The following is a 72,089-nucleotide window of genomic DNA, read 5'->3' as shown; positions in this document are numbered from 1 at the left end:
AGTGGCAGGAGGAACAAGACTTCTGGTCAGGTGAATACAGGGTTATAAATACAAAATCAAATAGGGGTAATGCAGGAGTAGGTTTAATAATGAATAAAAAATAGGAGTGCGGGTAAGCTACTACAAACAGCATAGTGAACGTATTATAGTGGCCAAGATAGACACGAAGCCGATGCCTACTACAGTAGTACAAGTTTATATGCCAACTAGCTCTGCAGATGACGAAGAAATTGATGAAATGTATGATGAGATAAAAGAAATTATTTAGGTAGTGAAGTGAGACCAAAATTTAATAGTCACGGGTGACTGGAATTCGACAGTAGGAAAAGGGAGAGAAGGAAACATAGTAGGTGAATATGGATTGGGGCTAAGAAATGAAAGAGGAAGCCGTCTGTTAGAATTTTGCACAGAGCATAACTTAATCATAGCTAACACTTGGTTCAAGAATCATAAAAGAAGGTTGTATACATGGAAGAATCCTGGAGATAATAAAAGGTATCAGATAGATTATATAATGGTAAGACAGAGATTTAGGAACCAGGTTTTAAATTGTAGGACATTTCCAGGGGCAGATGTGGACTCTGACCACAATCTATTGGTTATGAACTGTAGATTAAAATTGAAGAAATTGCAAAAAGGTGGGAATTTAAGGAGATGGGACCTGGATAAACTGACTAAACCAGAGGTTGTACAGAGTTTCAGGGACAGTATAAGGGAACAATTGACAGGAATGGGGGAAAGAAATACAGTAGAAGACGAATGGGTAGCTCTGAGGGATGAAGTTGTGAAGGCAGCAGAGGATCAAGTAGGTAAAAAGATGAGGGCTAGTAGAAATCCTTGGGTAACAGAAGAAATATTGAATTTAATTGATGAAAGGAGAAAATATAAAAATGCAGTAAATGAAGCAGGCAAAAAGGAATACAAACGTCTCAAAAATGAGATCGACAGGAAGTGCAAAATGGCTAAGCAGGGATGGCTAGAGGACAAATGTAAGGATGTAGAGGCTTATCTCACTAGGGGTAAGATAGATACTGCCTACAGGAAAATTAAAGAGACCTTTGTAGAAAAGAGAACCACTTGCATGAATATCAAGAGCTCAGATGTAAACCCAGTTCTAAGTGAAGAAGGGAAAGCAGAAAGGTGGAAGGAGTATATAGAGGGTCTATACAAGGGCGATGTACTTGAGGACAATATTCTGGAAATGGAAGAGGATGTAATGAAGATAACATGGGAGATACAATACTGCGTGAAGAGTTTGACAGGGCACTGAAAGACCTGAGTCGAAACAAGGCCCTGGGAGTAGACAACATTCCATTAGAACTACTGACAGCCTTGGGAGAGCCAGTCCTGACAAAACTCTACCATCTGGTGAGCAAGATGTACGAGACAGGCGAAATACCCTCAGACTTCAAGAAGAATATAATAATTCCAATCCCAAAGAAAGCAGGTGTTGACAGATGTGAAAATTACCGAACTATCAGTTTAATAAGTCACAGCTGCAAAATACTAACGTGAATTATTTACAGACAAATGGAAAAACTGGTAGAAGCTGACCTCGGGGAAGATCAGTTTGGCTTCCATAGAAATGTTGGAACACGTGAGGCAATACTGACCTTACGACTTATCTTAGAAGAAAGATTAAGGAAAGGCAAACCTACGTTTCTAGCATTTGTAGACTTAGAGAAAGCTTTTGACAATGTTGACTGGAATACTCCCTTTCAAATTCTAAAGGTGGCAGGGGTAAAATACAGTTATAAGAGTCAAGGGACATGAAAGGGAAGCAGTGGTTGGGAAGGGAGTGAGACAGGGTTGTAGCCTCTCCCCAATGTTATTCAATCTGTATATTGAGCAAGCAGTAAAGGAAACAAAAGAAAAATCCAGAGTAGGTATTAAAATCCATGGAGAAGAAATAAAAACTTTGAGGTTCGCCAATGACATTGTAATTCTGTCAGAGACAGCAAAGTACTTGGAAGAGCAGTTGAACGGAATGGTCAGTGTCTTGAAAGGAGGGTATAAGATGAACATCAACAAAAGCAAAACGAGGATAATGGAATGTAGTCGTATTAAGTGAGGTGATGCTGAGGGAATTAGATTAGGAAATGAGACACTTATAGTAGTAAAGGAGTTTTGCTATTTGGAGAGCAAAATAACTGATGATGGTCAAAGTAGAGAGGATATAAAATGTAGACTGGCAATGGCAAGGAAAGTGTTCCTGAAGAAGAGAAATTTATTAACATCAAGTATAGATTTAAGTGTCAGGAAGTCGTTTCTGAAAGTATTTCTATGGAGTGTAGCCGTGTATGGAAGTGAAACATGGACAATAAATAGTTTGGACAAGAAGAGAATAGAAGCTTTTGAAATGTGGTGCTGCAGAAGAATGTTGAAGATTAGGTGGATAGATCACGTAACTAATGAGGAGGTATTGAATAGGATTGGGGAGAAGACAAGTTTGTGGCACAACTTGACTAGAAGAAGGGATCAGTTGGTAGGACATGTCCTGAGGCATCAAGGGATCACAAATTTAGCATTGGAGGGCAGCGTGGAGGGTAAAAATCGTAGAGGGAGACCAAGAGATGAATACACTAAGCAGATTCAGAAGGATGTAGGTTGCAGTAGGTACTGGGAGATGAAGGAGCTTGCACAGGATAGATTAGCATGGAGAGCTGCTTCAAACCAGTCTCAGGACTGAAGACCACAACAACAACAACAAATTCGAGGTCACCCCACCCCACCCCACCCCACTCTCACCTGGGCCTCACTATCCTGCCCATGAACTTCTATGTGGTACATTAGAGGGAATTATGCTCCCCCTGGACCAATAAGATTCAAGCTTCCTCTCCCCTTCATCATCCTTTCATTACTAGAGCAAATGTGTGGGTTACGTCATTCAAGGTGGTCTACCGTAGTGGAAGCACCATTACAAAGTGCGAGCAGAGCCCAGCCATAGCCGCCCCCCCCCCCCCCCTAAGCAAAATAAAGAGGAGCCATTTAACTACATTTAGCCCCTTCCTCCCATAATGAACTGCTCCTTACAATTTATAAGTAATTTGTTGCAGTTATACTGATTTTCCAAATACATCTTAATCCTGTGGTGTATGCAGGGCTGTGCCCCTGCATATTCATCCACCGCACTTCAGTATATGCTACACAGGGCAGGAATGCCCGCTGCCTCACCTCAGAGGTCGTCTGTAAATAGTCACAGTACTGAGTGCAGTCAAGCCACCTACAGCTCTCACAGTGTCTGGGGCTGCTAGCATTGCCACCATAGGGCATTTAAGTTGCAGCTCACAGCATTGCAGTCAGGGGTCCTCTTTTAAGTCTGCATGGTCACATGTCCACTCGCCACAACAGCTATATCCTTCTGCAGGCATCTGCTTAGGTCAGCACACCATGCTTCAAAAGTAAGTTACATTCTGGGCTCCAACAGCCACTCCAAGTCTCTGCTACGAGTCTCTGCTGTGGATACTGCTTGGTCTGAGGTACCTTTCACTACAAAAGTGCACATTTAACCATCCCACAAACAAGTCACAGTCCATGTCCCCTGGATGAAAGTTTGGGAAAAATTGACAAAAGAAAAACTTCTGCACATGCACCGGCAATAAAGTGAGCACTGCATTGCATACCTTGAATGCCGTAAGCCATGAAGTTGGTGGTATAGGGCCCATTTCTCTTTCTGACCATCAAATGCCCAACAAGTCAGCACAGATGTGGGAGTGGGATGCTGAGAATTGGTTGTAGTAGTCAGAACTTGAGTGAGCTAGTTATGTCCTAAAGCAGTTTCTGTATTTGCTGCTCCTGTAACTGAATGACTACAGACAAAGGCAGTTACAATGATGGAACAGATATGCAAAGGCAAAATGACACTCTATCCTTATGAGAAAATACACTACCAGGAAAGTGAAACCTGAACCTTGAATTACTGAAAACAACTCAGACAAACAGCATCAGCTGAGAGAATTCACACTGTTACAACACTTTAACAGACATCTTGATCTACATTGAAAATTAAGACAACAACAAAAAAACTTGTTTCACTAACTTACTTAGATTGAGAAACTTGCCCTGTAGCACTCTAAAAATCATGGAATGCAACAAACACACTGCATACAGACAACAAATGAAGCCTGAAAACACTGTCCCACCAAAATGAAGTAGCACACTAGTAAAAATCCACTCAGTTGAGAAACATATGAACAAACTTGAAACCGAAACCTGCGCCAGCAAAATGAACCAATACACAGCAAGGACACTAAAACAGAGCTGAAGAATACTGAAACATGAAACCTTTTACCTCATTACCATTGAAGAGTATGGTAGATGAGAGGAGACAAGACAATGTCGAAAGGCACTTGTAACACATGTGCTAAACACACTTGTGTCAATGAGGTATTGCAAAATAAAGAAGAGCATTCAAATACCTCACAAAACCTTTCAACTCATCACCATTGAAGTATCCTGATACTAAGAAATGTTAAGACAATTTGCAATGACAACTATTTATTACTGATATAGAAAACAGAATTGAAATACAATATCTGTGGATAAATACCCTCACAACTGAAGTACAAACAGAACTTCCTCTTCTAGACTTTGCCTGAGGTGCACCTACATGATAAAGCTCACAATTCATGGTAGGCAGAGGAGCAAGAGAAGCCAAGTTTAATTGACATTAGGATCCAACCTGGTACTCGGAGTATGTTCTTCAGACAGCACTACTTTCAGGATGTTGGGCATTGACATTTGTTGGAGGTAATGACTTAGATTATGATAGCTGCTGGTTGGATGATGTGTGGCATGGCACGGCACTGGGAAGCAGCAGATGGTATAGTCCTGTGTAGCGTGAGTGACAGGTGCTCACAGTGATGGCAATGACTTCATATGGTGAACGACTGCTGCAGCCAGTGTGAAGCCCTGGCATACAAATCCTCCAGCATGGTCCAGTGGTGGCCAGAATAGTCTTCTGTGGAAGGATACCTCTGTGGTGTGTCGACAGCACATGATGTAGCATAGGAAAGTAGTGTCTTGTCTATAGTACTCTCTGTCACAATAGACATGCTGTCTATAGGCAAGTTGGCACTCTCAGATGCTGTGGCAGCTTGACTGTACACAGTACCATTACTCTGTTTACAAACAATGTCTATGGTGAGCCAGGGGCCACACCTGTCCCACAAAGAATACATGTTAGTGTGGCAGTTGGGGACAGCACTGCATACATCACATTTCTATGTTACTTATTTTGACTCTTCTGCCAAAGCTCAGTTTGATGATCTTCTATTGGTTTTTTTAACTTTCATTAAGTGCCAGGGATTATTCTTAACAGACAATGAAACTATATGTTATTTTTCAGGTTATGTCCAAGTTACTTCTAGTTCATTTATATTCTTGCTACTGATAGTCACATAAATTTTAAAATATTTATATTTTTCTTTCTTAATTCATCTATAAAGTAACTTTTTTAGCTTCTTTACAAACTTGTGGCTGATCCCGGATGGAGTACCCACAATAATGTCCTACTCCTTTTACAAGGTAAGCACTTTTGTAGATATTAAACTTAAATATGTGCTCTTCTAGCAATGGACTCTGCTATACAGTACATGTTTAATATTATCAGGAAGGTCGACACTAAATAAAGTTGGTATGAAAGTTATTACTTTGAGTATAATTTTGTACCCTCTGTACAGTAATTCCAAATTTGAGGCTCTTTTTCTTCACTGTCTAGGGACAAAAGAGAGGGTCTGGGTTTCCTAATTCATAGTAAAGAAGCTTTTCTTCAATAACAATATGTAATGGTTTTTTTGACATTTCTGGTTCTTGATAGCATACCAACATTTCACAAAGAAAATTCTTTTCATACGAAAGAGACTTTTGTTTCCATGATAACCACAGTTCATTAGCATGTGTATAAACACAAGACTAAATATTCTCACATACACATTGCCAACTACTAACTGAGATAAATATTAAGTGCTGGGCTAACAAGTTGCATGCATGGTACATGTTGCCTCAACAATAACTGTAAATTGAATGCCTACTTTTCCACATTATTTGTTCTGTATGTTAGAATATGACTTTCTCGAATATTGTAGAAGCAGAAATGATTCAAAATACCATTTGTATTAATTTCCTGTTATTCAGTAGTAAATGATTTATACAAAGCTAAATCTCTCAAAGTTTACAAAAATGTAAGGATAAAATCAGTAACATAGTTCATTTTAAATAACTAAGAAACATAATATATAAAATTTCTAAATATGACACACGTGTAAGAAAATGAGTATTTGGCTTTTTCCAACGTGTGATTGTCTTTATGAAATATTAGGCCTGTTTTTGATACACAACAACAATTTTCCATTTGCTGAATAAATATGTTTTGTGAACATTTATGTAGATAATCTGTTGGCAGTATTTTGAAATAAGTGGCCTTTTTGGTAAGAATATGATAAATCAATTTCTTAGCCCAAGAATTATTCATACAAATATGCAAAATTATTATTATTTTGTGTACATATTTGGAAAGATAGAAAGTTTTAGTAAATGCACCAGTGTATAACATAAAGATCTGGAAAACATGTATTACATAATCCAAAAACACAATAATATTGTTGGGAAACTTTAATGCTCAAATCGGCAAAGAACGTCATCACCAATCCATAGTAGGCAAATTCCCTGCACATAAAAGAACCAGTGCAAATGGAGAAAGACTTATTAGTTTATGCAGAGAACATGACATAGTTCTAAAGTCTACATATTTCAAAAAACTCCCTATAAAACAAACTACATGGGTATCCCCAAATCCAGTCTGTGGGGAGAAACAACTTGACTATGTTGCTATAAGCAGACTGTCTGCATCAGAGATACTCAATGTAAAAGTTGCTAAGAGTGCAAGTTTAGATTCAGATCACTATCTATCTGTCGTTAAATTCAAAATTAGATCAATATATAAAAGAAAGAGCGAATATCAACCTAAAAAGTTTGACACTCAGAAATTAACCAAGGAACACAATTTCAGGACACTTTTGGAAAAGAAAACACCTAAAACATGGGAACAACTTCAAAAAGATATAGTACAGACAGCACAAGAAACCATTCTCCTTACCAAAAAATGGAAACATGCCTGGTGGAATGATGAGTGTGACAAACTAATCCTAACAAGACAACAAGCTTGGAACATTTGGAATGCCAACAAAAATGATAAAAATAGGAACTCCCTAAAAGAAGCCTGGAAGCAAGCTTCAAAAGGCCTTAAAAAGATCCAAGTTCAATACATAAAAGACCAACTAGCATCAATAGACTCCAACTTCAAATAGAACAATGCTAGGGACTTTTACGAAACCTTCAAAAGTAACTTAAAGAAATACTCTCCTCCTAGTCTATTTTTCATGGACCCAAAAACGCAGAAAACTGCATACAATAGCATAGAGAACTGTAGAATACTTGCTGAATATTTTGAAGAACTACATAACTGTTATCCACCGAAAGAAAAATTTAATTTCAATATTGTAAACCCAACACCACCAGACTCCAAGCCGCCAACCACAGAAGAAATAAAAGAAATCATAAAAGAGCTTAAAAATAATAAAGCCCCTGGAGAGGATAATATAGTTGCTGAACTATGGAAGTACTCTAGTGACAATATGATATAGTGTCTATCAGAAATACTAAAAGAAATCTGGACAACACACAGATTACCACCAGACTGGACATCTGCATTAATACATCCACTACATAAAAAAGGGAAGAAAACAGATCCTAGCAATTATAGGGGAATCTCCCTCTTACCAGTGACCTATAAGATCTTGTCTAAGGCGCTTTTAAAAAGAGCAGAAGAGATACTTGACAAACAGCTAGGAGAGTATCAGGCTGGATTTAGGAAGGGAAGGTCATGTGCAGAACAAATACTAAATTTAAAGAACGTAATAGAAATGAGGAAAATCAGGAACTTAAAATATGTAATTACTTTTGTGGATTTTAAAAAAGCCTATGATTCAATTGACAGAAATACACTGCTTGATATCTTAAAAGAATTGGGACTCGATGCTAAAACAACTGCAATAATTAAAGGTACATTGACAAATACAGAATTGAAAGTAAAATTTAGGGGAGAGCTCTCAAAATCGTTTGAAATAAAGTCAGGTGTTCGACAGGGAGATGGTCTGTCACCTCTGCTTTTCAATTGTGTCTTGGAGAAGGTTGTTCGAGAATGGAGGAAGGCCATCAATAATAAAGGGATTCAACTAGGGAGAAATCCAAACAAGATCACTGTCGACTGTTTAGCCTTCGCAGATGACATGGCATTGATTACAGATTCACTAGACAATGCCCAAGAACAAATAAGAGAACTACAAAAACAAGCAGCCAAAGTAGGACTACAAATATCCTATGAAAAAACAAAGTTTATGACAAACATCTGTGATGCTCCTCAAAATATTGCAGGTGACAACAACACAATACACAAAACAGATTCCTTTAAATACCTAGGAGAGTGGATTACATACAATGCCAAAGAAAAGATAGCTGTAGAAACTAGAGTGCACAAAATGGAAAGAGTGTTTCATATGACCAAAAACGTTTATAATAAAAAATCCTTGTCCTGGAACACGAAATTAAGACACTACCAAACAGTGGCCAGACCTGAAGCGCTCTATGCGGCAGAAACACTTAAACTAACAATAAATGGAGATCTTGAGAAACTAGAGAAGGTCAAAAGAAGAATTTTAAGGAAAATACTGGGAGCTAAAAGAAACGATAATGCTGAATACGGGTTAAGACCAAACAGAGAGCTATATCTGAAAACGGAGAAACTAACTGATGTAATGAGGAAGAGGAGACTACAGTTTTTTGGACATATATTCAGAATGGATAATAACAGACTAACCAAGCGGATATTCACATTACTCAATAGCTACAAATCCAAGCCAGCATGGTTCATAGAGACTGAAAAGGACATTGAAAATGCTGGAGTTACAATAGACACAATAGAAAACAGAACACATTTCAGAAAGGCAGTTCAAAAGGCAGAATTTCAGGAGAGAAAGAAAATAACTAGATGAAAGTGGACTCAAGAAGAAAGGGAACAACACTCTAAAAGGATGAAGGAAATTTGGAAACTGAAGAAATCTAATACAATGAAGAGTAGCCAAAGTTGATTCATTGTACCCTCCAAATGGGTTATTCGAAAGAAAAAAAAAAAATAATCCATAGTTGAAAATCAGGTAAATCATTACTAAAAAGAAGGTGATGTCACAAATTTCAGATTCCTCAAGAAGCCAGCATAAACCTCAGTTCATTGTACTGTGCATTGAAAGATTGGATATCAGAGTTCAATATTTCATCTTCAAAGAGGTCACTAGAGATGGCACACAAGTGTAGGATAGATATGACAAAACATATCACTCATGTTATTTTTCTGAGGAACCCTTCAAACATTTGCCTTATTTGACCTAAAAAAAATCACAGAAAATTAGAATCTGAATGGGTAGACACAGATATGACCTCCACTCCTTTCAAATGCAAATTCAGTGGTTCAACATTAGTGATTTAACAACATCAGTGGCTGGTGTAGATGTTTGTAGAATGAATGACTAGCACTAACATTTATTGTGAATATATTCACACTGTGCGGGCACTTTGGTGTGTGCCCATGTCCCTTTAACAATGAGTTTAGGATGTCATGCTCCTACAGGGACCACATCTTCTTTTGTAGGCATTGGCATCATGACCCATTTAATGGTTTTCATTTTACAGCCTCCATTTTGTTTATTTTAGAATAACCCTAATAGAATTAGTCACACTAATATGTTGTAAGCAATTTCCTTTAGAGATGCACTGCACTTTTCCAAACCACTTCCAACAAATCTAAATCTTCCATTTGCCTTCCCTAACATTGGGACTCAGCCAGGATTTGTCTGACGAAACCACAGGCAAATCTAAAGTGAGCAAAATGAAAGTGGGACGTAAGTACTAAATATCTTGGAAGTGATAGGGCAGAACAATGAGAATATCAGAATCAAATGGTTCAAATGGCTCTGAGCACTATGGGACTCAACTGCTGTGGTCATAAGTCCCCTAGAACTTAGAACTACTTAAACCTAACTAACCTAAGGACATCACACACATCCATGCCCGAGGCAGGATTCGAACCTGCGACCGTAGCGGTCGTGCGGTTCCAGACTGTAGCACCTTTAATCGCTCGGCCACTCCGGCCGGCAATATCAGAATCACAACAAGTTTGAGTAACCATGTAATGTTACTGAGCTGCACAGTTTGTGCCAGGAAGCAGGGAATGGGCAGGGTGTAATGTCAGTCATGCAGCAGCAGCAATTCTCGGGCCTCATGCATCTTGAGGGAAGCAGCAGGACTTCAAAAGATAGGTACAAAAGGCAAAAGTGTACTGTCTTGCTTAGCCCTGCAAGTCGGAGAGTTTTTTGCTTTCAGTGAGAATTTAGGAATTACTAAATCAAATGGATATTGTGTTAATGAAGCCAAGGACTGAGACTCTGAAATCAGTATAGGGGCACTGTATAGTTGTGTTTTGAAAATAAAGTTTGTAAATTTAACATTGTAAGCTGTAGCAAGAGTGAATGGACAAACAGCTGAAATCATGCAGAGTATTAGGGATTCAGGAGCTGAAACTGAGTTGTTTCATAATGGTAAAAATGTTGATGAGACAAAAGACTTTTTAGTGATGAAATCAGAGGCAGTAGATGAGGAAACAGAACTGAAACTGTAAAACCAAGGGGTTTATCAAAAACAGCTGCATTCATGGAAACCATTGAAGGATATCAAGTAAGGAAAGGGGGTGGTGAAATAATGAAAACTGGAGATTTATGTGAAGTAATAAATCAGCGGCAGGTTGCAGATATAATAGTGGAGAATAATTAAATTTATGTAGAGAGACATACATACGGAGGGACTGGGTAGAGTTTCCTTATTTATACTAGCAGATGTGTGAATTACTGGAAAGCTACGGTTTTATATTTTTGTACTTTTGAAGGAATTCAGAACGATTTGTTGGAGGACAGAGAAGGGCTGTTCAAGTAATCAAGAAATAAGCTGCAAGAACATGATTATTTGTAGGTGATTAGATAGTACATTTTTTTAACTTCAGCATTGGTCTTTTGTGGCACCAGACATACTCGGTCCAATTACCTACAGACAAATTTATCCTCAGCCCAAGAAATGGCTGGGATTAAGAAACATTTGTGACATCAAGGCATATAAAAACCATAAAAAGTGGCCCAAATGTGTATGCTGCTTAATTTTCCTTAGCATCCAGATTAATTGATAGAAACTTCTCATTTTTGCTATTTTAATAGTTTATTGTTCTGGCAGTGGCCATATAGGCCATATATGATAGTAACCATATAAGCATTGCTTTGTTTTATTTTGTTTTCAGTTATATGAGTAAACACGGCTGGTGCAAAGCTGACATTCAATGAAAGGAAGACAGTTTTGGAGTAGTACATTAAGTTCAAAAATGTTAATGAGGTTCAACACAAGTGGCAAAATGAGTCTGGAACAGAGCCACTGACATACCAAACAATTGCACACTTTTGAGACAAATTTCAAATTGAAGGCTGTGTTATAGATAAACACAACAACAATTTGGACAACCTGTAACATCAAATAGTCTAGCAAACTCCCATGCTGTGTTACAACAGTTCGCTCGCTCATCACAGAAGTCTGTGAGACATGTGCCTTTGGAACCAGCGGGAGTCGCTCAAGTGTTCAGTGTATTTTGAAGACTGAGGATTTTAAGTATTATATCTCAAGATTGCTACATGAATGAATGGGAGTGAACCAGATATTTTTATGGAGTAATGCTGTAATTAATTATTTCACTCTGCAAAAATAAATTTGTGTAATACTACCACTATATTTCTACAGCTATCATTGCTGTTATTTTTTATGTTTGTCTTGCAAAATAAGAGAGGCACGAATCACCTCCTATCTGCTATTTGTCTTCATCTGCCTTCCAGAGTGTAAGCACCTCTTGTTATTCATTCAAACTATATTTGGAAATTCCACTAATGACATGTAGAGTTTTGTTATGATTCAGTCTGAATTACATTGCAAGAATATCAGTTTGGTGACATGTCGATTTGCATGCCATCCGCCTGCCATTATGTGCAGTTTTGCATGATAGCGAAAAAGTCAAATCTTGCAGTCTACATTTCTTTAATGAAGTCTGATTGATGTTTTCTAGTGTGATGCAAATTATTTTGTTGTATTATAATTCATACAATCACGGTCCACCATCACCAAACTTACTTGCTTGCCAACGAAGATTCTGAGCCTGACGACTATCAATGGAGGTAACCAAATTAACTTAAACTGACTGTCAGCAGTTGCGGTATTGCAACATTGATATTATTTTTTAATTGTGCTATTCACATTTTATTCCTGTGGTGGACACTGGTGTCTTGACTTCTGACCAATTAGACTTCAGAAGAATGTGACATCAACATTTCAGACAAAATTTCAAAACCTTTCATTTCTGATAGGTATACATTACATTCGTTATACCACGACATGACCATAACTTGTAAAAAACTTTGTTTTGTCATTTTATTATAGTCATTCTTTATTCTTTTTCGTGTAAACAATACTGACAAACACTGAGAAAAAAATACATAACCTCAGTAATTATAAGAATTGTACAAAAAGAATCTAACTAATTATTGAACATCTGATGCCAACACCAAACTGTAAAACAACAAGTAAGGAAGGCTTTGTCTATTTATTCCTTGCTTGAGCATGGAGTTGTCCTCTTTTACAAAGTGTGCGCATACAAAATCAGATTCAACTTTAATTTTATAATAGTAGGTAGTACCCCCATAAACCATGGACCTTGCCGTTGGTTGGGAGGCTTGCGTGCTTCAGCAATACAGATGGCCGTACCGTAGGTGCAACCACAACGGAGGGGTATCTGTTGAGAGGCCAGACAAACGTGTGGTTCCCGAAGAGGGGCAGCAGCCTTTTTAGCACTTGCAGGGGCAGCAGTCTGGATGATTGACTGATCTGGCCTTGCAACACTAACCAAAACGGCTTTGCTGTGCTGGTACTGCGAACGGCTGAAAGCAAGGGGAAACTACAGCCGTAATTTTTCCCGAGGGCATGCTGCTTTTCTGTATGGTTAAATGATGATGGCGTCCTCTTGGGTAAAATATTCTGGAGGTAAAATAGTCCCCCATTCGGATCTCCGGGCGAGGACTACTCAAGAGGATGTCGTTATCAGGAGAAAGAAAACTGGCATTCTACAGATCGGAGCGTGGAATGTCAGATCCCTTAATCGGGCAGGTAGGTTAGAAAATTTAAAAAGGGGAATGGATAGGTTAACGTTAATTATAGTGGGAATTAGTGAAGTTCGGTGACAGGAGGAACAAGACTTCTGGTCAGGTGAATACAGGGTTATAAATACAAAATCAAATAGGGGTAATGCAGAAGTAGGTTTAATAATGAATAAAATAACAGGAGTGCGGGTAAGCTACTACCAACAGCATAGTGAACGCATTATTGTGGCCAAGATAGACATGAAGCCCATGCCTACTGCAGTAGTACAAGTTTATATGCCAACTAGCACTGCAGATGATGAAGAAATTGATGAAATGTATGATGAGATAAAAGAAATTATTCAGGTAGTGAAGGGCGACGAAAATTTAATAGTCATGGGTGACAGGAATTCGACAGTAGGAAAAGGGAGAGAAGGAAACATAGAAGGTGAATATGGATTGGGGCTAAGAAATGAAAGAGGAAGCCGTCTGTTAGAATTTTGCACAGAGCATAACTTAATCATAGCTAACACTTGGTTCAAGAATCATAAAAGAAGGTTGTATACATGGAAGAATCCTGGAGATACTAAAAGGTATCAGATAGATTATATAATGGTAAGACAGAGATTTAGGAACCAGGTTTTAAATTGTAGGACATTTCCAGGGGCAGATGTGGGCTCTGATACAATCTATTGGTTATGAACTGTAGATTAAAACTGAAGAAACTGCAAAAAGGTGGGAATTTAAGGAGATGGGACCTGGATAAACTGACTTAACCAGAGGTTGTACAGAGGTTCAGGTAAAGCATAAGGGAACAATTGACAGGAATGGGGGAAAGAAATACAGTAGAAGAAGAATGGGTAGCTCTGAGGGATGAAGTAGTGAAGGCAGCAGAGGATCAAGTAGGTAAAAAGACGAGGTCTGGTAGAAATCCTTGGGTAACAGAAGAAATATTGAATTTAATAGATGAAGGGAGAAAATATAAAAATGCAGTAAATGAAGCAGGCAAAAGGGAATACAAACGTCTCAAAAATGAGATCGACAGGAAGTGCAAAATGGCTAAGCAGGGATGGCTAGAGGACAAATGTAAGGATGTAGAGGCTTATCTCACTAGGGGTAAGATAGATACTGCCTACAGGAAAATTAAAGAGACCTTTGGAGGAAAGAGAACCACTTGCATGAATATCAAGAGCTCAGATGGAAACCCAGGTCTAAGCAAAGAAGGGAAAGCAGAAAGATGGAAGGAGTATATAGAGGGTCTACACACGGGCGATGTACTTGAGGACAATATTATGGAAATGGAAGAGGATGTAGATGAAGATGAAGTGGGAGATATGATACTGCGTGAAGAGTTTGACACAGCACTGAAAGACCTGAGTTGAAAAAAGGCCCCGGGAGTAGACAACATTCCATTGGAACTACTGACGGCCTTGGGAGAACCAGTCCTGACAGAACTCTACCATCTGGTGAGCAAGATGTACGAGACAGGCGAAATACCCTCAGACTTCAAGAAGAATATAATAATTCCAATCCCAAAGAAAGCAGGTGTTGACAGATGTGAAAATTACCGAACTATCAGTTTAATAAGTCACAGCTGCAAAATACTAATGCGAATTATTTACAGACAAAGCGAAAAACTGGTAGAAGCCGACCTCGGGGAAGATCAGTTTGGATTCCGCAAAAATGTTGGAACACATGAGGCAATACTGACCCTACGACTTATCTTAGAAAATAAATTAAGAAGGGGAAAATCTACATTTCTAGCATTTGTAGACGTAGAGAAAGCTTTTGACAATGTTGACTGTAATACTCTCTTTCAAATTCTAAAGGTGGCAGGGGTAAAATACAGGGAGCGAAAGGCTATTTACAATTTGTACAGAAACCAGGTGGCAGTTATAAGAATCAAGGGGCATGAAAGGGAAGCAGTGGTTGGGAAGGGAGTGAGACAGGATTGTAGCCTCTCCCCAATGTTATTCAATCTGTATATTGAGCAAGCAGTAAAGGAAACAAAAGAAAAATTCGGAGTAGGTATTAAAATCCATGGAGAAGAAATAAAAATTTTGAGGTTCACCGATGACATTGTAATTCTGTCAGAGACAGCAAAGGACTTGGTAGAGCAGTTGAACGAAATGGACAGTGTCTTGAAAGGAGGGTATAAGATGAACATCAACAAAAGCAAAATGAGGATAATGGAATGTAGTCGAATTAAGTCGGTTGATGCTGAGGGAATTAGATTAGGAAATGAGACACTTATAGTAGTAAAGGAGTTTTGCAATTTGGGGAGCAAAATAACTGATGATGGTCGAAGTAGAGAGGATATAAAATGTAGACTGGCAATGGCAAGGAAATCATTTCTGAAGAAGAGAAATTTGTTAACATCGAGTATAGATTTAAGTGTCAGGAAGTCGTTTCTGAAAGTATTTGTATGGAGTGTAGCCATGTATGGAAGTGAAACATGGACGATAAATAGTTTGGACAAGAAGAGAATAGAAGCTTTTGAAATGCGGTGCTACAGAAGAATGCTGAAGATTAGATGGGTAGATCACATAACTAATGAGGAGATATTGAATAGAATTGGGGAGAAGAGGAGTTTGTGGCACAACTTGACAAGAAGAAAGGACCGGTTGGTAGGACATGTTCTGAGGCATCAAGGGATCACAAATTTAGCATTGGAGGGCAACGTGGAGGGTAAAAATTGTAGAGGGAGACCAAGAGATGAATACACTAAGCAGAGACAGAAGGATGTAGATTGCAGTAAGTACTGGGAGATGAAGAAGCTTGCACAGGATAGAGTAGCATGGAGAGCTGCATCAAACCAGTCTCAGGACTGAAGATAACAACAACAGGTAGTCTTAACAGTAATTAGTAGCTTAATTGTATGAGATAACTGAAATTGTGTCACATATGCATGTAATGATGCAGGAATGCTCAGCTGTTACATCTTATTAATGTCATATTCGAGACAATTCTTGCTCAGCAAACTTAGTTGTGTGCTGATATTAATTTTATTTACGTAATTCATAACTTCAGTAGAGATCAGGAAGTTACTTAACATGGACCAAAAATTAGCAGGAGATAGGATTTACAAATGAGAATTCAAATTTTGATACAGCTGTACATGATGTGAATGCTTCAGCTCTAGAAACTGAATCACATGCTAAATGCAAAACAATTAATCCTACACTCAGTTCCACCACTAGCCAAGATTTTGATATAAATACCATAACACTTAATAATTTAGCAAAGATCATCAGACATACATCAAATCACTTGTCATCAATTAATAGTAAAATAACAACCTTATGTAAGGAACTGTCAGCTGAATCATGTGATGAAAATCTCAGCTCTGTGTGATGAAATGTGTACTAAAGGTGAAACATCAACCATGCGTAATAAACTGTCAATGAAATCTGTAATGAAATAACCACTAATTTTAATGAATTCTCTTCTCGGATAATAAGCTTGAACACTCCCATGTCAAATTTAACCTTGCAACAAAATACCATGTCCTCTGATATGGCAAATTAGTCGTTACAGTGTGACACAGTGACTAATGGAGTTACTGCTTTGAAAGACACACATAAGGGCCTACCCAGCACAATGAAACAATTGTCTGAAGAGCAATTGCAGATCAGTGAGTCATTCTGCAAGCTAAAACTCAAGGTGGAAACTTTTACTACAGAACATGAGGTTTAAAGTTAGATGTCAATTAATATACAGAGAGAAAACTTTGAGAAAGGTTATAATGAATGGATTTCAAACAGGGAAACACATATTAATGAAAGGCTAAATTCAGAGCTACCACAAGTTGTAGAACAAACAGTAAGTGAAGTGATGTCACAAGGGGCAATATTGAGGTAGAATGTTAACAAAAACTTAAAGCGGTCAGTCAAACATGTATCCTTTGGAATTGGGGGGGGGGGGGGGGAAGGGGTGCAGTGCCATATTTGCACTCAGTCTTAATATGTAAATACTTGTTTGATAACTGTCGCAGGTATTAACAGAGCTAACAGAAGCAATAAAAACAACAATAATAACATGAAACACAACAACAATTGTGGTGCAGATTATTTCTCTCCGCCATGCTTAAAGTTTTGTTGTCACAGCACATCACGAGATGAGAACATCAGTCTGGTGGCACAACCAATGACACCATCACTGTGTTACACATGACATATCAGACACAGTCTGCCTGGCATTAAAGAAATAGAATGTGATAGAATCCAGTCATTTACTGTCATTTTGATTTAGGACCTTGCTCTGATTAGGACACAATCAGTAACCAAATGTACGTCACATACAATTACTTGGAATTTCTGTATGGCATGGTACCTTTAACATGACGTGGCAAAGCAACCACCCCTTGTAAAATTAAGTGTGACCATAAATATTAAACTGTGGGATGGGGCGGAGGCAATCAATACAATAAAGTAAACCTGTTTAGTTATAATGATGATGTGGACATCCGAGAGAATCCAACGACAGATAATTCCAAATACCATGTTCAAAACAAAGATATTGTACAGCCATGAAAGGAATACCTACGATGGTCATGTTAGACAATAGCAGTATGTTGAGCATTTTGTCATCTAATTTATTCAATAAAATCTGTGACATCAGTATAGTATCCACGTATGCAGTACAGGAATGTAGAATTACAATACCAGAGCTCTTGGCGTGAAATTACGTAATGTCAAGATGCAGATTCAGATGGATATGAAAATAGGAAATGGAGTAATAAAATACCTGTCCCTAATTACTAGTGGATTAATAGGCAAATGCATTTTAGGCATTGATATTCTACGAGAGAAGGATGCAATAATTGACTTCTCTGCATGGAAATGCTTTTTAAACATTGATAGTTAGAAGGTTATCACAGACTAATAAAAACGCAATTGAAGCATGGTAAATATGTCTAGGCTGTAAGGGTAAGACTACTTAAGACTCAGATGCAATGTACCTGAAGCATATCGTCACACTGTACTCAGGTTGAAGACGTTGAGAATTTGGTGAAAGGTAAGATTGCTGAATCCACTACTATTGACACACTACAACAAGCAGAATTGAGACGTTTGCTGAGATGTGTACATGTGTTTGGAAGTAAGCCTGGTGCATGGGAGTCTGCCCATATGAGATCTGTTGTCACAAGTATTCCTTTCTTTGGGCCAAGAGGGCAGCCGTTATTAATGATATCAAATGGATGCTTGAATGGAGAGTAGTTGAACCTTCCATGTCACCTTACTGTAGTCCATTATTATCTGTGGTGAAATCTGATGGGAGTATTCATCTGGTTTTGGATGCTAGGCCAATTCCAGATCCTTGTTCCCGTAAGAAACCGATATCTTCTCTACTCTGAAAGAGAAACCGCAAATGGCAATTTTGTATAAGGGTCCTTATAAGATTACCAATAACCCTCATGAAGAAAATAGTGCCCTGGCACACCAAAAGGATTAGGGGGTTGTATGCCCACCATGACTTGAAGAGACATTTACATAAATGAATGAACTTATCTATTAAACAATGGAAAATCCAGGATGGAATAATGACAGTATTATGAAAAGGTTAGGTTGCCACTCTCCACGTAGTGGAGATGCTGAGTTGCAGATAGGCACAACAAAAAGATTGTCAAACATGTAAGCTTTCAGCCAAAAAGGCCTTCATTGGAATAAGGCAATATACACATAGACACTCATGCAAAAATGACCCACACTTATATCCCACAGTCCACTTATCTATGCTCAATGTCATATGTCATATGTGATATCTTGTACACCGGCATCCAAAATTAAAGCAACAAACTGCTGTTTCCAAATTCATGATATAATCATACGAACTGTCAATCTCATATGTGATATCTTGTACACTGGTGTCCAAAATTACAGCAACAAACTGCTGTTTCCAAATTCATGATATAATCATATGAACTGTCAATCAGGCCTCCATATGATCGTGTTCTGCATGGAAGATGGGATTCCGGTCAATGGACAGCCATGCCAACAATGCTGTCAGACCATCTATTAATTGAGGTATGGTTTGCTGGGTAGCTGCACATTCACAATCACTGTGTACACAGTCACATATGGTGCAGTATGGCACGGAGAAGATGCCTACCAGACTCTCTGTTGTGGATGGCCATAGAAAGAAAGGAAGCAGGACAGTCACAAACTGATTTTGTCCCAGTGGCTTAATGTGAATTGTTCTGTTGTTTTTGGACAGTTTATAGAGACCGAAAATGTAGCCCAGAGACCAGCGAAGGGTCGACCATGTGTGACTTCAGAAGACAGGACCATTATTTGGCTGTAAGGGCATGACATTATTGCCTTAGTACTGCACAGCAGCTGGCAAGTGAGCTTGCAGCATCTACTGGACGTGTCATATTGAGGCAAACAGTGTGCAGAAAGCTTCATCAGAGTGGCCTTTATTGTCAGAGACCTGCTGTACGTCTACCTCTGACACATCTTCACAGAAGGGAACATCTAGAGTGGAGTCATCAACATGCCACCTGAATGGTCGAACAGTGGGCCAATGTTTTTTTCATAGATGAGCTGGAGAGTGATTCCCAATGGATTCACATCTTGAGGGAATGTGGAACATGATTTCGGGACCCAAAAAATGTGGAAAGAGACTGATATCAAGGGGGTCCCTAATGGTGTGGGCAGAGATTATTTATCACTCAAACTCCTTTTCATGAAATTGTACAGGTGAATTGGCAAGGTTTAACTGCTATCAGATATTGTGATGAGATCTTGGGACCTCACTTGCAGCTGTTGTAAGGTGCTGTGGGCCCAGATTTCATATTGATGGACAATAATGCTCAACATCATAGAGCACAGGTGGTTGATGTTTTCTTGGAAACCAAAGATATTGCATGCATGGCGTGGCCTGCTCGATTTGAATCCCATAGAGCAAGTCTGGGATGCACTAGGGAGATGACTTGCATCACGTCAGCGTCCACCAGTCACTATCCAAGACTGTGAGCACCTCTGCAGGAAGAATGGGCATTATTGCCTCAACATGAGACTGATGACATCCTTCACAGCATGCCCCATTGTTGTCAGGTCTGTAATGCTGCCAGAGGTGATCACACCACATACTGAGCACATTAACCAGTTGTTGGAATGTGTGTGCAAATCTGTTAAGTTGGAAAAAATGAAGAATATTTTTGTCTACCATTATGCCTATTGCAGTTGTTTACATTCTGTATTCTTCAAATTATTTCTATTTTACTATCACCTGTTAATACTGCTTTGTGGCAAAATAAATGCAATATTGCACAATTTCCATTTGTTGCTTTTATTTTGGACACTAGTGTATTTGATGTAATTGTTAATTGTAATACACAATGGATTAACCATTGCTGTCTGTGGGGGATTTGATGCTATATGAGGAAGGGACTGTACAGAGTGAACTCTTAGAAAGATGATGATGTTAATAATCATTCACTTAAAAAAAGAAAGTTTAAATCATTAAAATTTAGGTGAGCATAGCTCACACTAACAGGATGCATATTAAAATCCATTACTGCTAGGCTTTGTATTGCCTAGAATGTTTAAGGTATCGAATGGTATATGTAATTATGTAAATAATAGTTGTAAGAAGATTTGAACACAAATGATCTGGTGTTAATTTCTATGCCGCTTGCACAGTACAGTGTGGCTTCAGACGTAAGTGTATAAAAAGGCAGGTAAGGAAGAAGTCTCCAACTATAGACCAATATCATTAATTCCCACTTTTAGTAAGATATTCGAAAGCATTGTCCTTTCTCAACTAAGTGCCTTTTTCACAAAACATAAACTGCTTGTAGATTCGCAGCATGGCTTCAGAAAAGAGCTAAGTACAACCACAGCAGTTACACAGTTCATCCAAGAAGTTTACTGTTGGATTAGAAGATGCAGACTGCAGGTATATTTTTGGACCAGACAAGAGCATTTGATATGGTAAACCATAGGGTACTTCTTAAAAAGCTAAAATCTTATAGTATTGGGGATCAAGCCATGAATCTTCTAACCACGTACCTGTTGAATAGTAAGCAAAGCACTAAATTGTCATACAAACTAGATAATAAAATCACAAATGCCCAGTCCACCAGTGAACCTGTATTACAAGGTGTACCACAGGGCTCAATCCTTGGACCCTTTCTCTTCCTCACATATATAATGACATTACACAACCCATTAACTCCCATATCGTAAGCTATGCAGATGACATGTCTATCTTATTCTATGGGAGCGAATCTAAAGAACTAGAATCTCTTGCTACTAGTGGTGTAACAGAAGTAACAAAATAGTTCAATGATCAGGGACTCAAGGTGAATGTCACCAAATCGCAACTACTGACATTTAAAACAGGCAGTTATCACAACGATATGAATAGTGTGTGTAATATCTCTGCAACAGAAAATGGTAACTGTAAATTTCTGGGTGTATATGTTGATGAAAATTTGCAATGGACATACCACATTAATTTTGTATGCGGAAAAGTCAGTAGTGCCATATATCTACTCAGCCAGCTCGCTAAGATAGTTCCTAGCCAAGCACTGAAATTAGTATATTATGGAGCACTCTACCCCTTTCTCAATTACGGAATTGAACTATGGGGCTGTGCAGCTGATGTACATTTAAAAAGAATACTACTGCTACAGAAAAGAGCAATAAGACTTATACATGGGATGGGACATAGAGATTCATGTCGTGAAGTGTTTGTGCAGTACGAATATCTGACAATATATTCTCTGTACATCTTCAAAATAGTTTTATTTTTTATAAGTCAACCAACAGAAGCTATCAAGGGCAGTGATGTACACAATCACAACACTAGAACAAAGTGTAACTATTTCCGTAACAGAACAATGTTAAAAATGACTGATAGAAGTCCATATATCAGTGGTTTGATTTGGTATAACAAGCTACCAAACTATATAAGAACGTACACGGGAATTGTTTTTAAAACAAAATTAAAATCTTTTCTAATAGAAAAATGTTTATATTCTTTCAATGAATTTTAAGATAGTGATTGTAACATGAGGCATTAGCATATCAGTTGTAATGTGATAAATGTAAAAAATAGACATAAGAAGCAACAGCTACAGAATATAGTATATTTTATAAGTATAAATATAACCATAGTATTAAGTCTGACGTTTGCAAAAGCCATCATTACGATGGCTCCACACAAAGAAAATGTAAATAAATAAATAAATAAATAAAAAACTGTAATAATTTGTATGGTGACTGCATCAATCTATGAGACTAATGATACAATTTACTACTTCAAATTACTTGACATGACACTTGAACATAAAGGGAATGTACTTTTCCTCTAGGATGTTAATGTGTTGGTGTAAAGAAAAGAAAACCAAGACACTAGTATGGTCATCTGAGTAACTCCCTATGATGTGAACTATTTATTTATTGTAAGTTCTTTAGTGTATAAGAGTAATGTTACATGGATAATCGGTCACCAAATGTTTCCTTCCAGTGCTTCTAGAGTCCGCAAATGGATACTTGGTTCAGTAATAAGTGCTATACAAACAAACCTTTGTACATATTCATGCATTTTATGTTACTGTAACATAGATTTAGGAAATGATTTAGTTTTAGTACTCTATAAAACTATGTAAATATTAGTCTTTGTAAAATAAGCAGGTTTTGTGTGAGTACTGTTTGTTAGCTTTTCATGATTTTGTGTGTGTTTTACTCAGTTTTTCCTTTTTTCATGTCCAACGTATTGGTATGACCTGACACTGTGTGACGGCTAGACATTTTATTCTAAAAATAGGCAATGTCTCCCTAACCTGTACATAACATGGTCTTTATACAATGCAAAAAATATGTGGTGGTCAGATCAGGACTGAATATAAAACAATATTAATGACTGTAAACTCACTCTGTTGTAATGTGTGGTGATGATCCTCATGCTAAGTGATATGCTATTGCCTCATAAATATCTTAATTAGATTTGTTGTGTTATAAGCACTTGGATTCCATGAGGGAAGATAACAGCATGGATTGTAAAATACTAAACTATTAGCATATAATAACATGAATGTGGTTCTTAAAAACAGGATTTTTACAATATTGAATACATGATGCAATATACAGGGTGAGTTACTAAGTATTGCTACCAAGAATAACTCCGAAAGTATGATAGGAACTGAAAAGTTTGTGGGACAAAAGTTGCATGGAACAATGGAGGCCATAATATGATGTTGGTTTTTTGTTGCTAGGTGGGGTGCTTCAGAGATATGAAGGTCAACTTTGTTTTTTAAGTAGGATACTATAGTTTTGTAGTTATTTTCTGATAGCGGCTATTGAGACGAATCCAATGATGTGTAATAGTAACGTCTTTGAAGGTCACTGAAAGTCAAAAAAGTGGCATGAACGTCCACTTGCAGAAGGTGGTCGAAGTGATGACCACTGGTATCAATGCAGTGCTGCAATCTCCTTATCATGGATTGAGTGGTATTCCTTGTCATACCAGCACTTATTGAAACACATGCTCTGATAATTCTCTATCACATATCTTCAGATGTAGTTGGAATGTCTTTATAACCAATGTCTTTCACGAATCCCTACAAGAAAAAATCCAGAGGCGTCAAGTCTGGCGAACGAGCCGGCCACGGCACATCTCCTCCGCATCCAATCCAACGATTTGGGAATTGTCTCTGCAACTCATTTCTAGCTATTAGCGAAAAATGTGCCAGACACCCATCGTGTTGATACCACAGTCTGTTCCTTGTTTCTAAAGGTATTTCTTCCAATAACAGACCTAATTTTTCTTGCAGTAATGTGGTGTACTTCCTACCATTAAGATTTCCTTTGATGAAATAGTGGCCTATAATTCTGTCCTCCAGAATCCCACACCGTACATCCACTGACCACAGTTTTTGGTGTGCAGCTTGCCTCAGCCAACATGGATTTTCAGTTGCCCAATAATGCAGGTTACGCAAATCAACATTTCTGTGGTTCGTGAATGTAGCCTCATCAGTAAATAAAATTATATTAATAAATGTGTCACCCCTCTGAATCTGAAGTTGAGCCCATCAGCAGAATTCAGTGCGACACATACAATCCGTATCAGTTAATTCTTGGTGGAGACTGATATGGTAAGGATGATATTTATGGTGATGCAGAACACAAACAACACTATGCTGGCTCATGCCAGATGCCCTAGCGATTTGACATGAACTAATAGAAGGATCTCAAACCACAGTGGCAAGAGTACCAATTTCCATTTCCTCATTAGTAACTTTTCTTTGCTATATATGTTTCCGATGCCTTAAACATCCAGTTGTTCTCATTTTATCATACACATATTTAAATGTATGATGTGTAGGGTGAGTACATTGAGGATTTCTTTCAGCTTATAAGTCTCTAGTCCTCACTGAATTTCATTGGCATTCTCTGTAAATGAGAAGCATATCGACTTGTTCTTTGAAGGAATACATCATTCACATTCGCTCGATTCAGCAATACTAGTCTTACCGTTCCTATTAGTGTTGTATTGTGAAACCATCAAATGGTGTTTACACGTCAACGGCACATTAAATGGATATGCTGTGTTTGGCAAATATTTACTATTTGCACGATATACGAGGGAGAATTGTCAGAGCTTGTGCTTTAATAAGTATCGAAGTGATAAGGAATACCACTCAATCCATGATAAGAAGATTGCAGCACTGCATTGATACCAATGGTCATCACTTTGAAAACCTTCTGTAAATGGACATTCATGCCACCTTTTAGACCTTCTTTGATCTTCAAAGACCTTACGTTACACATAATTGGATTCATCTCGATAGCCACTATCAGAAAATAAGCACCAAACTATAGCATCCCATTTAAAAAAACAAAGTTGACCTTCATATCCTTGAAAGTCATATTATGGCCCCCGTTGTCCCATGCAACATTTGTCCCACAAACTTTTCAGCTACTATCATACTTTCGGAGTTATTGTAAGTGGCAACAGTCAGTTACTCAACCTGTAGACAGTGATGAACACGTCAAGAGCAGTGGTGGCACAGTCAAGCTAGCATTGTATGAGGGTGTGTTTTTTGGAATGCAAAACTAAAATGACCAGAAAATGCCTTACTATGGAAAGTAAGGTGTCCTCAGTAATGGGTCATCCGCTGCTGGTGTGGTGCAAATTGATGATGGTGTTATCTGAGAGTGGGATGCAACACCTGTCTGCACACTTCACAAAAAGACTCACACTGAGGAATGTGCTGTTTTTATATACAACAGTTAGTGAGCAGATGGCATGATATAACCGTATCTGAGCAGAGGTGTCTGTACTGATTGTTGGTATAAGTGTTCAGTGCACTATCACTGTTAAATTAAAATGTGTTTCAAAACAAGAATTGCCTGACAGATGCTAAGGATGTGCACATTGTAAATATTAATTGAAGGAGTGACATTAACTGCATGAACTTGTTCATCATGAACTTTAGTAGTTGGATGCTGTATGTAAAATGAAAAGCAAAACTTTAGAAATGAAAAATAATAAAAAGAAAAAAGATCTCTCTACCCCATTCCCCAACCTTGCCCCCGAGTAAAACATGGGCCCATTTAATATACGAGGCATGTTTTTTAAGTAAGTACCATTTTGAAATTAAAAAAAGATGTGCTAAGATATCTCAATAATTTTATTTTTACATGAAAGCCTGTAACTTAATCTACTTTTCTACATAATTTCCATCAATATTGAGGCACTTGTCATAACATTACACCAGTTTTTGAATACCCTCCTCATAGAAGTCTGCCGCCTGACTTGTTAACCACTGCATCACCACTGTTTTGACTTCGTCATCATCTTGAAGATGCTGGCCGTCCAGGTGTTTCTTCTAATGCAGGAACAGATGGTAGTCACTGGGTGCAAGATCGAGGCTGTACGAAGGATGATCTAGAGTTCCCCATCAAAAAGATGTGATGAGATCTTTGGTCTGGTTCGCACATGTGGACAGGCATTGTCTTGCAGCAAAACGATGCCCTTGTTCAACTTGCCATGTCTTTTGTTCTGAATTGAACAGTGCAGATTGTGCAATGTCTTACAGTAAGCTGCTGCACTTGAAGAAACACCTGGGCGGTCAGCGTCTTCAAGACGATGACAAAGTCTGAATAGTGGTGACGCAGTGGTTAACAAGTTAGGTGCAGACTTCTATGAGGAGGGTATTCAAAAACTGGTACAACATTATGACAAGTGCCTCAATATTGACGAAAATAAAGTAGAAAAGTACATTCCAGTCAAGAACCTAATTATGCATATGGGTCCTACTTCAGCTGATGACACCACAAGAACCAAATCCTTGGATCCATCGTACCTGGTCATCATCAGTTACAACCATCAACCAGCACCATAACACAATCTCTCATAAACTGTTTCATTTCAGCTTTGTGAAGCAAGGGCAAAATTTATTCATTTTAACCTTTTATATGTAATGCTGACACAATGAAGCTTTCATGTAAAAATAAAATTATTGAGATATCTTAGTATGTCTTTTTTAATTTCAAAAAGGTACTTACTTAAAAAACACACCTTGTATCATAAACTTATGTTGTTATTTCTATTGTGCAAAGAAAAAATTATTTGTACCCTAATATAAGTTCCTGTTATTATAGTCTACATAGGTCATACTCTACATAGTAGTAATTCAGTTCTATAGTAGCTTCATGTGAACTGACAATGTGGTGTTGTATGGGGCAAATCTGAGAACAAAGAAGTCTGGGTGGACACCCCACCTACTGTTCCAGTGATCATCTTTCCAGTCAAGAACCTAATTATGCATATGGGTCCTACTTCAGCTGATGACACCACAAGAACCAAATCCTTGGATCCATCGTACCTGGTCATCATCAGTTACAACCATCAACCAGCACCATAACACAATCTCTCATAAACTGTTTCATTTCAGCTTTGTGAAGCAAGGGCAAAATTTATTCATTTTAACCTTTTATATGTAATGCTGACACAATGAAGCAATAATTACAAAAATAGTTAAAATGATAAACTTTACATAAATCATCACTTGTTTCAAAACCATAATTCTTTAACAACTATTGTGAAAATTTGTTATGTTAGTTCAGTCTCCCAAAGTAAAAAAATGCTTATAATAACCGTAGTAATAATGATCCAAGGTCCCATCACAGTCTTCTCCAGTTTCCTGTCAACTACGCCCAGATGCGGGGAGGGGAAATTGTTTATTAAAACAGTTCAGAGCATAATTGAATTTCCAGTTGTTCAACCTAACATGGCATGATATGATACTGACAAAATACTAAAGTGTGTACAGTAATTGTCTTGCAGAACTAGTGACATAGCAAGAATATTGTATTACCTGTTTCAATTATTTTGGACTTTTCACAATAACACGACAAACACAAGAAAATGTGTGACTCTTCATCTAATGCAATTTAAAGATGTAACTACCACATATCAAAAAGCAATGTAGATGAATGGCTTTTCCAGTATCGTTAACAATAGTGTCAAAGATATTGAAGGGAACATTGTAATTAATTATTTCTCTTTGCAGGGATACAATTATATAATACCACTATTACATTTATACAGCCCTTGTTGCTGTTATTTTCAATGTTCATCTTGCAAAATAAAAGAGGCATGAATTGTCTCCTGTCTGCTATCTGTCTTTTTCTGGCTTCCAGAGTGTAACTCATTACTTGTTTGTAGTATATTTGAAATAATAACCGGAAATTCTGATTTAAGCTATGTTTTATTTATCAGAAATTATATTACTAACTTTCACAAATGACATTAGGGTTTTGTTATGATTCAGTCTGAATTATGTTGTGAGGAGATCAATTTGGTGACATGTTGATTTGCATGCCATCTGCCTGACGTATGTGCTGTTTTGCATGGTATAGAAAAAGTCAGACCTTGCAGTCTACATTTCTTTAATGAAGTCTGATTCATGTTTTCTAGTGTGGTGCAAATTATTTTGTTTTATTATAATTCATACAATCACGATCCACCATCACCAAACTTACCTGCTTACCAACAAAGATTCTGAGCCGACGACTATGAATACAGGTAACCAAATTAACTTAAACTGACTGTCAGCAGTAGAGGTATTTCAACATTGAAGTCATTATTTTTTAATTCTACTTTTCACTTTCTACTCCTGTGGTGGACAATGTGATTTGTCCTGACTTCTGAGCAATTAGACTTCAGAAGAATACAGCATCAGCATTTTAGACTAAATTTCAAAATTTTTCCTTTCTGATGGGGATACATTACACTGCAAATGGTTTAATGGCATGGTGCACAACAACGATGTGTTTGCAGAAATAATTATATGGTCCAATGAGGCGCAATTAAAACTCAAGCCACCACAACGCTAAGTACTGTTCTGATACAGATACACACGTCAATGTGGACAAATCTATGAATTTACTGGAGGTGAATGTACAGTGTAGGTTATCTTAATGGAGTTTGATTGAACTGTTCTTCTTTATTAGCATAGTTACCAGTGAGGCATTCCTAGAGAAGCTCTAGTCATTCATTTTGCCTGCCCTCCATGAGTTGTATGAGGCCAAAAGATTTTACTTCCAACAAGATGGTGTCTCAAATTAACAAAGAACTTCGCGGTATCAACCCACTTATTGGTATGACATTAGACCCAGTCGAGCCTGGATGCATGCACTGATTCTAAGGGCAAGGGTGTCTTAGAGCCATTTTACCCTGTCCTGAACCACACTTGGTGTAAGTGGTCCTTGATATATTGGATACTGGCACTGGAATGGAGTTGACGTTCAGACTGGTTTCACACATGTTCTGCTAGTGAGAGATCTGAGGACTTCGCTGATCATGGTGTAATGTAGCAGAATGGGGCAACACATAAGAACAAATCGAAACCAGGTCAACTGAAATCTGTGGCACCTGGACAGGTTGCTATGCCCAAATATAACTTCAATGTTCTGTGCTTTCAGTTTTTTATACTTGCATTATTCATAGCAAACAAACAGTTTGGGATGTATTTAGTCAACCTACTTTGTTATTTAAATGAATCTGCTTGAACACAGTACTGTAAAGATCTTTGTACTTGCCGTGTAATGTAAAGAAACACACATAATGACATATTTTGAATACTTGTGAAAGAAGTAATAAATTTATCACATAATACATTACAAGATTACTGGAAAAAACATGTTAGGAACCATCTAATTTTACATAAGCATTGTTCAGATGAATAAGATCTCATACTACCCAATTAGAATGTTTATTTCTGTTAAATGATCATCACTCACAAAAGTTCATACAAAAACTCATCTGCATCTGCACTTCCATTATCAGAATTGTCAAATTTTAATTGTACTTTTTGATGATCTATCACATAACAATGTAAGAATTCAGTTCTAATTATTGTTAAGTTATCTAAGGAGCCTGGTGTAAGCCACATTATGAGAAGTGTTGCAAAAGATTTTGCAGTGTCATGACTATGTTATGGTATGTTAAAAAGTTCTAATAAATATTTTAAAGTTAATTTTTTTTTTCTTGAGTAAATTAGTTCATAGTTAGCACATCACAAATCATCTCACATTGCAAGAAAAAGAAACACAAGGAACATTTTAATGGAGAAGCTATTAAGTTAACTGAGTTACACCACCCACTATTCATCAGTGAAATGAAAGATAAGTATTGAAATGTGCCAATTTAACCTGGTAACATTTCAGTTTGATTTGACGAGCTGGGACCTGCAGTAAGATGTGTATGTCATATGAGAAGTTGGCTATGAGTATTGATGGTATGCTGAGATTGGTCTATATAAACTGTGCTGATGACATACAAGGATTTTCTTCATGTTTTGATGAGATCTTGATAAAGTGTAGCATATAATGTAGTATTTTGGAGATGATGATGATTATGATGAGGTGGCTTTGAGTTAGGGGTGTGATGTACACTTGTGTCATCTAGTATGTATTTGTACCTGGGAATAAGATGAAGGTTTGTAATGTGTTTAGTATGAGTTTGATGGCAATATAAAGAAGTACACTGTCTTCATCTGATGGGTCCATGATAAATACATGTCTTGGGATAATGAAAATAGTACAACAGTTAATTTGTGAAAGATGATTGGAATAAAATGGTGTTGCTGATTAGGACTTTGTATCAACTGAATGTGTCTTGTAGTAAGTCTACACTGTTCGAGAGAATAATGTTTAAGGAAGAGTTAGGGATTGCTGAAAATGAAAGGAAACCAGAAAACTGCTTTTGGTGTAGAAAAGATGTGAGTGGGGGAGCGTGTGCTGTCTCTGGTGGTAGACAAAATATTTTACTGTTATGACATAATTTTGTAAGAAGGTAGAGTCCACATAGAATACAATGCTCAGTAGTTGTGCAGATGACAGGGCACATGTGGTGAGAGTGGAAGCGTTGGAAGTTACGAGCAGGCATTTGTAGAGGAAATGAAGAGCACTGTAGGGGAAGTGCCATTCTAAACTGAAACCTAAGCTTACATGTTTTATAAATATTCCTCCATGCCCACACTTGCATGGTGACCGTTCAAAAAGATATGTCACCTGTGCTTTCGTTAGTATTTGAAAAGAATGCCATCAGAAATGTAGTGATTTATATTCACCTGGCTTGTTAATCATTTGCAACTGTCAGAGAACTGTCACAAGTGACGAATTTTGAGTAAAACCTACACATTTCTCTTGTTGTCATGTTAAAATTTGCTTCTTTTGCCAGAACACAGTGGTGTTTACACAGACTCCCCTCACTAACATGTTGAGCAGATGCAGTTGTGAGAGAATTCCGAAACAGTGGTTTATTAAGTTTAGTAAGTGAGGAACTGAGGAAAAGTGAGGTCAGCAGCTTATGACAAAGTACATCCTCGGTACAAAAAAATGTGTCATGTCTTCACTTATGTTGTTCCAAAACCCATAACATTTCTTGTTTCACCAGCTATCGAAGGCCCTTAAAAATTACATTCTTTCATCGAAATAGTCTGTAGTTAGTTGAATAACATGGTAATTAATGACTTTTGCATAAACATGTTATGGCAAAATACTCTTCTCATTGTGTGCTATTATTTGCCAAATTTCATTTTGATGTCTGAAATCATGCACGAAACATGAGGAACGTTGTGGATGTTTTGCCCTGGCTTTATCCCTAGCATGGTGCGATCACAAATGAGTGTGCTATGTCAGATCAGTTTTCTCAGGACTAGTGACAGGTAGAGACAACCACCAAGTCTAATGAAAAATTTGATATCAAACAATGGAAAATCCAGGATGGAATGTAACACTACCAGAGAAGGAAAGTTGCTACTCACCATGTAGTGGAGATGCTGAGTCATGACAGGCACAACAAAAAAATTGTGTGAATCTTTTTGTTGTGACTATCGAGACTCAGCATCTCTGCTATATGGTGAGTAGCAACTTTCCTTCTCTGGTATTGAAAAATTTTGATATCATAGCTAAATTTCATACACAGCAACATATTATGTAATATGTACCAAATGCAAAATCATAGCGACCTCTATTTTTCATTGAAGACTTTTCCAAATTTTGCACAATACCTTACTTCCACATAAGTAGCACAATAACTATGAGCATTAACACAATGATTGGCACATCATCATGAACCTGACATATAGAGCTATAAGTAAAGCAAAACTGATTTTTTTTACCGAATAGTTTCTGTAAAACCATTTGAGAAAGACTGCAAGGCATGCGTCTTGATTCTGTCACTGCCGACCAACCGAAAGATGGCTAACATTTATCAGCCCCTCCTACTAAACATACAAATGATCTCACCTAGCACTTTGGATCAAAATTAGTAACTGCACATTGGCCATGATACCCTGTTTGGACTTTTAAATGGTACACTTTTCTCTGTACAGAGCTTGGCAACTCCAAGTCTCCCAGCCCTGACGGCATCAGGCCACTACAGCTCAAATACTTAACACATACTGCTACACAATTCCTAACAGCCATCTAAAATTTCTGCTTTCACCACACATACTTCCCCAAAGTGTGGAAGACAGTGAATGTAATCACCCTACCTAAACCAGGCAAAAATCCCTTATTTCCCCAAAATTACTGTCCTATATCCCCACTCAGCTTCCTTGGCAAAGTCCTGGAATGCCTGATACTATCCTCGCTACACATATTCCTCCAAGAAAACAACATCATTATCCACAAACAGTTTGGTTTTCGTACAGGACATAGCACCACATCCCAGACTACCTGAATGATTGAGAAGATATGTCAAGCCAAGATGAATGGACTCAGCAATGGGGCTGTACTATTAGATGTAGAGAAAGACTTTGATCATGTCTGGCAAGACAGATTGCTATTTAAGCTCCACCAATATAACTGCCCTCTCCATCTCCTTAAAGTCCTAGCCTCATTTCTTCGAGGCAGGAGTTTCTATGTAGGTTTACATAGGTGTGAGAGTAGTCCCAAACCAATCAAGGCACCTGTCCCCCAGGATTCTGTCCTGGGCCCTGACCTATATGGCATTTTCACAAACGACATGTCAAAGAGAATAAACAATCACCTTGTCCTCTTTTCAGATGATACTGCTCTCTCTAATTGTCACAGAAACCTCAATTACATTGCTCTAAACCTAACAAGGCACCTGGAACAAATAACCCAATGGTGCACCATTTGGAAGGTAAAAATAAACCCTGATAAATGTCAGGCCATAGTGTTCATAACTAGGAAGAGACCATGTAACCACTAAGTCCAACTTGATGGAAGGGAACTCCCCTGGAGTGATACAGTAAAATACCTAGGTTCCAAAATTGATCATCGCCTTACTTGGAACTGCCACATTACAGAAGGATGTAACAGAGGTTCAGCCGAACTGTTTAATATGGATCCCCTCCTAAAGGGTAATGGCCTTAGCACCAATTTAAAGCTCTTACCATGGAATATGGTGGTACTTCCAACCCTACTTTATGGCCATGAAGTCTGGGGCATTGCTGCAGACACACACATTCATAAGCTCCAAGTGGTCCAAAATAAGGCCTTTCAAACAATTATAGATGCTCCCTAGTTATCAGTCAAATGAAGACATCAGACATGAGCTTAACATCCCCCTCATCTCATCTCACACCAAAAACAGGACTATCAAATTCTACAACACTTCAGAAACTTTGCCCCACAAAATCATCTCATCATTAGGCCATGACGCTTTCAAAATTAATTAAAAACACCAAAAACTTACAACTAAGCACCAATTTAGGCAATAATACACAGATAACACACTATTAAAATGCACTTATACTAATCAAAGAAACACTAGGTATGTCCAAAAACCCATCGATGTTTCAAAACCCTTAGCTGAGACAGAAAGCAGGAAAGAATCTTTCGGACCTTCAAACCACATGGGCCTCAACCCAACATGCTATCTTCGTCAGAGCAATTTTGAACTGCTGTGGGATTATACTTAGAATTTTGTACCAGAATTTGTAGGAAATCTAAATTAGTTGTCACATTATTTTTCAAATTTTGTTTGAGTAAGTATTCAATAAAGAAGAGATTTTGTCATTTTCTCATGTTGTTACAATTACTACAAGCCATGTATAAGATACACATACATGTGAGGGTTATTTAGAGTCATGGAACATACACTGGTTAACATCAAAGCTAGACATGTATTACTTGATATTCAACATTTGTAATTAATTCTATTTTAGTACTGCCTGATGAACACTTTAACTTAGAAGAGCCAACTTACACTTCTTGACTATTACTATGCAAGTTTTTGCCCTGTCCTTTACTTGCACATAATGTCAAATACAAATGCTAGTTATATAAATATTTCAGGTGACATGCTTATATGATCCATATTAAATTGTTTTTTGTCATTAGGTTCTGAGTCCTATTGAGAAAACACTTGTTACTGCTAAGCATTATGACCCCCACCCCCACTATGATTGCCAAAGTTGGTGGATACTAAAATAGTTTTGTCACAGCTCTAGTTGTGTTATTTTTGGTTTGACTGACAGTAAGAAGAAAATAATAAATAATTTATACTTTTGTCTCACTGGTGATTTATGATGATGAAGTGTGTAATATTTGATGCTAGAGACTTGTTCTACTTAACGTATTGTACAGTAGGTGGAGGAAGAGACTGTTTAATTTCACTTGATGTGACTTTATGAAGAGAGACATATTTCTGACACTGTTTAGCTACTCATTCTAATATTACAATCACAGAATACTGTGGCTAAATAACTATTATATACAAGTACTTGAAAACTAGTACACCTTATCAATAAGTATATAACTCACATGTTCTCATAAAAGTATTAGTTGTTCATACTGCTTAATGTGTCCAGCTATCTTCAAACTAAATTTTATGAGCTAATACACAGTGGAGACACAGCATCGATAAAATGTCAATGTACATACTTCCTTTTGGCATTACTTAATAGTAATATTATTCCTTTTGTAAACTGTGGTCCATAACTACTAGTAATAGGTACATATGCATCTCCACTGCTAGTCTGTCTTTACTAATGTAGTGGTATGATGACTAGTTAGATCGGCAGAGATTATCAATATTATTTTTTTGCTTGTGCATGATTTCATTGTGTACATTTTTTATTTCCTGACTTCTACTAGCTACATTGCTAGTGAGGATACCATAACTGATTAACTTAAAAATGTCTGACTATTAGAAACAGCTGTTTTCTTCCTTTCAGTACTGAGTTACACATATATGTACAATATTGTTCCTTGTAAGCAGTAACTTCCTAAGTTTGATGTACTTAAGACAGATGTGACAGTAATTTGTTGTATTTGGTTGTCACTCAAACAGAAAAGCAACAAACTTTTCTGGGGAGAAGAGGAGTTTGTGGCACAACTTGACAAAAAGAAGGGACCGGTTGGTAGGACATGTTTTGAAGCATCAAGGGATCACAAATTTAGCATTGGAGGACAGTGTGGTGGGTAAAAATCGTAGAGGAAGACCAAGAGATGAATACACTAAGCAGATTCAGAAGGATGTAGGTCGCAGTAAGTACTGGGAGATGAAGAAGCTTGCACAGGATAGAGTGGCATGGAGAGCTGCATCAAACCAGTCTCAGGACTGAGGACCACAACAACAACAACACGGCTTTCAATTGGAGGCAGTCTCTTCACTGACATAGTTACATTACATACCCATATGTTACATGGAAGAATTTGGAGCTGTCTAGTGGCAGTGGGTTGCAGCTTGTGTCAACTGAGTGGGAAAGTGCACCGAGTAATATGCATGACACATAATACCTCAACCGATACTGAGAATAGAATAAAAGAGGCACTACTTTCCAGCATGCCCTCATACATGTACAGACTAATGTTGATTGTACAATTTTAAGAAATTCTTTTACTAATGATAATGAATTTGAGACCGCTGATGTATAATGAAAACACAGTACTATTAAGTAACTAATACTGTATACAAGTGTCTATATAATATTATTAATAGATAAATTACTGTCACCACTTTATTTTGCGAATAGGCACACACACTATAATTACACTGCACAACAAATTTCCCACCCTGGTGCATGATGCCTTAGCAAAGCCTCGCGATAATATGAGGGGGCTGGGAAAGTGGCGGGCGGGGGGTGGGGAAGGGGAGGGGAGGGGGGGGGGGGCGTGGCTTATTTAATGTAGTAGAACGGGACAATACATTAACAGCAGATCGATACCAGGTCAACTGATATCCATGATACCTCAAAAATTTACTAGGTCTATATATAACTTCAGTGTTTGTGGTTTCATTTTTTCCCATACGTTATTCGTATCAAATGAATACTCTGGGATATAATTAGTCAACCTACTCCGTTATTTCAGTGAATGTGCAAGAATACTGTACTGTAAAGACCTTCATGGTTGCAATGTAATGTAAACATACATTGTTACTGATATATTTCAAAAACTGGTGCTGTCGTTGTTGTGGCCTTCAGTCCAGAGACTGGTTTGATGCTACTCTCCATGCTACTTTATCCTCTGCATGCTTCTTCATCTCCCAGTACCTACTGCAACATACATCCTTCTGAATCTGCTTAGTTACTCATCTCTTGGTCTCCCTCTACAATTTTTCCCCTCCACGCTGCCCTCCAATACTAAATTGGTGATCCCTTGATGCCTCAGAACATGTCCTACCAACTGATCCCTTCTTCTAGTCAAGGTGTGCCACAAATTTCTCTTCTCCCTAATTCTATTCAATAACTCCTCATTAGTTATGTGATCTACCCATCTAATCTTCAGCATTCTTCTGTAGCACCACATTTCGAAAGCTTCTATTCTCTTCTTGTCCAAACTATTTATCGTCCACGTTTCACTTAAATACATGGCTACACTCCATACAAATATTTTCAGAAACAACTTCCTGACACTTAAATTTATACTCGATGTTAACAAATTTCTCTTCTTCAGAAATGATTTCCTTGCCATTGCCAGTCTACATTTTATATCCTCTCTACTTCGACCATCATCAGTTATTTTGCTCCCCAAATAGCAAAACTCATTTACTACTTTAAGCGCCTGATTTCCTAATATAATACCCTCAACATCACCCAATTAAATTCGACTGCATTCCATTAATCTCATTTTGCTTTTGTTGATTTTTCTCTTATATCCTCCTTTCTTGACACTGTCCATTCTGTTCAGCTGCTCTTCCAGGTCCTTTGCTGTCTCTGACAAAATTACAATGTCAACGGTGAACCTCAAAGTTTTTATTTCTTCTCCATGGATTTTACTTCCTACTTCAAATTTTTCTTTTGTTTCCTTTACTGCTTGCTCAATATACAGATTGAATAACATCGGGGAGAGGCTACAACCCTGTCTCACTCCCTTCCCATCCACTGCTTCCCTTTCATGCCCCTTGACTCTTATAACTGCCACCTGGTTTATGTACAAATTGTAAATAGCCTTTCACTCCCTGTATTTTACCCCTGCCACCTTCAGAATTTGAAAGAGAGTATTCCAATCAACATTGTCAAAAGCTTTCTCTAACTCTACAAATGTTAGAAATGTAGCCTTGCCTTTCCTTAATCTATTTTCTAAGATAAGTCGTAGGGTCAGTATTGCCTCACGTGTTCCAACATTTCTACGGAATCCAAACAAATCTTCCCCGAGTTTGGCTTCTTCCAGTTTTTCCATTCACCTGTAAAGAATTCGTGTTAGTATTTTGCAGCCGTGGCTTATTAAACTGACAGTTGGGTAATTTTCACATCTGTCAACACCTGCTTTCTTTGGGATTGGAATTATTATAATCTTCTTGAAGTCTGAGGGTATTTCACCTGTCTCATACATCTTGTTCACCAGATGGTAGAGTTTTGTCAGGGCTGGCTCTCCCAAGGCTATCAGTAGTTCTAATGGAATGTTATCTACTCCCGGGGCCTTGTTTTGGCTTAGGTCTTTCAGTGCTCTGTCAAACTCTTCACACAGTATCATATCTCCCACTGCATCCTCATCTACATCCTCTTCCATTTCCATAATATTGTCCTCAAGTACCCTTGTACAGACCCTCTATATACTCCTTCCACCTTTATGCTTTCCCTTCTTTGCTTAGAACTTGGTTTCCATCTGAGCTCTTGGTATTCACACAAGTGGTTCTCTTTTCTCCAAAAGTCTCTTTAATTTTCCTGTAGGCAGTATCTATCTTACCCCTAGTGAGATATGCCTCTACATCCCTACATTTTACCTCTAGCCATCCCTGCCTAGCCATTTTGCACTTCCTGTCGATCTCATTTTTGAGACGTTTGTATTCCTTTTTGTCTGCTTCATTTACTGCATTTTTATATTTTCTCCTTTCATCAATTAAATTCAATATCTCTTCTGTTACCCAAGGATTTCTACTAGCCCTCATCTTTTTACCTACTTGATCCTCTGCTGCCTTCACTATTCCGTCTCTCAAAGCTACTCATTCTTCATCTACTTTATTTTTTTTCCCCCATTCTTGTCAATCATTCCCTAATGCTCTTCCTGAAACTCTCCACAACCTCTGGTTCTTTCAGTTTATCCAGGTCCCATCTCCTCAAATTCCCACCTTTTTGCAATTTCTTCAGTTTTAATCTACAGTTCATAACCAATAGATTGTGGTCAGAGTCCACATCTGCCCCTGGAAATGTCTTACAATTTAAAACCTGGTTCCTAAATCTCTGTCTTACCATTATATAATCTATCTGGTTGGTTGGTTGGTTATTGGGGAAGGAGACCAGACAGCGAGGTCATCGGTCTCATCAGATTAGGGAAGGACGGGGAAGGAAGTCGGCCGTGCCCTTTGAAAGGAACCATCCCGGCTAATCTATCTGAAACCTTAGAGTATCTCCAAGCCTCTTCCATGTAAACAACCTTCTTTCATGATTCTTGAACCAAGTGATAGCTATGATTAAGTTATGCTCCGTGCAAAATTCTACCAGGCAGCTTCCTCTTTCATTTCTTATCCCCATTCCATATTCACCTACTATGTTTCCTTCTCTTCCTTTTCCTATCGAATTCCAGTCACCTATGACTATTACATTTTCGTCTCCCTTCACTATCTGAATAATTTCTTTTATCTCATCATACATTTCATCAATCTCTTCATCATCTGTGGAACTAGTTGGCATATAAACTTGTACTACTGTGGTATGCGTGGGCTTTGTGTCTATCTTGGCCACAATAATGCGTTCACTATGCTGTTTGTAGTAGCTTACCCACACTCCTATTTTTTTATTCATTATTATACCTACTCCTGCATTACCCCTATTTGATTTTGTATTTATAACCCTGTATTCCCCTGACCAAAAGTCTTGTTCCTCCTGCCACTGAACTTCACTAATTCCCATTATATCTAACTTTAACCTATCCATTTCCCTTTTCAAATTTTCTAACCTATCTGCCCAATTAAGGGTAATTGGATCTGACATTCCATGCTACGATCCGTAGAACACCAGTTTTCTTTCTCCTGATAACAACGTCCTCCTGAGTAGCCCCCGCCCGGAGATCTGAATGGGGGACTATTTTATCTCCGGAATATTTTCCCCAAGACACCATCATCATTTAACCATACAGTAAAGCTGCATGCCCTCGGGAAAAATTACGGCTGTAGTTTCCCCTTGCTTTCAGCCGTTTGCAGTACGAGCACAGAAAGACAATTTCGGTTAGTGTTACAAGGCCAGATCAGTCAATCATCCAGACTGCTGCCCCTGAAACTACTGAAAAGGCTGCTGCCCCCTTCAGGAACCACATGTTTTTCTGGCCTCTCAACACATACCCTCCATTGTGGTTGCACCTACAGTACGGCTATCTGTATCGCTGAGGCAAGCAAGCCTCTCTACTTAGATTAGATTAGATTAGATTTACTTTCATTCCAATTGATCCGTAGTGAGGAGGTCCTCCTGGATGTGGAACATGTCAGAAAAACAACAATACATGACAAATATTTACAACTAAAACAAATAAGCTAATGTACCATTCCACAGTTCCCAAGTGGAATGATCGTCATTTTTAATGAACACTAAGAGTCATTTTACAAATACTAATGCACTGAATTTAAAATAAAAAACGTTTTTTATTTATTTATAAGGTAATAAACATGTAATACAACTACTGTAATACTTATTTACAATGAACACATTACTGCACTGAAATGGTGCAGAAGTTAGATTATACTTACACACACACACACACAAATTTTCAGTGAACACATTACTGCACTGAAATTGTGCAGAAGTTATGTTGTACTTATATACAAATCAGTTGGTTTTACTAAGAAATTCATCAATGGAGTAGAAGGAGTTGGCCACCAATAAATCCTTTAGGCTTCTCTTAAACTGAATTTCATTGGTTGTTAAGCTTTTTATGGCTGCTGGCAAGTTACTGAAAATGTGTGTTCCTGAATAATGCACACCTTTTTGTACAAGACTAAGTGACTTTAAATTCTTGTGAAGATTATTCTTATTTCTAGTATTGATTCCATGAATTGAGCTGTTGGTTTGAAAAAGTGATATATTTTTAATGACAAATTTCATTAAGGAATAAATATACTGGGAAGCTGTAGTTAGTATCCCTAGTTCCCTAAACAGGCTTCTGCAGGATGTTCTTGAGTTCACACCACATATAATTCTTACTGCACGTTTTTGTGCCCGGAAAACTTTAGCTTGGCTTGATGAATTACCCCAAAAAATAATCCCATATGACATTATGGAATGAAAGTAAGCATAGTATGCCAGCTTTTTCATTTTTATATCCCCTACGTCTGACAAAATTCGCATTGCAAACAGAGATTTGTTAAGACGCTTCAGCAGTTCTGTGGTGTGCTCCTCCCAATTGAATTTATTATCAAGCTGTAATCCCAAGAATTTAACACTGTCCACTTCTTCTATCTTCTTGTCATCATATGTTAGACATATACTCTTGGGACACCCCTTACAAGTTCTGAACTGCATGTAGTGTGTTTTTTCAAAGTTTAGTGACAAAGAATTGGCTAGGAACCAGTGATTAATGTCCACAAATATTTTATTGGCTGATCTTTCTAAGACTACACTTGATTTGCTATTTATTGCAATGTTTGTATCATCGGCAAACAAAACAAACTTGGCATCTGGTAATGTTACTGATGAAAGGTCATTGATATACACAAGAAAAAGTAAGGGCCCCAAAATGGAACCTTGTGGGACCCCACATGTAATTAGTTCCCAGTTGGATGATGCCTGATAGACATGTATCAAGCTCTTTCCTAATAACACCCTTTGTTTCCTGCCAGAGATATAAGATTTGAACCATTTTGCAGCATTTCCTGTTACACTATAATATTCTAGTTTACTTAAAAGGATATTGTGATTTACACAGTCAAATGCCTTTGATAGATCACAAAATATACCAGTTGCCTGCAATTTTTTGTCTAATGAATTAAGCACATTTTCACTGTAAGTGAAGATAGCCTTCTCAATATCAGAACCTTTTAGAAATCCAAACTGTGACTTTGACAGTATGTTATTTGAGATAAGATGGTTATAAAGACGACGGTACATTACTTTTTCGAAAATTTTTGAGAATGCTGGTGACAGTGAAATTGGACGGAAATTTGATGCTATTTCTTTATCTCCCTTCTTAAACAGTGGCTTAACTTCAGCATATTTCAGCCATTCAGGAAATATTCCACTGATAAACGACTGGTTACACAGATAGCTTAATATGTTACTTAGCTCAGAATCACATTCTTTAATTAACTTTGTTGATATTTCATCATACCCACTAGATGTTTTTGATTTTAAAGATTTTATGATGGACATTATTTCTGTTGGGGTAGTGAGGGTCAAATTCATATTATGGAAATTACTTGAAATGTCTGGTCTAAGGTAATCCATAGCAGCATCTACCGAACCTGACAACCCCATCTTTTCAGTAACAGTTATAAAATGTTTGTTAAAAAGTTCTGCAACACTATACACATCTGTCACCAATGTATCATTTACTCTTAATGCTATTTGTTCCTCTTCATGTCTGGTCCTACCGGTCTCCTCCTTCACTATATCCCATATTGTCTTTATTTTGTTATCTGATATGACTATCTTTTCCTTGTAATATATTTGCTTTGACATCCATATTACAGTCTTTAATATTTTGCAGTATTTCTTATAATGTGCTATAGCATCAACATTGGAAATGTTTCGGATTGACAGATACAGTTTTCTTTTTGTTTTACAAGATACCCTTATTCCTCGAGTAATCCATGGCTTCTTTGTAGATTTTCCTCTAACCTTGGTAAGTTTTGGGGGAAAGCAGTGTTCAAATAAGGTAAGCACTTTATTAGCAAAAATGTTATATTTTTCATTCATGCCATGAGCACTGTAAACATCAGTCCAGTGAATGTCTCTGAGGAGTGTCCTAAAATAATCAATTTTTGGCTTACTGATTACCCTCTTGAGCTCAGATTTAACAGATTTTATATCCTGTTCAGTATTAACATTTAACAGAAGGAACTGCATGTCATGGTCTGAGAGGCCATTGGCTATTGGTTTTGTAATATAATTTTGTTCATTGGACTTTTCTATAAAGATATTATCAATGGCTGTTTGTGAGCAAGTGGCTATCCTAGTGGGGAACTTTACTGTGGGAATTAAGTTGAATGATAGTGTTACTAACTCAAATAAGTTCTTATTCGGAGAGTCTTTAAGGAAATCTACATTGAAATCACCAGCAACCACTATTTCTTTGTTTTTGGTTATTAAATGGGCCAGTACAGCTTCAAGGTGGTTTACAAACAGATTAAAGTTACCTGCAGGTGCTCGATATACACTTAATATTATGAAAGATTTTTTGTGAAAATCTAATTCTGTTGCACATGCTTCCATATGCTGTTCTAGGCAAAATTTATGAATGTCTATGTTCTTAAATTTATGACAGTTCCTGATGAATGTGGCAACTCCTCCTTTCTCCATTTCTGATCTACAAAAGTGAGATGCTAACCTAAACCCTGTAACACTTAAAAGTTCTATACCAGTGGTCACATGATGTTCAGAGAGGCAGATTATGTCAGCTGGGTTTGAAGACTCTAATTCATCTATGCATATAGTTAATTCATTAATTTTATTTCTCAGTCCTCGAATATTTTGATGCAATAAAGATAGCTGACATTTCACATTGTCTGAGTTAAAATTGGGTGGAGTTAAAATATCTGCTGACAGTTGAAAATTCTTAACCAATGGCTGTTTATGCTGATATAATAAGCTGGAATTATGTTTTTTGATTTCTTTTTCAAACTGAAGGTTTGTCTCAGTTCTAACCTCTCTTAAAATTTGCTTTCTTTCTGTCCTCCCTACCCTAAAAAAGGGTCTTTTCTGAATCCTATAACCACTGGTATTTTACCACTCATGACAGTGCCTCCCCCCTTTAACTTTCCTGCTATTTCCCCAGCCAATTTACCCTTCCCCTTCCTGTTGAGGTGAAGGCCATGCCTAGTATAATCCCACCTACTGAGAGAATCAACATGAACCACACCAATGTGTGACCCCGCACCCGACATGAGCAGCCGTTCCAGCTCCAAATTAACTCTCTTGACAGAAGAGTTCAAATGAGGTCGGTCATGGCGCCCAAGAACAGATACAAACTCAACACTAGTATGCTTCGATGCTGATGCAATCTTCGCCAGGTCACACTCTATACTGTACCCAGGATTTCTGTCAATACTGTTACCTGCCCCACCCACTATAACCACGGTGTCTTCCTTAGTGAAATCTTTGCAAAGTGATCCTAAATCCTCTGTCACCTGCTCCAGACCAGCACTAGGTTTAAAAAAATTGGTGACCTGGTATTCTGATCCTAGTTCATCCTGCAAGAGTTGGCCAACACCTCTTCCATGGGAACTACCTAACAACAACACTTTCTTTCTCTTTTCTGATTTCCCTACATTCTTACTTTTCAATCTGCTGCTGAAAGTTTGTTGTGCCCTGTCTACACCTGCAACTGCTTGAGGCTCACCAGCTTCTAACTGAAGCAACAGGTCAAATCTATTTTCCACATTCACCATAAAGCTGTCAGACAAAGTTCTAGGCCTGTTCCTCCTGTTGCCTGTTGCCACTTCCCACCTCTCTTTACCCTTCTCCCTCCTTAACCTGTCAAGATCTCCCCTGGCCTTGTCTAATTCAGCCTGAAGGGCAGCAATTTTCCCCTCCTGTTCCAGTATCTTCCTATCTCTACTACAAATCCTACAAAACCACTGATGAGTCTCATTTACTTCCCCTATTCCCACGCCACTACAGTCACCCACATGGAAAAACTACAGCACCCATCACACCAAAGCCCCGACCTAACAATTCTACGGCAAGTCAAGCACTTTTCACTCATGATAAACGTAATAGTTGATTAAGAATAAGTCAGTTAAATTACAGATAAACACGAAAATATGGTTACACAAATTTGGCCTATACGCAACTGTGTGTAAACAAAAACAAAAGTGCAAAGTTTCTGAAACAACAAGTTAAACTTTACGCTACTTTCCGGAAATGCTAGTTAAATAATGAAGAGGTAAGCTAAGTTAAATTGCTGGAGAGAGCAAGGAACAACTAAGCGAAATTCTATAGATTTGCTGCAGCAGAACGTAAACAAAAAATACGACTGTACGGTCTTTTCGCGTTTTCTGCTATATTACGTAAAGAAAAGTGAAACCTTTAATGGTACACTTAAACGGCACACTAATACACTTATTTACCACGTAATCAGTACTAATCTATAGTTTTATAATCTAAAATAACTTATCTTTACAAGAACACCAAAACTCGCGCTAGTCGCCTGGCTGCAGGGCTGCCAACCAATCCTAACGGCAAGGTCCATGGTTCATGGGGGGAGGGGGAAAAACTGGTGCAAGAAGTAATAAATGTATCATCTTTCAAATAATATTGAAATAATTAACCTTTTTAATGTAAAGCATTGTTCAGAAAGATAAAATTTTATATTTACACAAGGTAGCCAGAGTATTTCTGTTTAATTTTATCACTCACAGAAGTTCACACAAAAAAAGGATCTGCATTTCAACTATCAGAATTGTCAGACTTTAATTGTACTTTGTGATGAGCTAACAAACTACAATAAAAACATTCAGTTCCAATCACTGTGAAGTTATTTAAGGAGCACGGTGGAAGCCATGTGACAAGGATGTTGTAGCAGATTTTGTAGTGTCATGACTATGTTACATGGTGCTAGAAAATAGTTATAAATGTCTTAAAGTTATATTCTTTGTCTTAAGTAAATCATTTCATATGTAGTCCATCACAAATCATCTCACATTGCAAGAAAAAGAACCATAGGCAGCATTTTAGTGGAGGAGCTATTATATTACTCAGCAATCAACAAGAAGTTAAGTATTGAAGTGTGCCAATTTAACATGGTAACTCAACTTCATGCAGACAGTTCATAAAGACACGTGCCAAGTGTGGATGGTTATTGTCCTGTTAAAAAAATCACACCATAGTACTGTCACGTGAGAGGAAACACATGGGTACACAAGATGTCCATAACATACCATTGTGCCATACGTGTTCTGTTGACACTACCTGCCATGACCTGAAGTCATACTTGATGGTTACTCACGAGATGATGTCAATAATAACATCATTGCACCTCTCCAAAATATTGGAAGAATGGAACTTCTCTCCAAGACCAGTGCCATATTCACCACCATCGGTCTTCCAGGGTAGTGCAGAATCATGACTCTCAGCTGAACACAATGTCATGCCACTCGTCAGAAGTCAGTGTGCTTCTCAGTCACAGCACCACATTAAATGTAGTGTAGATATTACACTCTCTGCACTGTTTATGTTGTTGTTTCATGTTTGTCTGCCATCTAAAGATGAAAATGTTGATTTATAATGACCCTGAGGGATCTTTCTTTACATTAGATTAGATTAATTATTCATTCCATAGACCCATAAAAGAGGGAACCCTCCTGAGTGTGGAACATGTCAGATAAACACATTACAAAAATGTTATTAGAAAAACTTGAGTTTCATTCATTTTAATGATCCACAGTCAATAATCAGTAAAATTATGTACATGCATTAAATTTAAGCTTCTAATATTTACAGGTTTAATACTTACATCTGCTTTCATTAAATCCATCATTTAGACATTTGCTAGTTTCTTGGCTATTACTACCAACTATTGTCAAAAATTAAAGTAAATTATTCATTTCTATGATCCTCAGTTAAGAACAGTCAGATTACATACAAGATTTAAAGTTAAACTTCCACTATTTACAGACTTAAGACTTACATCTGCTTTCCATACATCCATCATTCACACAGTAGGTAGTTACTTGGCTGTTACAACCAAGTATTGTCAAAAATTAAAGTATAATAAATTTTCATTAAAATGGTCTACTGCACTTGTTGAGAAACTCATGGATGGAATAGATGGAGTTGGCCACCAAAAATTCTATTAAATTATGTTTAAATTGTGCCTTGTCTGAAACTAAACTCTTAATGGTTGCTGGTAACTTATTGAAAATATGCGTTGCTGAATACTGGACGTCTTTCTGGGCAAGAGTAAGTGATTTTAAATCTTTATGTATAATGTTCTTATTCCTAGTGGGAAAAATATATCTAAAAACAAAGATGATGTGACTTACCAAACAAAAGTGCTGGCAGGCCGATAGACACACAAACAAACACAAACATACGCACAAAATTCAAGCTTTCGCAACAAAGGAAAGGAAAGAGGGAAGGAGAGGGAAAGACGAAATGATGTGGGTTTTAAGGGAGAGGGTAAGGAGTCATTCCAATCCCGGGAGCGGAAAGACTTACCTTAGGGGGAAAAAAGGACAGGTATACACTCGCACACACACACATATCCATCTGCACATACACAAGCAGACATTTGTAAAGGCAAAGAGTTTGGGCAGAGAGCTTTCTATGTGGGAATGACCAGCAACAAACTGTCCATTCGCATGAATGAACACAGGCAGACAGTGTTTGTTGGTAATGAGGATCACCCTGTGGCTAAACATGCCTTGGTGCATGGCCAGCACATCTTGGCACAGTGTTACACTGTCCGGGTTATCTGGATACTTCCCACTAACACCAACCTGTCAGAACTCCGGAGATGGGAACTTGCCCTTCAGTATATCCTCTCTTCTTGTTATCCGCCAGGCCTCAATCTCCACTAATTTCAATTTGCCGCCGCTCATACCTCACCTGTCTTTCAACAACATCTTTGCCTCTGTACTTCCGCCTCGACTGACATCTCTGCCCAATCTCTTTGCCTTTACAAATGTCTGCTTGTGTCTGTGTATGTGCAGATGGATATGTGTGTCTGTGCGAGTATATACCTGTCCTTTTTTCCCCCTAAGGTAAGTCTTTCCACTCCCGGGATTGGAATGACTCCTTACCCTCTGCCTTAAAACCCACATCCTTTCGTCTTTCCCTCTCCTTCCCTCTTTCCTGAGGAAGCAACCGTTTGTTGCGAAAGCTTGAATTTTGTGTGTATGTTTGTGTGTCTATCGGCCTGCCAGCACTTTCGTTTGGTAGGCACATCATCTTTGTTTTTAGATATGTTCTTATTCCTAGTATTGATACTGTGTACTAAGCAGTTAGTTGGAAAAAGAGATGTATTATTTACAACAAACTTCATTAAGGAATAAATATACTGAGAAGCTGTGGTTAATATGCCCAATTCTTTGAATAGGTTTCGATATGATGTTCTTGGATTTACATTACTCGTTACTCTTATTATACGCTTCAGTACTCTAGAAATTTTTCTCTGTTTGTGGAGTTACCCCGAAATATGATACCATATGACATTATGGAGTGAAAATAGGCAAAACACAGACTTGTTTAGGCGCTTTAGCAGTTTGTCAGTATGTTGCTCCCAACTGAGTTTATTATCAAGCTGTAATCCCAAGAATTTTACACTCTCAACTTCTCCTATTTCCGTGTCATCATATTTTATACACACTCCAGAAGGAAATCTCTTGGAAGTTCTGAACTGCATATAGTGGGTCTTTTCAAAGTTTGATGACAGTGAATTGGCTATGGACCACTTATTAATGTCAGTAAAAATTTGATCCTGCCCTTTCTAAATTTATATTTGATTTACTATTTATTGCAATTTTTGTATCATCTGCAAATAAGACAAACTTGGCATCTGGTAATGTAACAGATGACAGGTCATTAATATAAACAAGAAACAGTAGTGGACTTAGTATGGAACCTTGGGGAACACCACATGTAATTTCTTCCGTCAGATGATGTCTGATTGCCTACTGCTGCAGTGTTACGTAATGACACCCTTTGTTTTCTACTAGTAAGATATGACTGAAACCACTTTGCAGCACTACCAATGATGCCATAATATTTTAATTTACTTAAAAGAATGCTGTGATTCACACAGTCAAACGCCTTTGACAGATCACAGAATATGCCAGTTGCCTCTAATTTGTTGTCCAATGAATTAAGGACATTTTCACTGTAAGTGTAAATAGCTTTCTCAATATCAGAACCCTTAAGAAACCAAAACTGTGACTTTGACAGTATGTTATTTTCACTAAGGAGCTTAAGTTGACACTTGAACATAACCTTTTCAAAGATTTTTGAAAAAGCTGGCAAAAGTGAGATCGGTCAGTAATTTGATGGCATTTCTTTGTCCCCTTTCTTGTGGAGAAGTATAACTTCAGCATATTTAAGCCAGTACGGGAATGTTCCTGTGACAGGGTGGTTGATTACACAAATAACTTAAGATATGACTAAGCTCACATGAACACTCTTTTATTAACTTTGTTGATATGTTATCATAACCACTAGAATGCTTTGATTTCAAGGACTTTATGATGGATTCTATTTCTTTGGGTGAAGTAAGTGTCAATTCCATATTACTGAGATTGCTTGTGTGCACTGGTCTCAGATATTCCATTGCATTATTTACTGAACCTGACAACCCCATCCTATCAATAACAGAGACAAAATACTTGTTTAAATGGTTTGCAACACAACATGCATTCATTACAAGGGTTTCATTTATTTTTAGAGCTATTTGTTCCTCCTCATTTCTGGTCCTACCTGTCTCTGACTTAACTATACCCCATATTGTTTTTATTTTATTGCTGGATGTATTTACCTTCTTCTCATAATGCAGGTGTTTAGGTTTCTGGATAACCTTCTTCAATATTTTGCAGTAATTTTTGTAATGAGCTATAATGCTAGTATAAAAGGTGTCCCTACGTATCAGATAGTTTCCTTTTTCTCTCACATGATATCTTTATCCCTTGTGTGATCCATGGTTTCTTATTAGACTTCTGCTTAATTTGAGTTACCTTCAGGGGAAAACAATTTTCAAATAAGGTGCTAACTTTATTAATGAACGTTTTGTATTTTCCATTTCTGTCTTGGATGCTGTAAACATCCATCCAATTAATTTCTTTGAGCAGTCTCCTAAATTTCTCAGTTTTTGACTGTTTTATTGGCCTTCTGTACTCAGTTTTGATAGATGTTTTATCCTGACAATTTTCAAACTTTAATGTTAGGTGTTGCATGTCATGGTCAGATAGCCCATTTACAACTGGTTTTGTAATGTGGCTTAGTTGCCTAGAATTGTCTATAAATATACTATCAATGCCCCCAATGGACCACGGACCTTGCCGTTGGTGGGGAGGCTCGCGAGCCTCAGCGATACAGATAGCCGTGCCGTAGGTGCAACCACAATGGAGGGGTACCTGTTGAGAGGCCAGACAAACGTGTGGTTCCTGAAGAGGGGCAACAGCCTTTTCAGTAGTTGCAGGGGCAAATAGTCTGGAAGATTGACTGATCTGGCTTTGTAACACTAACTAAAACGGTTTTTCTGTGCTGGTACTGCGAACGGCTGAAAGCAAGGGGAAACTACAGCCGTAATTTTTCCCCGAAGGCTTGCAGCTTTACTGTATGGTTAAATGATGATGGCGTCCTCTTGGGTAAAATATTCCAGAGATAAAATAGTCCCCCATTCGGATCTCCGGGTGGTTACTACTGAGGAGGACATTGTTATCAGGAGAAAGAAAACTGGCGTTCTACGGATCGGAGTGTGGAACGTCAGATCCCTTAATTGGGCAGGTGGGTTAGAAAATTTAAAACGCCCATGCCTACGACAGTAGTACAAGTTTATATGCCAACTAGCTCTGCAGATGATTGTATTGTATTTTTTATTGGTCCTGTTGTCTACATAGCAGCTTATGCATAAGACATTGGAAAAATCAAGTTATAAGTATACTGGCTGAAGGTCATTTCAAGGCATACATATTTAAGGTTACAATAATACACTTTACACGTAAGTATTTATATAACACATTCATAAATTTAAATATTCTTCAATGGAGTAAAAGCAATGATGAAGAGATTGATGAAATGTATGATGAGATAAAAGAAATTATTCAGATAGTGAAGGGAGACAAAAATTTAATTGTCATGGGTGACTGGAATTCGACAGTAGGAAAAGGGAGAGAAGGAAAGGTAGTAGGTGAGTAAGGAATGGGAGGAAGAAATGAAAGAGGAAGCCGTCTGGTAGAATTTTGCACAGAGCATAACTTAAATATAGCTAACACTTGGTTCAAGAATCATGAAAGAAGCCTGGAGATACTAGAAGGTAGCAGATAGATTATATAATGGTAAGACAGAGATTCAGGAACCAGGTTTTAAATTGTAAGACATTTCCAGGGGCAGATGTGGACTTTGACCACAATCTATTTGTTATGAACTGCAGATTAAAACTGAAGAAACTGCAAAAAGGTGGGAATTTGAGGAGATGGGACCTGGATAAACTGAAAGAACCAGAGGTTGTAGAGAGCATTACGGAACAATTGACAAGAATGGGAGAAAGAAATACAGTAGATGAAGAATGCGTAGCTCTGAGAGACAAAATAGTGAAGGTAGCAGAGGATCAAGTAGGTAAAAAGACGAAGGCTAATAGAAATCCTTGGGTAACAGAAGAGATATTGAATTTAATTAATGAAAGGAGAAAATATAAAAATGCAGTAAATGAAGCAGGCAAAGAGGAATACAAAAGTCACAAAAATGAGATCGACAGGCAGTGCAAAATGGCTAAAAGATGGCTAGAGGATAAATGTAAGGATGTAGAGGCATATCTCACTAGGGGTAAGATAGATACTGCCTACAGGAAAATTAAAGAGACCTTTGTAGAAAAGAGAACCACTTGCATGAATATCAAGAGCTCAGATGTAAACCCAGTTCTAAGCGAAGAAGGGAAAGCAGAAAGGTGGAAGGAGTATATAGAGGGTCTGTACAAAGGTACTTGAGGACAATATTATGGAAATGGAAGAGGATGTAGATGAAGATGACATGGGAGATACAATACTGCGTGAAGAGTTTGACAGGGCACTGAAAGACCTGAGTCGAAACAAGGCCCTGGGAGTAGACAACATTCCATTAGAACTACTGACAGCCTTGGGAGAGCCAGTCCTGACAAAACTCTACCATCTGGTGAGCAAGATGTACGAGACAGGTGAAATACCCTCAGACTTCAAGAAGAATATAATAATTCCAATCCCAAAGAAAGCAGGTGTTGACAGATGTGAAAATTACCGAACTATCAGTTTAACAAGCCACAGCTGCAAAATACTAACACGAATTCTTTACAGGTGAATGGAAAAACTGGTAGAAGCCGACCTCGGGGAAGATTTGTTTGGATTCCGTAGAAATGTTGGAACACGTGAGGCAATACTGACCCTACGACTTATCTTAGAAAATAGATTAAGGAAAGGCAAGCCTACATTTCTAACATTTGTAGAGTTAGAGAAAGCTTTTGACAATGTTAATTGGAATACTCTCTTTCAAATTCTGAAGGTGGCAGGGATAAAATACAGGGAGCAAAAGGCTATTTACAATTTGTACAGGAACCAGATGGCAGTTATAAGAGTCAAGGGGCATGAAAGGGAAGCAGTGGTTGGGAAGGGAGTGAGACAGGGTTGTAGCCTATCCCAGATGTTATTCAATCTGTATACTGAGCAAGCGGTAAAGGAAACAAAAGAAAAATTCGGAGCTGGAATTAAAATCCATGGAGAAGAAATAAAAACTTTGAGGTTCGTCGATGACATTGTAATTCTATCAGAGACATAAATCGGGTGATGCTGTGGGAATTAGATTAGGAAATGAGACACTTAAAGTAGTAAATGAGTTTTGCTATTGGGGGAGCAAAATAACTGATGATGGTCGAAGTAGAGAGGATGTAAAATTCAGACTGGCAATGGCAAGGAAAGCGTTTCTGAAGAAGAGAAATATGTTAATTTCATGTATAAATTTAAGTGTCAGGAAGTCGTTTCTGAAAGTATTTGTATGGACTGTACCCATGTATGGAAGTGAAACATGGACGATAAATAGTTTGGACAAGAAGAGAATAGAAGCTTTTGAAATGTGGTGCTACAGAAGAATGCTGAAGATTAGATGGGTTGATCACATAACTAATGAGGAGGTATTGAATAGAATTGGAGAGAAGAGAAATTTGTGGCACAACTTGACTAGAAGAAGGGATCGGTTGGTAGGGCATATTTTGAGGCAGCAAGGGATCACTAATTTAGTATTGGAATGCAGCATGGAGGGCAAAAATGTAGAGGGAGACCAAGAGATGAATACACTAAACAGATTCAGAAGGACATAGGTTGCAGTAAGTACTGGGAGATGAGGAAGCGTGCACAGGATGGAGTAGCATGGAGAGCTGCATCAAACCAGTCTCTGGACTGAAGACCATAACTACAACAATATTATCAATGGAAGTCTTAGAACATTTGTATACCCTAGTTGGGAAATTTACAGTAGAAATTAAATTGAATGACAATTTAACTGATTTCACTGACAGTGTTTTTCAGGACATCTATATTAAAATCACCAACAACCACTAGTTCTTTGTTTTGTAATTTTAGATGAGATAATAAATCTTCAAGACTGTTCATAAACAGGTTGAAATTTCCTGAAGGTGTTCTGTATATGGCTACTATTACAAAGGACCTATTATGAAATTCTATCTCTGTTGCACATGCTTCTAAGTGCTGCTCTAAGCAAAATTTATTAATGTCAATATTCTTAAATTTAAAACTGTTTTTAACAAATGTGGCAACTCCTCCTTTCTCCATCTTTTGTCTACAGAAGTAGGAGGCTAACTTAAATTCTGTAAGTTTTAACATATCCATACCAGTGGTCACATGATGTTCACAGAGGCAGATTATATCAACTGGGTTTGATGACTCTAATTCATCAATGCACACAAGTAGTTCATTAATTTTACTTCTAAGCCCTCGAATATTTTGATGTACTAAAGATAGTTGGCATTTCACATTTGCCGAGATGAAATCGGGTGGAAATAAAATTTGTGCTGATTGCTGTAAATTTTTAACCAACAGCTGTGTTCGCTGATCCAATGTGTCAGGATTAAGCTGTTTGATTTCTTTATCAAAGTGAAGGATTGTTTCAATCTTTATTCCTCTCAGAACTTGACTTCGTTCTGTGCTACCTATCCTAAAAAAGGTGCTGCTCCAACACCTATGACCACTGGTATATTACCACTCAAGGCAGTGCCCCCCCCCCCCCCCCCCCCGTTACATTTTCTACTATTAGCCCAGCCAGTTTACCCCTCCCCTTCCTGTTGAGGTGTAGGCCATGTCTAGTATAATCCCACTTACTGAGAGAATCAACAGGAACCAAACCAATATGTGACCCCACAACCAACCCAAGCAGCCTTTCCAACTCCAAATTAACTCCCCGACAGAAGAGTTTAAATGAGGTCGGTCATGGCATCTCAGAACAGACACAAACTCAACACTGGTATGTCTCGTTGCTGATGAAATCTTTGCCAGGTCACACTCTATATTGTATCCAGGATCTCTATCAATTCTATTGCCCAGCCCACCCAGAATAACCATGGTGTCTTCCTTGGTAAAATCTTTACAGAGTGAACCTAAATCCTCTGTCACCTGACCCAGACCAGCACTTGGTTTAAAAAAATTTGTGACCCGGTATTCTGATCCTAACTAGTCCTACAAAAGTTGGCTTACACCTCTGGCATGTGAACTACCTAACAACAAAAGTTTCTTTCTCTTTGCTGACTTTCCTATATTCTTATTCAATTTTCTACTGAAAGTTTGTTGTGCCTTCTCTACACCTACCTCTGTCTGAGGCTCATCAGCTTCTAACTGAAGCAACAGGCCAAACTTGTTCTTCACATTCACCACAAAGCTGTCTGACAAAGTTCTAGGTCTGTTACTCCTGTTACCTGTTGCCACTTCCCACCTCTCTTTACCCTTCTCCCTCCTTAATCTGTTCAGATCTTACCTAGCCTGCTCTAATTGTGTCTGAAGGGCAGCAATTTTCCCCTCCTGTTCCACTATTTTCCTATCTCTACTGCATATCCTACAGAACCACTGATGAGTCTGCTCCTCTTCCCCATTTCCCACACCACTACAGTCACCCCAATGGAAAAAAAACTACTGCACCCATCACACAAAACCCCGGAGTTAACAATTCTATGGCATGTCAGGCACTTTTCACTCATGGTAAAAATCTTACTTTAGCGAGAATAAGTCAATTAAATTACAGGTCACATTTACGAAAGATTAGGTCTAGTCTCAATAGTATGTAAACAAACTTACTTCAGTGACAATAAGTTAGATTACCAAAAAGATGAAGAAAAACATGTTTACAAAAATTAGGCCTAGTTGCAACTGTATGTAAACAAAGTTACTACCGTATGTACAAAGTTTCCAGATACCGGAATTTAAAATTTACGCTGTGTTTTGCAAAATAAGAGTTAAACAACAAAGGCGTATGCTTTTCTTAACTTGCTGGAACTGAACAGAACAATTAAATGAGATTTTATAAGTGTTACTGCGCTAAAATGTATGCAAGAACACAATCGTAACCATACTTTATGTTCCTTTCGCGTTTTCTAGAATAATACGCAAAGAGAAGTGAAACCTTTAATAGTAAGCTTGCAAAACACACTAATACACGTATTACACTAGTTTCTTGAACTAAACAGAGTTGTATTACACTCTAGATCACCTTTCTGTACAGCAGCACAAAACTCAAGCATCTCGCCTGGTGCAATAGGTTCAAAATAAAACTCAAAACAGACAACTGGCTGCATCCAGCACACAGAAATATAATTTAATCCACTGATCCATCTGAAGGCGTGGATGTAAGGCATAAAAACACATCATGGGCAAAAATAAAAAGTAACTGATGCAGATAGTTTCTTTATCTTTTATGTCATAAATGACTGTAGTTTCCAAATCACAGTCCAACAGGGAAAACGTAAGGTTAACACTGACCAGGTGAACTGACACGTTTCAAAATTAAATTGTAATTAATATAAAAAAGGAATTTTACTGTGTAGCTTATACTTTGTATTGGTACTTCAGTAGGCAAGTGCCTTCAGCATAACATTGTAAGTTTCTATTTGCTCCATTTGAACATATGTTATTAAAAAAACTTATATTTTAGTGTCAATATTACTTACATTGTGAGCAAATTTCATCTTCTTTTAAAATTTTGCTCCATATTTTATTCAGGACAAAATTTGGAGGATATTGTGATAATATGAGTTACAGCCTCTAAATAAATATAAGCAGATCAATGTATGGTTATAGACACATTTTAGATTGCGATAGATTAGTGAACACACCCACTTTAGTTGAAGGTTGTAATGTCATGCAGTGGTTGTGGGAAAAGCTCAGGAGAGTAGGTGGCATTCCTATTTGGGTTTTGGTTACAACGAGGACATCTTTTGAATAGGACAGCAACCAAAGTTTTTCAATAAATGTTTCCAGTACTAGTGGATCTTATACTTAACCCATCATGATAGATGCTCAAGTACTTTACAACAATGTTATGCAAAGGGTAGATTACTACTTACCAACATGTTGTGTTGCAGCCAGGTACAGGATAAATACTGTTATACATTAAGCTTTCAACCATAGCCTTCCTCAGAAAAGAAAGGAGATCAAACGCACATCCACACCAGCAAGAACACATCACATACACACACGGCTGCTACTGCCAGCCACTCTGGCCAGAGCGGCTGGCAGTAGCAGACACGTGGTGTGCCTGCTTGTGTGATTTCCTTTTGTTTCTGATTAAGGCTTTGGTCGAAAACTTAAAGCAGAACATTCTTTTTGCTGTTCCCGTCTGCAACTCAGTGTGTCATGTTTACTGTGAGAAGCAATCTATCCTTTTCATGATATTGCTGACACACTAAACCAAACTTTCCATGGTTCAAGTATTTTACAATATTTTCTATTTATTCATTTCTAAAACTGTGATACGTACATAGCATCAACAAATATATTATTCTAATGATTAGTTGCACAATGCATGTATGCAGTACATGGTTAATTCAATATGTGCAATAGACTAAAAGTAGGCTGATACTAAGGGAAACAACATGTGAGACTGGTCCACCATTACCATTCTGTAGAAATACCAGGAATGAACTTTACTAATGTGTACCATGAACAAGTAGACAAAAAGGTTCCCTACAAAGACTGAAATATTTTTAGTATCACGCATTTATCAAATACTGTGATGCCTATTACACTAACATCCCCAATGCCCATGGCCTCGCCACTATTTAACACTAATTTTCCCAGCACCCAACTGACTCCCAAACTTCCAACCTCACTCCTGGTCCCAATAACCAATTATATCCTCAACCATAATTCCTTCCCCTTTGAAGGCATCACCACAAAAAAAACTCCATTTTACAGCAATGGGCACCTGCATGGCACCATCCTATGCTAAATTATTCATGGGGCATCCAAGGGAATCCTTCCTAACCATCCAGAATCCCAAATCCCTCACCTTGTTCAGATTGACTGATGACATCTTTGTGATCTGGAGTGAGGATGAGGAATTCACTTCATCTGCTCCTCTGAAGCCCAACACGCTATTTTCCTCAATGCTGACCTCCACATCAGACCTGTCAATCTCCAACATCTCTACTTTGACAGCTGCCACTAACTCCACACCAAGAAAAGCTCTATAAACAACTTGGTCACTTGTGGTTGTTGTATCTGTAATGATGACTGGTTGTTGCACCTGTAGTGATGAGCAGTACCTCTCCAAATATGCCCAGGATCTCAATGAGGCCTCCACAGGCCAAAATTACCCTCACAACCTTGTCCAGAAACAGATCTCTTATGCCTTGTTCACCAGACACCTACCATCTCCTATCTCTCATCTTGTGAAATGACAAATATCCTCCCCATGCATCCCACAGTGGTGTCCACCTAAACTATACAATATCCTAGTCCATCCTTACTCCACCCCTGCTCCAAACACCTTGCTACTCATATCAGTTGCAGTCGTATTTGGCTCTTAGTGACTGAAGACAGTCCAATTCATGAACAACAGCATGTCATGCATGTCGAGACATGGATGAGAATTGCAGTGTTGCAAGTTCCAAGTGACAGTTATAGCACACACAAGCACGTGCTTTAAAAGAGCATGTATCCTGCAAATTGTGTCTCTTGCTTTCTCATGTAAAATTTCTCATGTGCCACCATCATCACTGATGAAAATTCACAGCAAACTGAATACAAATTCAGAAAATAACTCACTACAATCATGTCTAATACTCGCATTGACTATAACATTCACAGTGGGAGCTCAGGACACTACTGAATGCACATTGGCTGTAAGAGAATGCACAAAGAAGGTGCACAGAACAAGCCTGAACTCAACTGCTGTCGTTTGTGACTAAGTACAAATTTGTATGAGCTGCTTTGAGAATGTTTTCTACTTCTGAAGAAGTACAATGTCCAAAAGGCGAAAAATTTCTATCATCCTTTCTCACTGTGGGGTGTGGCTGTCTGACTCAGTACCTTGTCTATGTGGTATGTGGCAATCTAGCCTTTCCATATTGTTATTCCAATCTTCACTTTCAAACTGTTTGATTTAGCCTAATGGCTTTCCTTCCATCCCAAAGCCAGTGCTGTTTCCCTTTGTTGTTATTCTCTACAACATTACATTACTCAGAATCATTCTTTTTCTTTCTGTATTTTCTGACATTTTATTGTCACCTCCTGAACTGCATAGAATCTGACTTTCGAGCCACCTTGTAAGAAGTTTTAATCGTACACAACATATGGGCTGTGTGCCTGTGTGGGTTGTAGTTGCAGCATCTTGTTTCCATATTTTTCCTACTGATAAAATTATTCCTGGACTTCAAACTGACTACACTACCTCCCTTCACCCTAATGTATTTTCACATTTTCCTGTACTGTTCTGTGCTACAAGTACTTCATTGCATCCACTACCAAACTATCAACCTCCATTCCCTCTTCCTTTATGCAAGCACACACTTTACTGACCTCCGTCTCCACACGTGTCAACCCATTGACCTGCATCCTACTCTATTGCTGTCTTTTTATTTTCTCACTTTATCTCATCTCATTTTTATGTTATTTTTCACTGCAGGCCCTACTTAGTCAGGTTTCATCTTTTTTCATGTTACTTCATCCATTTCGTCCTTTTTGTGCTTTCCCAGCCATTTTTACACACTTTTAATCCTCCAGACCCACATACAATTTCTGTGTTTCTGCCTGGCTCATGGAATCATGCCCTAAATGGCCTGACCATCAAGTTATCCATCTCTGGCTGCAACTCGTCCTCCACAATGACCTCTGTCTATTCAAATTCTGTCTGCCCACAGCCCTCACATACCTAGTCCTGTAAAACCATATTAGCCAGACTCAAATCTCTTTGCACTACCTCATCTACATTAGTAAAATTCTTCTGCTCTACAATCCCAAATTCCTGCATCCCACCTCCCAGAATGACACACTTGCCCTCCAAGAACTAGAGCAGAATGCACAATGCAGCCTCACAAAACCGTCCAATCTCCGACCTTGGACTACCATTATGTGCCACCACTGTAGGAGCCTCCATCAAAACTCCTCTGTATCCCTTCACAGTCATCAAACCTTGCCTTGCAGTCATACATTTCCCACGCCCTCAGAATCTCCCTCCTTCCACCTAGAAAAATCCAGATCCTAAACAGACCCACAACATGTCAAGAACCTGTTTTCCATAAGCCTCAGTCCCACATAAGTATCAGTCCTTACCTTCTGCCCCACTCCAAACTTAATCACACTGGGATTGTAAAACACCTCTCCTTGTCCCCATCCCTACAGTGGAAATATTTTTCACCACTAACCCTACCAATCAGACCCAATCAAAAACTGATATGGAATCTTGCCTGAATCAGTTTATTCTTTCATCCATGATCCACCCCCACTGATTGCAAATCATCCTCTGTTAACTTTTCAGAATTTCCTAATTTTGAACCTTGTCTCAGCATCGTTCCCCAAAAGCCGCAATATGCAAACCAGTCTCACATCCCCAAAAAGAACCACAATCCACCACCTAAAAACTGATTTTGACCTTATAATCTATAATCATATCCGTTAATCAAGGCTCCACCACTATGGTTATGGTCCTAGTGAAAGGACTCCATGAACTGTCAGGCACATCAATCTACAATTCCTATTTAAGTGATACCATTATAGAAATCCATAAGAATTCCAGTCCCTCCTCCATCTCTTCCCCTACCTGGGGACACTGACTTATCATAGGCACGTCTAGTATCAGGCGGGAGAGTTTGGGTACTTCAATAACGCATAGCTACTGGAAGGGTCACCCCAGCCAGGCAAGTCTCAATGGAGGGGCCTGATGAAGAGCATCCCACAACTTAGGGAAGGATGGGTTGTGTTTTTTCCAGAGAGTATGGGTTTCCCGAGCTGGGGCCTGGCCAGCCCTGTCAGACCTCTTCTATTGTAAACTCTGGGCATACTTCAGAGACCATCGTTGCGTCCAGTAATGGCCCTTTGTGCATTTCAGAGAATGGGGGCCTTGGCTACATCACCTGGAGCATGAGGCAGGTACACACCTCTAAAACGGAAAAAAACCTCAATTTCAAGGTGTACTATGTGATGGTGGGGTGAATGGCTGTTTGAGGTAGAACAGTCTCCAGCGGGCAACTTATGAAGCACCTGCTGTCCCCCAGCTGTGGAAGGCTTACTCAGGTGGGCAGGGCTCTGCCTGGGTTGACATTTGCTTCTCTAGTGGCTCATGGGATCCTTATGGAATAATCTAAGTTCACTTCTCCTACTAACGGGACAGGTGAACTGTCAAGTAGTACCTATGCCCCTCCAATACAGAGAATTTGTTTTTCCAGAGAGTATGGGTTTCCCGAGCTGGGGCCTGACCAGCTCCGTCAGACCTCTTCTATTGTAAACTCTGGACATACTTCAGAGACCATCGTTGCGTCCAGTAATGGCCCTTTGTGCATTTAGGAGAATGGGGGCCTTGGCTTCATCACCTGGAGCAGTGCTCCTGAGTATAAGTTGCAGAATTACAGTAACAAGGCACTAATTTGCTATAACATTTTGTTTGTTACCAAGAGAGCAGAGGGAACCTTTGAGAATGCCTCCCCTTCCTATTTTCTATACTAAAGTCCTTAAAAATTGTTAAATGACTTAGTAATGTAACACTTCACATTGAAACTGCCACTTCAAGCCAGATATCCAAGCTTCTGGGATGCAAGGCCTTAGGTGACTACCATGCAGTGGCTGATTTACATAACACCTTTATCTTCTGTAAAGGCATTGTAAACTGCTTCACTGTAATGGTGATGGACCATAAGGAGTTGTGGAAGAAAGGAAAAATATGGGTATCATGGGCCTGTAGAACAATATTAAGCAAGTCAATAGCACACTAGAAAGACCGACAACATTTATTGTAACATTCAACACTCCATAATTACCTGAATATGTTCTTACGAGTTATATCCACCATCTACATCTACATGACTACTCTGCAATTCACATTTAAGTGCTTGGCAGAGGGTTCATCGAACCACAATCATACTATCTCTCTACCATTCCAATCCCAAACAGCGCGCGGGAAAAACGAACACTTAAACCTTTCTGTTCGAGCTCTGGTTTCTCTAATTTTATTTTGATGATCATTCCTACCTATGTAGGTTGGGCTCAACAAAATGTTTTCGCATTCGGAAGAGAAAGTTGGCGACTGAAATTTCGTAAATAGATCTCGCCGCGACGAAAAACGCCTTTGCTGTAATGACTTCCATTCCAACTTGCGTATTATATCTGCCACACTCTCTCCCCTATTACATGATAATACAAAACGAGCTGCCCTTTCGATGTCCTCCGCCAATCCCACCTGGTAAGGATCCCACACCGCGCAGCAATATTCTAACAGAGGACGAGCGAGTGTAGTGTAAGCTGTCTCTTTAGTGGACTTGTTGCATCTTCTAAGTGTCCTGCCAATGAAACACAACCTTTGGCTCGCCTTCCCCGCAATATTATCTATGTGGTCTTTCCAACTGAAGTTGTTCGTAATTTTAACACCCAGGAACTTAGTTGAATCGACAGCCTTGAGAATTGTACTATTTATCGAGTAATCGAATTCCAACGGATTTCTTTTGGAACTCATGTGGATCACCTCACACTTTTCGTTATTTAGCGTCAACTGCCACCTGCCACACCATACAGCAATCTTTTCTAAATTGCTTTGCAACTGATACTGGTCTTTGGATGACCTTACTAAGGTTTCACTGTTTTTTCCTAACCCAAACCGATGCTTCAAATGTCAAAAAATTTGGTCATACTACTATGGTATGTACGAGGGTGAATCACATATAAATGGGTGTTTGAACTCTGATACTCACTCCAACTGCCATCTGGTGGCAGCTTCAAACTGGGCAGGTCAGACTGTGCTGTATAGTCTGCTCCCTGTTGGAAGAATTTGCAACCTACGTGCAGAAGTGGATCTCCCAGGTCCTTTGTGCACGCAGGTAGGATTAGCCGTTGTAACGGCTGAGCAGGTAGCTGCGAGACCCTGTAGCGGACGGGCGTGTATGACTTCCAGTTGAGCCAGGAGCCGCAGTTGGCATGCTGCCTGTGCAAGTTTAAAGTTTAATGTAATAAACACTTATACCAGACAACTTGTTCCGTCTATTTATTGTGAGTGGAAACTAGGGGAGGACAGTAAGTCTTCTCGCACTATACATTCACACTCCAATGTGCCACCACGGGAGGAAGAGCCCGCGCACACGTTTTTTGGTCCTCCGGGCCAGATACAGTGACCATGCGGAATTTATGTTCGCGCGGATTTATTTTCCGGTATTTGTGAACTTCTAAAAAACCATGTGCGAGCTGCGTACGTTATCGGTTTCGTTGTTGACTGCTATCAAGTGTCCCAAGGCCTGTTTGGGACTTCGACAATAACAGCCTTAACAACGGCGATTGGGGACATATTTGTGAACATTTAATGTGTCTCTAATTCAAACGCGAGAGGCACAGAAAAATGTCGGTGCCAGCATCATCGGTGACATCACCTCCCGCTCCCACCGAAACTTTGCGCCGTCGGAGACTGCAGCGCCTGCCACGCCAGCTGCCAGTGCCCGTGACGCCACTGCTGTTCCAGTCTGTACTGCCTCGTATTGCCGCAGCAGTGTGGTAAGTGCAACTGTTGGCTTCGTGCTATCATTTTCCTGGTCCTAAAATGTAGCCCTCAGAGAAAACAAAATTAGTCAAGCAGAGAGGTGTAGCAAAAGCCACTCTCGTGTGCTTAGCAAGCTTTGTGCAGTCTGCAGAGAGTGCCAGCATCAAAATGTTGGAATCAAAATTAAATCGATTGACTCGGATTCAGACTGATTTTGAGTCATCTCAAACATGGTTGGAAATTGAAGACAAATCAGCAGATCATAGCAAGGACAGGGCAGAATTCGAGGATTCGTGGGACTTTGTTGAATCCACTATCAAGGGTTCAATGCAGCTTTCGCAGCATTTGGGCTCAAATCCATCAGGCAGTGTCAGTTCTTTGAAACTACCCGCTATTAACTTGCCAAATTTTGAAGGTGATTGCCTTAAGTGGTCATCATACAGGGATATGTTTTTGAGTCTCATTATGAATAACAATTCAATTGATGACATTCAAAAACTTCATTACCTTAATTCATCTTTGCAAGGTGAAGCTAAAGACCTTTTGAAACATATACCTGCCACAGCAGGAAATCTATCGATAGCCTGGGGACTTATTACACAGAGGTATAATAACCCAAAAATAATTGCAGCCAGACATGCTAAGGCTTTGTTGGCCTTGCCTACAGTCGGCCATGGCACAGCAAGCGATTATAGGCAACTAATTAATCATGTATGCAGCCATTTGAAGGCCTTAGAAGCACTCAAACCTGATGTTCCACTTCATGAAGTTATTCTTTCAGAAGAGATTCTGTCCAGTATGCGACCCACAGATCGTCATGAGTGGGAGGTAAAGATTTCTGGGTCAACATTCACCACATTAAATCAACTAATAGATTTTTTGGAAACAAAATGTCAGGCCCTTGAGTTGATCAGGTTCAGGGATAACACCTCAAGGGATTCGCAAGGAAACGCCAATAATTCAAATCAAACGAGACATGTGAGGAGGGCTCATCTCGCTAATGCTGATACTGAGGAATCATTTAATTTTTGTAGTGAACCTCATACTATCACTAAATGCAAAGGGTTTCAATCACTAAATGTTGATGAGCGGCGGGCATATGTGAAAAAAATAAGCTTTGTTTTTTGTGCATCAGCTCTGGTCATTTCTCGACTAAATGCAGGATTTCTCCTTGTAAGACCTGTAAAGGAAGGCACAACATACTGCTCCACAAGCCTGCTGAAGCAAGGAATGGGCAGAATAGTGAACCAGGAGGCCATTCCTTGGCCCATCAAGCTACGAACGGAAAGACATACACACCCGTCCGCTACGGGGTCTCGGAGCTACCTGCTTGGCTGTTACAACGGCTAATCCTACCTGCGCGCACAATGGACCTGGGAGATCCACTCCTGCACGTAGGTTGCAAATTCATCTGACAGGGAGCAGACTATACTGCACAGTCTGACTTGCCCAGTTTGAAGCTGCCACTAGATGGCAGTTGGAGTGAGTAGCAGAGTCCAAACAATGGGATTTTTGTTCCTGAGCAACAACAGTTGCTAAGACCAGCCCGTGCTTCTAGTATAGTTGGGTGGGGTCTTTAAGGGACAGGAGAACTAGCCGTTACTTATTTACAACAGCTTCATCAGTAATGCTCACAATGTCGGAACAACAGATGCACCCTTCCACTTCACCACACACAATTCTAAAATTTCTTGCTTGTGAAGGAGTTCAAGTGATGGAAATTTTCCAGAAACTGACTGTACAGTTCGGTGATACTGTACAGTTCGGTGATTGAACATTGTCAAGGACACATATATATGTCTGGCATAGAGAGGAAGGATGAGAATATGTGAAAATCAGCAAGACAATCACTGTCCTCAGACCAGCAGCATTAAAGACAAAAACACTCATGTGGTTTGAGCGATTCTTGAAGGCAATCAGTGGGCAAGAGTATGAGAAATTGCGCAACAGGTCGGCAGAAGTTATAGGAGTCATCAAGCGATCATCACAAATGACCTAAAGTTCCGTGAAGTGTGTCTCAGATGGGTCCCTCACCTTTTGACTGAAAATCTGAATTTGGAGGCCTGTCCGAAGTTTACATTAAAGTTGTGAAAGAAGATGATGCATTTTTGAGTAGGAGTGTCATCTGTGACGAAACGTGGGTCCTGGCGGATGAAAAGGGGGAGAGTCCAAGTGGAAGATGAAACTTGGCCAGTGAGGCATTTTGGTCATCAATTTTTTGCTTGAGCAATGCACAATGAATGCTGCGTACTACTGCAAGCTACTGAAGAAGATGAGTGATGTATATCACTGCAAAAGACAAGACCCACCAATTCAACAAGTCATCTTCCTTCAGGACAGCGCCTGGTCCCATATAGCAGCTGTAGCGGCCTGCAAATTACAGGAAATGCGCAGGTCTCAACTTGATCATCCTCCTTACAATCCAGACCTATTGCCCTGCGATTTCCATTTGTTTGGTCCACTTAAAGCAACTGACAAGGATCTGGAGGAATTTGTGTGCAACTGGCTCCTGATGCAACCAGCTTCATTCTACAATGTTGTGCTAAAAAATCTTCTTCTCACGGGGAAAAATTTGTTTCTAAAGCCTGCAATTATGTGTGAAAATAAATTGTAACTGCCATTTGTTTTTCAATAAATGATTTTTTAAATGAAATCCCATTTATATTTTATTCACCCTCATAATAGGAGGTCTAAGTGTGCTGATCATGCTGCACACTTTCTTCAAAATGTATTAACTGTTCTGGGAATCACCTAATATGGAGCAGGGGGTTTATAATGAGGAAAGGAAAATTCAGGAGTTGAAAATTACGAGGCACATACCCTATGGTGAAGCTAAAAAAGCTTTTAAAGCTGTGCAACCTCCAGTGTTTGTTAGTTCTTTTGCTTTGGCTCTTAAGAAGCTAATTGCATAGTGAGAAGCTTCCACACAAACTCCGACCACAGATTCAAGTACCTTTTGGGTAAAAGTTACACTTGAGCCTGAAATCTTTCGGAAGCCATCAGCGATAGACTTGAAATCTCAGCTACATATCACTGCACGCCATCAAAACTACACTAAGTTGTCCTCTCTACCCTGCAAGCAACTCTTTACAAAACTAAGGAAAAATAACACACAAAAAGTAATTCCAAATCACAGAAAGTAACAATTAAACCCTCAAATAAATGAGCTCTCTCCCTTTCTGATGGTGATTTTACTGTCAAGGATATTGATATCCACATGGAGAAACTGAAGAGGTAGACACTGTATAACATTTTCTTAACCTCTCGTGTAAATCTCCATCGCCAAGGACGGACGACAAAAACATCCACTGATAACCAATGGCTCAACTTCTGAGTTGCAGTGGAACTTAAATGGATACCGATCACATTTGTAAGAATTACAGCACTTCATCCAGGAGGGACTGTTCTGCATCTGTGTACAATAAACTCATTTTAATGTCAACAACACAACTGCATTAAGAGGCTACCATCCCTGTAGGAAAGACGATGTTACTGGAGACAGGGTTAAGGGTGTTGTGGCAATTTTCATTGATATCAGATGCCACTCGTCTCCTGTCCCTCAAACCGTGGCCACACAAGTAGTTGCAGGGGAAGTTTCACACCGGTTAAAATCATAGGGTGTTCTTCAAATCTTCCAACTTACAGTCTGTCGGGTGCAGATGCACTAACAGAACTCTTTCAGGCACTACCCCATCCACTCCTTGTAGTGGAGACTTCAAAGCATACAATGTGCTGTGGGGTTCAGTTACCCCTTGCTGCAGGGGTCGTTATTTCGACCACCTTATCCACTCACAGAAAATCTGCCTTTTGAACTCTAGTCAGATAATGTTCTTTTCTCCAGTTACAGAAACTGACCTTTTGTTTTGCTTCCGAGTTATTACTGACTCAGTTCTGTGGGAAGTGGCCACAGATCTGAGTCCGTTGTGGATTCATCTGTTGACTCAGATGGTTGTTGACGGGAAACCATGGGGACAGACAGTTCAAAAGGAAAATTGGTCAAGATCTAGAACGTCTTTGAACAACAGGATTTTGTGCAGGAGATGGTGGACCACATCACTTGTGAGATCCAACGAGCTGCCGCAGATTCCATTTCCTAGTCTAGCAACAACCTCAGATGACGGCCTGTCCCTTGGTGGAAGATGAATGTAGCTTGGCAATCAGAGCCAGGCGCACAACTTGGCGGACACCATCGAACTACTGAAAACCTCTGTGCTTCCAGATCTGTGAGAGCATGAGTGAGACAACTAATAAAGATGATGAAATCCTGGAAGCAATTCAAAACTTCCATTAATCAGTCCACTTCCACCATGCAGGTTTGGGACTCAATAAGGCTGATTTGAGGCGAGGGCAGAACAGTTCTCCTTCTGGTTTTGTTGAGAAATGGGGTCTTGGTGGACACACTGAAACACATGGTTCACACTTTCGCTGAACTTTTTTTTTTTTACCATCACCGGATCATAAAGTCAAATTCCTGTGTTCCAGGTGTTCTATAAGACTGTGGAGATAAGGAGGCTTCGCTTCTCACATGATGATGGGATTTACAATCTTCCATTCTCCATGTGGGAATTGGAATCAGCTCTGTCCATGGCCAGGAACTGCTCAGATTAATTATGCTATGCTCAGTCATCTGTACACTGAAGCCAAAGGCGAGCTCCTATCTTATTTCTGTCAGATCAGATTTGACGGACAATAACTCATGACTTGGAAGGAGGCAATTTTAATTCCATTATGAAAACTAATCTAGGATCACACTAATGCTAACAGTTATTTGAGTGTAGTCCTTACCAGTTGTATGGGTAAAACTCTTGAACACATGGTCAACCGCCAACTCGTCTGGCTCCTCAAATCCAGAGATCACCTGTGCCATTTCCAGTGCAGTTTCAGGTGCTACTGTTCTGCCCTCAATAACTTAATTCTATTAAAGATGGCGGGTGTGTTTCCTGACCTCAAAAAAGCATATAAAACCACTTGGAGGTACAACATCCTTCGTCAAATTCATGAATGGGGACTATGTGGATGTGTACCACTTCTTATCAAAACCTTTCTACAGAACCGGTGCTTTCAATATTATATTGGTGAATCTGTCTGATTGATATTTTCAGAATGCCCCCCCCCCCCCCCCCGGCTGTGTTACAAGGTTTCCAACTGCTATCAATGGCATCTCCTCCACTGTCAGGAGCCCTGTTAAATGCTTTGTTTGCGGATAAATGCAGTCTTCTACTTTTCCACCAGTCTCACACCGACAATGGGGCAACTACACCTGACCGTCAGGAGGCTGGAAGTTGGGTCAATAAAACTGGTTTTAGGTTTTCTCCAGAGAAGACTAAGAGTATCAGTTTTAACCATGCTTGAAGTTCTAACCAACCAGAGCTCATAACTGGGAACAATATTTTACATTTTAAGGCCACTACATTCTTTTTGACCATACTATTTTACTCTAAATTAGCCTGGCTACTGTACCTGAAAAACCTGTGGCCAAAGAGCTTGAAGTCATTGAATATTTTAAAATGCCTCAGCAGAAAGGCGTGGGGAGCCGACAGGTCCCTCCTTCCGCGATTTTACAGGGCATTTGTAAGATCATGGCAGCATTGTTTATGGATCAACATGTATCTCAAGATGTTAGATGCTGCCCACAATGAGTGTATTAGGGCATCAGCAGGAGCCTGTAGAACCAGCCCAGTTTAGATTCTGTGAGCAGAAGCTGGTGAATCACCACCTTGGATTCAGTGACACCACCTTATGGCTCGAAAGGCCCTGAAAATCTAATTGTTGGCCAAGCTATTCGGGATGTGTGCTACTGACTGTGCCAGGGATCTGGATGTATCAGACCACCGAATACACAGTCAGGGGTGGAACAAATTGCTGCCTTGGCATCTTCAGAGGCCCAAGTGATTTTAAGCTTGACACAGTACAAGAAAACTTGTACTCCAGATAACGTTTTCCTATTTCTGTTTTCTTCAACTTTAAATACATACTCTATCCAAACAGATCTCAAAAGGCCCAATGGTACTGACTAACCACCATTTCATCTTCAGCTGATAGGTGTCACTGGATGCAGACACGGAGGGCACGTGATCCGCACCCTGCTTCCCAACAGTGCTCGGTAGACCCTGATGGTCATCCATCCAAGTGTTAGCAAAGCTGTTTGCTAACTTTAAACACATGCCACAGTTTTATCATTGTTTATACAGATAAATCAAAGCATGCGAATGCCTTCGGTTGTTCAGCTATTTTCTCTGAACACTTTACACATCATGATGCTGAGTTGTATGGCACTATGACAGCACTGGAATAGTTTCACAGGCATCACAGTGCAAGGTTTCTCATCTGTACTCACTCACTCCATGCGCTACAAGTGGTCCACCAACTGTATTCCAGAGACCAGTTGATTCAGCTCATCCAGCAGCTCCAACACTGTGGCAAGATGATGATCTTTTGCTGAGTATCTCGACACATCGGGATACAGGGGAATGAGAAAGCAGCCAAAGAAGCGTGTTGGGATGATGCTGTACATTGATGTGTCATCCCCTTGCATGCCATCATCTCATTATTTGACAGACAAATCACACACCAGTGGGCAACTGAATGGTTAGAGGTGGTGGGAAATGAACTACAGTCACTCAAATCAACCACAAAGGCATGTTAGACTTCACGACAATCCCACCAATGGAAGCTGCTCACCACACTGCACACAGGACGTAGCCATTTAACACATGGTTTCGTCCTGCAACAGGAGGATCCACCACTCTGTGAAGTTTAAAGGATGCCACTTTCAGTTCAGCATATTTTGGCAATGTGTGTGTGATATACTGACATCCTCCACTTACTCTCGACAGTTCCTGTTCCTTTACCACTTGGAACCCTGCTTGACACTGTCAATGCCAACCATGTGCCATCTAGAGGAATTCTTAGCTGGTTCAAAATCAGTGATGATATCTTCACGATCTGGACTGATGGGTGGGGACACCCTATCCACATGCCAACCAGAATCTCAATAACTTCTGCCCCATTCACTTCATCTACTCTTCCTCAGCCCAAAATGGTATCTTCTTAGATGTCGACCTCCACCTCAAGGATGGCTACATCAGAAATTTCATCCACATAAAATCTAACAATTACCAACAGTACCTCTACTCTGAAAGCTGCCACTCATTCCACACCAAGAAAACCCCTACAAACAGCTTAGCCACTTGTTTTTGTTGCATCTGCAGAGATGACCAGTCCCTCTCCGAATATGCCAAGGGTTTCAATGAGGCCTCCACAAACTGTAAATCCTCGCAAAACATTGATCAGAAACAGATCTCTTGTGCCACGTTCACCAGTCACCTACTATCCCACACATACCCACTGCCCAGCCACACTCCTGTTCTGACTCAGTACCATCCAGGAGTGGAGCAACTGAATCACATTCTCTGCCTGTGTTCCAACTATCTATCATCTCATTTTGAAATGACGAATTTTTGAACTGACGAATATCCTCCCCACCCATCCCACAGTGGTATTCTGGTGTCCATCTAAACCACACAATATTCTTGTACATCCCTTCTCCATCCTTACTCCCAACCCCTTGCCTCATATCCTTGCAACAGACTCAGACACAAGACCTCCCACCACAACCTACTCGTGTACTGCCACTGTCATCTCCTACCTCATCAGTGGAGGGTCACCTGTGAAAACGACTATGTGATGATGTAATCTACTAATTTAGGTGCAACAAGTGTGCAGCATTCTACATGACCACTAAGTGCCTGTCTGCATGAATTCCACTGCCAAACTGTGGGGAAGAGATGGCTGAACCACCCAGTTGTCAGCCATGCTTCCCAACATAATGTGCTTCACTTTAATGATTGCTTCACTGCCTGTGTCATACACATTCTTCCCACCAAAATCAGCTTTTCTGCGTAGCACAGGTGAGAACTCTCACTGCAACCTATCCTTCATTCCTGTAATCCGCTGGCCTCAGCCTTGATAGTCCGTGTCACCATTGGCTATCCCCTTCCCTGCTCCCACTCTAGTACTATACATGCCTTCTGTTCCACCAACACACCTAATTAGTCCTTTCCTCTTCTCTATTTCACTCCTCTGCTTTTTCTCCCACTCACCGACACAGCCTTCAAACTCGGCAGTCACAAGAGCTATCCTTTGCCCCCCCTCCCCCTCAACCTCCCACAGTGCGAATGTGGATGTTTCTATTTATGAAGGACTTTGTCCAAAAGCTGAAATGTTTCTAGTACTCTTTTTAATTGTGCCTGTCTACGACTCAATGTCTCCTCTATGAGGTGAGTAGCAGTCTATCCTTTCCGTATTGTGATTTCTTCCTAGACTTTCCATTCTTTCGTATGTGAAAAAGGAGTGTTATGCTTCTTTATCTAGCAACGATCAACGATTTGCAATGTTCAATATACTGAAATGTTGCTATGAAACATCACCACAAAGATATATGTAAAATGGGAGACAGGCAATCGCTTATCTATAGTGGAGCGATGCATGGAGCACAATAACACAACAGAAATCAGTATTCAACTAGCAATAGCTCATTTTCCAGCAACACTAAACAAACACAACCACAAAGACATCCAAAATGCACACTCTTGTGGCCACGGCACAATGCTGCCAGCTAGTGCTCAGAAGCTAGTGGGAATACTATTTTCTGTTGTGTTATGTGCTCCACACTTCAATCCATTATAGTGCCTTTCCCTTAATTTACATATTGCTCCATCCAGGAATTTCCATTATTGTTATACACCAGAAAGATACATTATTCTTTACAACACTCATTTTGAAAACCATGCATGCCCCTGCAAGTACACTGAACTTAAAACAGTTTCAGTGCTATTCAACCACACTACTTTTAAAACATTTTTCTGTCAATGATTTGTGAATACACTGAGCTCCTGACAATGGCCACCCAAATTATCTTCATGGTATATAGCATGCACTATCATCTGCTTGTAAAACATGGACAAAAACTGATGAGATGTTATATGTAACTTGCAAGAGAACAGTTACTGATTTCAGTCTTCAACATGCAGAATTGCCAAAAAGCCTCTCATGCTGACTCCCCCAAGTTGGTTACAATACAAATACCATGCCTTCAAATACAATACTATACCTACTTTTTTATTGGATAACAAAATGGGAACCGTTGTTGTATTCTCAATCTGGTAAAACCCAAATCTCGAAAAGTATGCACTTACTGATCTGTTTCTTCACGACAGTTCATTTTCTCACTGCAAAAAATCTGAAAAGCATACTTTGTATGTATATATATCTGATGAAGTCATTTTAATAACAGTATGTACAGGATAGATTGTTACTCATCACACAGACAAGGCATTGTGTCACAGACAGGCATAAAGAAAAAGATTGCTAAAATATTAAGCTTTTGGACAAAGTCCTTCTGAACACACACACAAAATTCTGAAAGAAGGACTTTGTCTGAAAGCTTAATATTTTAAGAGTCTTTTCTTTATGCCTGTCTGCAACTCAAGGCCTCCTCTATGTGGTGAATCACAGTCTGTTCATTCCATATTACTGTTATTCCAAGCTGGGCTTTCCACAATTTGAAGTAGTAGTTTTAAAATACTGATGCCACTGCCCACCAGTATTCAAAAGATGCCTTTGACAACTACAATCATTTTTTATGGGGACTGAAGGGTGTAATTCAGCTCTAGTGAGTCAGAAGTGAAAGTGGCAATTACATTACAAACTTCAAATTTTTATTTAAAGTGTAGCATTCACCACAGCTGCCTTAACACGTCACAGGTGCCTCTCACTCTTCCTTTACACACAAATTAAAAAACAAATTACAGTAAAACTGTTTTCAGATTTGACATGTTTTATGTTATGTAAAGTGGATGGTATTTTACTAATTTTGGCAC

The sequence above is a fragment of the Schistocerca piceifrons genome, chromosome 3, assembly GCF_021461385.2.
Source record: "Schistocerca piceifrons isolate TAMUIC-IGC-003096 chromosome 3, iqSchPice1.1, whole genome shotgun sequence".
Lineage (NCBI taxonomy): Eukaryota > Metazoa > Arthropoda > Insecta > Orthoptera > Acrididae > Schistocerca > Schistocerca piceifrons.
The sequence above is the reverse complement of the archived record's forward strand: the minus strand, read 5'-3'. Positions refer to the sequence as shown.